The sequence below is a fragment of the Anomalospiza imberbis genome, chromosome 4, assembly GCF_031753505.1.
Source record: "Anomalospiza imberbis isolate Cuckoo-Finch-1a 21T00152 chromosome 4, ASM3175350v1, whole genome shotgun sequence".
NCBI lineage: Eukaryota > Metazoa > Chordata > Aves > Passeriformes > Viduidae > Anomalospiza > Anomalospiza imberbis.
The window spans coordinates 1131006-1202839 of record NC_089684.1 but is presented as its reverse complement, the minus strand read 5'-3'; the positions used below and the strand labels follow the sequence as shown (position 1 = coordinate 1202839).

Genomic DNA, 71834 nt, shown 5'->3' with positions numbered 1-71834 from the left:
ATATGGAGATGTAAAAGGCAGTAAATATACAGATTTATGAGATTTAGAAAGGGTACTAATAACAGTAGCTACCGCAGGTGTTCAAACATTCCAATTTTTTTTCCTAAGGTGAACGTTTTCAAGCTAGCTCACCAAAATAAACTCTTTCAGTGAGCACACCATAAAGGATATATTTGGATTACAGAGCTCTGCCGTATCAGTGCTTGGCTTCCTTATGGAATTTAAAATACATTTTAACTGATGGTGAAGAATTTCCAGTTTAAGAGAAGAGATCCTCAATAAAACATGATTTTACCATCACCCAACACTTCTGCAAGGTCACGAGGGCAGATAAACAACTTCCTGCAGCTGTGGCTACATCTGGCACACGACTGAGGCAGAGAGCGTGCTTCACAAAGATAAACATATCAGGTTGTATCTCCATAGTCTCCTACACTTCTGGATAAAGCTTGGGGAACTGAACTTGGCCCTACAGTGCCAGCGGTAATTAATATCTGAAACTGCTTTGCCACTAATTAAGCAAAACAGCCCGGCAGTAAGTTTAACCCCCCCCTCCCATAACGTGTGGTGATTGTGGGTAGCTTTGGGCCATTGTTCTGCCCGTGAAGCCCCACTGTTTTTTCTCACCTGGAGACTGTAGCTTCAGAGGCAGACAGCTGAAAGAGAAGAAATGACCTGTGGATCTGTGCGTGGTCTCTGGGTGAGTGGTGCGTGAGAGCCAGGTAGCAGATCTGCTCCCAGATCTGTCAGATAAGCAATTCTTGCACTGGGGAACGAGTTCCTCAGGGCCTTACGTTTGGGGATGCTGCTGTGTTCCCAAGACACATTTTATTAGCCATTTTTAGAAGATAGTATCTCTATGGATTGCTTAAATTCAATGGGCTTGGTTGAAGAGGATTTCTAACATATTGTGACTCAGGTGGTTGGCTTTTTCCTCAGAGGCTGTCATGGAACTTTCAGGTGTAGGGTGGGGTAGTTTTTATTTCCTACCTGAGCAAATTGAAATAATTAAAGAATTGTCGACTGATCCCAGGTTGAAACTTTTTGGCATATAATATTATGACATAAGCCGAGTTAGCTTTAACCTGAATAGTAGAAAGTAAAAGAAATTAATGAAATTTTGCATGGTTTTTGTATTTGGATAATGGAATAATGTTGCACAGCTGGATTTCCCATGTAGCTCCTTAGGCAAATTATATGTGGGTGCCTCTGCATCTTTCTGGAGGGAAATCCAGTTGGGAAAAGGTGCCTTTCTCTCTCCCTGGGCTATCCCAGGAACTCAATTGTCCACAGAGAGCAATCCAGACCCTCCTCTGAGGTAGGAGAAGAATAGATCATTCTCCTCTCTGCTGAGGTTGGGTACCTTGTGGAATAGGGAAAGGCATCTGAAAGGGAAGGGCAGGCAGTACCCAGAATTTTTATTATTTTGTATTTTATATTACATTTTGGTTATTGGTTAAATGGGGTCACATTGATATGGTGGGGTGGTCACTTAGCCCATGACTGGGAGCTGCAACCCTGTGAGCCTGAAGAAGCACCTGAGAAGTACCCCACAAGCTCTGCACTAGAAGTCCTCGAGAGTCTGCATCCCAGGTAGTGCCTGGACAAGTCTGTCCATAAGGCACCACAGAGGTGGCCCTTGGTGCATGTAACACAGTGGAGGCACTGGGCAGACACAGAGTTCTTGAGGCAGCCTCTCGTCACCCTCTGATTCAAGGACCAGTCAGTCAGCAGCTGGCAACGGAAGGATCGCATACACGTTGTACCAGGCAGATCCCTCAAAGAGGAAAAGCAGAATTCCTTCTCTGCCCTTAGCATGGTAGCACCAAGGAATAGTGGTTTGATGGCACAGCTGCCTTCTTACTTATGTGTTGGGAGAGACTACTTCAAAGCTTGCTTATGTGTTAGGAGATTGCTGGCCTTGTTGCCTGTAGATGTTCATGATATATTCCATGAGAAAACTAAAGTTGCTAGAACCTTAGTTCCAAGTTTATTCTGTCTGGAAGAGTGTAGTTTTTTTGGTTTTTTTTTTTTTAATCAGTTTACCAAATAAAGAAACAAAATCAATGAGTTATAAAACATCTATTTTGTTCAGAAAAGCCCACGTTCTGTAACCAGCCATGCCAGGTAAGTATTTGTCCACAATTCAACATATCAGAGGGCAAGCTGCAGGAGCTGACAATATACAAACCATTTGATGTTGTGTTTCTACCCTGCTTCCTGGCAGACACCTCTCAGAGATGACAGGGGAGTATCATTTTTACATGACGGTGTTTCTACCAAACTGCTGATAGAGCCCTTCACAAGATCACAGAAGGGTCCGTATCATCTGATTAGCATTTAGAGAAGTTGGTCATCTGGGAGGGAACCGCAGGAGACCACAGACTGCACCCTCAAGGGCTGAGAGAGGAAAGGCTCAATCAGTGGTTGATAAGGCTTAGCAATGATAAATCACAAACAAAACTCCAGGCTTAGGAATTCACAGCACAATCTGTCATGAATTTCCTTCCCTTTCCTCCCTCCCTCCTCAATATCTGATGAGAATTTGACTTTTAAAATGATCTCTGGCAGTACAAGAAACCAAGTCAGTGAGAATTGCTGAGATATTCCTGGCTTTGGTTACTTTTCTTAGTGTTCTATTTTATTTTGCTCTTTTATATATCTGTGTCTTTGTGTGTATGTATGTCTCTGGTTACATTTATGCAATATTCTAATGTTAAAATGCAAAAATCCCACACGAAAAACACTTGGCAGCAGATTAGATGCCCTTGAAAAGAGGGACATTTGAAATCTGTCTAGGAGTCCCAGTTCCCCACTGAAGCAGACTGCAAAACCCTTCAAAAATCACATCAGAATTGACTTCAAGCAAAAAGACCTTTTCTACAGGAGGTACTTCTGCTGGGAAGAGCTCTCTGTGCATCAGGTTTTCCAGCATTTCTGAGAGGCTGTCACCGCTCACCCTGCTAGCTGCACCCAGATACAGTGAGCCGGCACGGAGCTGGAGGCCAGCTGGACGTTCCTCCTGCCCCACTGCAGCTGGGGAGGAAACGGAGCACTCCGAGCCCGTGCCGTGGGACAGCACGTGTGACTGAGCTCCGGCTGGAATGGCAGCACCGCTCTAGGTCTGCCCGGGACACTTCTGCTTTGGCACCTCTTCCCCTTGTCAACCGTTTCGTTGATGAAAAGGAAAGGTGCAGAGATCGTCGGGCCTCCCTTTGCAAAAGAATGGTATAAATAGGACTTAACAGAGTATTCCTCCCTCACTATACACTTACAGTCTCACCTGTACAGCCTCTCTCTCACTTTCAGGGTACATTGAGCACGGCCCTTGCTTTGTCCCTGTCTCTGTGCACAGGAGCCTCCTTGCCGACTGTGAATCCCCTCCCCAGCATCTTTTCCATGCTGCACCTCACAACATGAAGGTTGGAGGCAAATGCGTGCTATTAGATGTCTTCCATACAAACCAGGTTCCCCTCTCTCTTCAGGGAGATACTAAATGAGCAAACCCCGCGTGAACAATGTCCCTCCCACCCGCACATCTGCTGCCCCTCACTTCTCTGACAGGAGCACATGGGGGTGCAGAAGTGGGGTCAAATAATCGCATCTATCCAGTTAAGCTAAAATCCAGGGAAGAAAAATACTGTTAGAAGGGACTGTGGAGGAACAAAATGGATTTGAGGGGGAATAGTTGCAAAAAGCAGACAAGAAAAAAACAATTCTCTTGGAGAAAAATCTTTTGGAAATTGCACATTCACCGCTGCCTAGTTTGAGGGATGGATGGTCAGAACTGCATTGAGCTTCTCCCAGAACTGCCTTTTGAAAAACATTAAAATGTTGGCCAGTGGACTTTTAGCAAAATCTGTGGGTTTTAACCCTAACCTATGACCCTGGGGTATTCTGGAGCACTGCTGCGCTGCTTTACTATCTTAGCTGATAGGATGAACTGAAAAAAAGCAGAAATGTCCTTTCCAAATTGAAGTGAGAAAGAAAACTGTTTCCAGAGGGGAACATCAAGGATCTATTTTTATTTTTTACCTTATCAAAAATCATTGTTTGACTGCCGTGGTCTGCTTTCTACATCTGTAACAGTTTCTGCTGCATAAGAGCAGTAGGATTCCTCCAAGGGATGCCCAAGTATGCAGAGATGCTGACAGTGGCCTGATGCTGGTGCTAACAGTGTGCACTGCTTGCTCCTTGCTCTTATTAGACAATAACATGTACCCTGGGGTGTCTTCAGGCTTTTGATTAAGCTCCCTGGGATTCCAGCTTTGTAGATGGGCCATTGTAAATGCAGAGGCAGAAGAAAGATGTGACCCTCTCTGCTCCAAGGGTGGTACAACCACCTCTCCCGGCAGGAAGTGTTCAGATGCCCTTGATGACAATGGGCAAACAGACAGTGTTTTTGTTTATTTTCTCATAAAGTGCTGATGAACAAATGAGGCAGAGGCATTAAGAAACTCATGCTGTGAGAAGAGATTTGAGTTTATCAGCCGCTTCTTGGCAGGCTAAATTTTACACAGAGTGAGAAAATAAAGTAATCCCTTCCTGAGGTGTGAGACTCTGGAGTTTTATATCATAAATAAGAAGGGAGGAGTGCTTTCCTGAGAGATTTGCTCTTTTCTGAAGTCAGATTTGAATAACATGATTAATATTGTCTGATTTTCTTTGGTGTAACACAATCATGAGACACATCACAGCTAGCTAGTCTAGTTGACAGATAGTAGAGGATGAGAGGCGGCACCTATGGATAAAGCACAGCCTGGAAATAGCGAGGAAGATCTCTAACTAACAGGCTAAACTTTTCTATTAAACTTCATTCATGTGACAGTCTAATCTTTCTGTTGAAAGTTTATGTTCAGAACTCAGGTTGGTATTTGTTCTCCCTGAAGGCATCAGAAATGGATCAAAATATAGAATCACAAAGTTTTCTGAGTTGGAAGGGACCACAAGGGTCATGGAGTCCAACTCTTAAATGAATGGCCCGTGGAGGGATCATACAGAATCATGCCTAACAAAAATCAGCAATAGTGACCCTGAGTGATCACATAATTCACAGGCAGATCGCTGAGCTGCCAAGTGGTGAGGGCTGAAGATATCAAACCTCATAGGTAGCACACACAAGTCTCATTTTTTCCTGGTACCATTACCCAGGACATCTTTACCTATTTCAGTGCAGAACTCATAGTACATGGCAGATTTGGAAAACATTCTGGAAATTGTTGTGTGAAGCAAAGTGAGATTTTCCCTCCAAAGCATCAGTCGGCCAGTGGCAATGCCCTCATGATCTCTTGTAAAAAGGTAATGCCATATGGCAGGAAGCCATTTATCTGGCTTCATTGCTGTAGGGAGTGAAAATTGACAGGACAATGCTATCTGCAGAGCTCATGGAGCTGGGTCAAATCCTGCTTACCTTACTTATGTAAATAGTTCCCTGCATCTCAATAGCCCTGTGTTGTTACAAACTGTCCTGATTTGCACTTTGCAAACTGAGAGCAGAAATTGCTTCCAAACCTTCCAAATGGAGCTTTTCCCTCAAAAAAAAAAAAAAAAAACTTTGTCCGGCCCAACCAAGTCATCCACATGACTGCAGAAACCCAGTAGTGTTTAACAGGGAGATTTCTTTTGAAGTTTCGTTGTGTAAGACAAGAGGAAAACCTTCCCTCCCAAGCATAATCCTGTAATGTAAAATCAGCTTTATATTTATTTATTTTGGCATTCAAACCATTCTTTTTAATCCATATGTATAAGGTCTTAAGGATTTAGGTCTTCAGCTCTTGGTGATTTGCCTTGTATTTGTCACAGTCCCCTACACAAGGGAAGTATTTTTAAGAAATTCCACAGTTTAGGCTTTGCTATTCCTTTATAATGGCTGGAAAGAGAAGGCTGGCGTGGGCAGCAGATGTTTAAACAAAATATTCAGGTGTGGTTTTGTAGACTACACAATCCAGAACTCAAACCTCTTGAATTGCTGCCAAGTCTTCTTCTCAGATTCACCTGAAACATTTTAGAGCTGGTGCAGGTCAGGTCTGAACTTGAGAAAGAGTTGTCCTGTGTTGCCCCTAGGGAGACCCTGCCATACTGCACCTGCCTTTGCAAATAGAGCATTTGTATGGCAAAGAAGCACTGTAAAAAATAAAGAGGGTACAATGGTTAGGAAGTTATCCTTGAGCACAGGATCTGCAGTGCAATGAACTTCCCTGCTGCAGTCCTCCTGTGCAGCTGTGGCCAAGCCCCTGGGACTGCAGCTTGTAAATGGCAGGGCATGCTATGACTTGGTGGGATCAGCACTCCAGCTTTCACCACTGCATTTCCACCAGTTCCCACAACTGGAAACTGGCTTCCCCAGCTGGAAGTGCCTGGATGGATCCCAGTCCTGGCAGTGCATAATGCCTGTGTCTCACCCACAAGGGGCCTGCAGTCACTCTCTTTCATTGTCTGACACTGCTGGAGCCCAACTCCTTAATCCTCCATTGCACCAGACAACACTGACTGGGAAGAGTGAGAAGACTCATGCATAGTCTTGCACTCAGCAACAGACATGTGAGCTAAAAGTTGATTTTTGAAATGTTTTGCTTAGTTGCTTAAGTATGTAAGTATTTCTTCTGAGTAAAATGCAAAATATTATCATAAGATGGAGAAATTCAGATGTTCTCATCTGGAATTAAATGCAATCTTGATTTGTTAATTTTGGCATTTGTAAGCCTGTGTGAAACTGGAAGAAGAACAATTCCTGCCGATCTGTGTATTGCCCTGGCAGAAGACTAAAGAAATTGAAATAGCATAAAACCTGGGATAGGAATTAGTCTGCCTAAACCCCACACTGATCCTACTTTCTTGGACTGTCCAATCTCTCTACTGATGCCAGAAATTTTAAACACGGTGTTAGCAATCCACACCCACACTTTTAGGCAATAGTCAGATTTCTAGAGATCCCCCCCAGAACAGAGTCCCTGTCTGCCCCAGTCTGAAGGACCCGCTCTACATTCACTACTGGGATAAGCATCCACCCCCACTCGCTGAGCCGCTGTGGTGAATGCAGCCTGCAGCAGTCCTTCCAGCTAGATGTGCTTCCTCCAGGCACAGGTATCCCCTGGCTCATTCTCCCCCTCTTAGGAGCACCCAGCAGAGGCATGAACACCAAACCTGGGCAGAGCAGATCCCCCTTTGGGCAGGCATGCTCACCCATTCGCTGTATGGGATCTGCTTCTGCAGTTGTCAGAGACAGCTTCCTCCTGCCAGGGGCTCTGTAGTATTTAAGAGGTTACTTTCAGAGGACTAACTCATCCCTTTCTTCTTCTTCTTTGTGTTCAGTTGAAGAGACTATCCACATTTGGAGGAATTAGCAGCATGTAGGTAAATTAGGCACCCAAACTGGGCGATCAATAAGTTAAAACATGAAACGACTCCATCTTTTCCATCAGGTGAAGATGTTCCACACAGAGTCCCTTGACGTCTGTAGGTGACCCCCTTCTCCTGGAATTCCATTCTCATCCCTGACAGCATGGCTTTGAGGGAACACTAGAAACAGGTTCAGGCAACTACACTTCTCTAACTCCTAGGTACCTATATGAAGAAAGGGAGCACAAGTTTGGTCAAAACACTGAATTTAGCTGCAGGAATGAGGCTCAGGATTTCTTATTTTGGAAGTAAATTTTGTTATTGACATACATTTCCATGTATCCATAAATCCTAATCTATCTAAATGCAATAGATGTGCACAGCTGAGTCAAGCCTACAACAGATTAAGCTGTGTCCCCTCTGCTATGGTTTTAATTGGTTGCTGTAAATATTTGGAAAGCCTCAGTTCCTGAATTCCCCAGCTCTTTGACTGCTTGTTTTATAAAAAGCATTCTAAAATAGAAATACAGAATGGTAATAATTGAGGGAGCCCATTCCTGCTGCTAATATTCTGGCTTAATTAAGTTACTCTTTGGAAAGATTTATCATGGCTTGTTTTTCTAGAAAAAGTGCTCTGAATAATGAAGGAAAAATGTATTAAAAGGGATGAAATTTCTAAATTATAATTTATGTCATTTTCATTGCGCTTTGTAACTCTTTGAAAAAAGTTCCATTGTTTGGTGTTATCAGGAATTTCAGTGGGAACTCCCTAGAGAAAGGTGCAGTTGGCTCACTAAAAGGCTTTTCATTTAAAACATTACTGTAGATGGCCCCATACATGAGATAAGAAGGAGAGGGTGGTAAAGAGGAAACAATAAAATATGCCAAAATGTTTTGAAATTATGGTGCTGAGTTCATATTATTTTTTTAATTTTCCTTTTTTCCCTCCTGCATTGTCATATGAAGAACATGACATCATATTTTCATCAAATGAACAATACAAATTCAACGCTCTGGGAGGAAGGGGAAGTCTTTAGTCCAAACTTTTCAAAACCTGTGATCTGTCAGTAAAAGCAAATATGTTTATAATAGAGTAATTAGTTGAAATTTTCTTTACTGCAGAGACATGGACTTTGGTAATTCTTTCAGGTCCATATCCTTCAGAGCAACAAGAGCTTTCAGAGTGGCAGATGGTGTTCACAGTTTCAGGGAAAAAAGTGATATATAATTAATGATACCTCACTCTGTGTTGTGTTTTCAGTCTGTTCCTCCTTTCTATCACTTTTTAAAAATTACCATTTAACCATAAGCAGCTCATCATTACTGTCCCAAACAAAACAGGATAAAAACATTTCAATATTTTCTACTCTCTTTTCAGCTCTTGGTCCGACTCTGTAACCATACAGCTCAAGCCCAATCCTTACAGGTAACTCCTATTTTAAGAGCTGATTTCTAATTTTAACCCATCCTGTTTCTTCAAAAGCCTAAATGTTTTATACATTTACTCTGCACAAAGGAGAGAGCATGGATTTTTCGAATTAATGACAGGCTTTGCATAGTTTTGCAGAATAAAAAGATGCAAGAAAACTACTAGTTTTTATATTTCTATGGTGAGAGAAGCATTTCAGGATTCTTCACCCTATTTGCTCTGAGACTTCTAAAAGTAAGAAGAATACAGTTTTATTTGTTTGGTAGTAGTGGCAGTTATTAACATTAGATGTTATTACTTGTTGCATATGTCAGCCCTTTGGATTGATATTGCCCATGCTGGTGGTCTGCTTCAATAATAGTAATCATCATCATCATCATCATCATCATCATCAGCATCATCTGCTTTCCAGTCTTAAATGGTGGGGTTTGTTTGGAAAAATAATACTTTTAACATAAAGAATTAAATTTAAGATGTGTATTGGTCCTGAAAAGAAAAAACAGTGATTTTCTTTTTCAAATTACAAATCTTATTCAAAGTAGCCATGAGCTGAAAATTTGATCTAGTCGTTATTGCCAAGATCTCAGAAGAGTCTTATCTTGCTGAACTACTTCTGCTTCAGCTCTTGCCACAGACCACCTCCACTCAGCACACGTTACCTGACAGCAGTCAGCCAGGGCAGATTGCACCCAGTTTATTAACTGTTGGTCCCCAAGTTTTAGGGAGTAAGACAGCAGCCAGAAGAAGTGGAAAACCTCATTAAAGCCAGGATTATTTCCACTCGTTCATGGACTCCATCTTTGAGAATAAGTGGAATTTAACGCTGACTTGCTATCTCACTACTCACACGGATTGAGTAGTGCTCAGGGGTGTCACCAGAGCAGACAGCAGCAATTAACATTTGTTCATGCCAAGATCCTCTGGTAGAAAAGAAAATTTCATTCCTCAGCTTTGCATTAAGATGAGTGATCAATGAACAGGTTATGCTATTTCTGATAAAGCAAGTCTTCCCTCCCCAGAGGTTACTGTTCTTGGGGCTTTACTTTCTCATACTGGTAGCACTGCTTCCTTCTTGAACTGAAGAAGATAAATGTAAATGGGAAGGTGAAAGATCATTGGAACATGAAAATTGAAAAAGAATGCTTTTCTTTCTGAAATTGCCACTTTCGATCTATTTCTCAGGGTTTATTTTTCCCAGCTATATTTTGAAACGGCCTTCTGGATCAGTGACAACTTCCTTGGTGTTGCTCCCAAGTAAAGTCTAGGTACTTCTTTTGCAATTTCTTTGAGTTAAAATCAGTGATGGAGATAGAAAATGTTGACTGGGAGGAAGAGAACTGTCATTCAACCATCATACAAGCCCACTCTAATAATGGTCAAATAATAAGGATAAGTCAGAAAAACAGGAAGAGAAACAAATTCACTTTCATTAGGAGAACTGCAGGATTTCACCTGTAATACTATCTTCTTTCCTTGTGTTTGTGTAACTAACAGGCTCCATGTGAGCAAACAGCCCAGCTGATACCTCTTGTGGGGTGTTTGCAGCAAGGCTCATTCCCCTAAGCACACATCTTACATGCTAATTGATTCCACCTTCCCAGAACGGCAGGATTTCACGACGCGAGCCCTCGGCGCGTGTCCACGGCGTGCTGTGGGGACCTGCAAATAGCAGGGAGGAATTTTTAGAGTGCATCTAATGGCCTTTGCTTGCCATTAAGCTGATAAGTGTAAAAATCACTCTCCAGAGAACTTGTGACACTTAATGGTTTTCACACGGTACTTTTGTAACTTAATCATCCCCACATCACCTCCCTGCAGACACAACCTGTGTGTCTGAGCTCCAAGGCAGAGCCTCTGCTCGATGGACCTCAGTGGCTCTGAAGGGTTTAGCTGAAGGGGTTTGTGGTGCTAGAGGATAATGTTCTGCCTGTGCTTCTGTGGTTGCATACCAGGAGATATTTTACAAAATGTGAGTGAATGTGATGTAGGACTACATGAATGAGCAAATCTGCTGTTTAGGATAAAGGTGCATCTCAAATGCCTTGATTTCCTGGGGCTTTACTTTTATTATTTACTAGGATTAAGAGAGAGATCCCTCACGTCCTTTTTCTGATTGAACTTAAGTGCCAGTACCCCGGCTCACCTTTAATGGAATCTGCTTTATGACTTAATTGCAGTAATGCTAAGGCATCTGGCAGCAAATACCATACTGAATATGGAACATGGAGCTGGGTGTTCAATAGCCAGGACAGCTCTCTGTGGTGGGACTGCTGGGGATCCAAGCAACACAAGTCACGAGGGTCCAAAGGAAAACTGCTTTAGGGGTTGGCAGTACTGACTTTGGGATCTGTCTAGTTGCCTCTTTAAAATGAGGAAGAGAAGAGTAGATGGAGCACAAGTTCTGGACAGGGGTAAGAGGATGGCAGGAAAACAAAGCGAATGCATTGCCGTTTACTAAAAGTTTAACTCTCTAGCTTTATTCTAGCCCCTCTGCAGCTTTTCCCTCAAGGCATGGCATCACCTACGACACAGGTGGAGCAGCACTGGCCATAGTTGCAGTGACATTTCTCTGGAGGATGCCCCAGCAGCTCTACTTTAGGCAAAGGGACTTGCCAGCATGGGGCCATGTCCTGAGGAGAAGGGGGAGACCTGTGGTGCCTGGGGAGTCAGCAGGGTGAGGAGAAAGTAGGGATGAACAAGGAGAAAGCCCCACCATGCTGGGAGGGCTGGGTGCTCCTGGACTCCTTCTTTCTTTCTCTCTTTCCTCTCCCTTTGCACAAGCAAGTGTCTCCTGAAAAGACTTCTGTTTTTTCCCTCCTCTTGTCACACCTTTTTGCAGCGATATCTAAGGGTTTAGTGGAAGAAAAAACTAATTATACTGTCTTTGTTCTGAAAGAAACACCCTGTTTCCAGTCTTTTTTGGATTACATACATACCACACTGTGTGTCATTCCATGATCATTTTTGCATAATTTGTTCTTCTTGGTCTATCAGTTGGTCATATGATAAACTGTGTGATTTTTTGTCCTTTTTAAATGATGGCAGTATTCTAAATTATAAGATGTTTCTTTTAATTTTGCTTGCCAGTACTTCTCTCTTAAGTGCCAGCTTCCAGATTTCTCACAGAATCCATCTCATACCAAATACTTCTTCCCTGCTCATTGGCTCAGAAAATGTGGCCAAGTCTCAGCTGTAAGTGATGCTGTGATACTGCTGTTGGCAATGCACTGCTTAAGGTGGTGAACTTGGCTGGGGGATTCTCTTCCTGCTCTTTGTTTGTCCAGTACCCAGCTGAAGGAGGACTGAATCCCTGCTTGGACCCTTTATGCACTATCACACACTAGAAACAGTCGTTCAATTGCTTACTCAGACTGAGTTTGTTCTTTTTTGTGCAAATTGTCTGACATTGTTGAGTGTTATTAACTACAGCCATTAAAAGTGTATTTATTTAGCATGTAGACTTTCTGACAAAACTGTGGCAATGCCAAGGTCAACTTCTTTTCCATCCAGCAGTGTATGCCTCGCTGGGCACAAAGCATGGGGCTGAGTGTTCACCACTGACAGCTGTAGGCACATCATCTGTGGTTACCAGTGTCCCCTACACCATGGACAGCTGTGTGCCCACCAGGTGCTTGCTTGAAATCCTGAGCTTTAGAAACAAGTCAAAACCACCTTTGTGTGACCAGTGCTGTGGTCCTCCAAGAGCCTTCAACGTGTCTCTACTATGTGAAGATTTTCTTTCCTCAGCAATTAATGATCAACTGGTTTTCATGACACCTTTTCTTCATAAAGCATTGTTTTTATATTTGTGAACTTGTAGACTAGGGATCTGCTCTGCTTACAGAAGGGCTTATTTTTTTTGCAGCTAGTAATGACTGTTTGTTTTGTCATAACAATGGAAATAAGATTCTGTGATCCTGTTCAGCTGTACCGCGATCCACATCTTCTTAGAAAGGAAACAGCTAGTTCTTTTCGACAAGTCTCCAAAAATTGTAAGCAGCTTGAGGGTCAAACTTGTGTTATGATATATGAAAACCGGAGTGTTACGTGAGTGCAAATAAAAATAACTCCAAAATAGTGATAGAGCACTGCTTCAATTATAAAATTGTGTGAAAGATGATGTTATATCTCTCAATGAAGTCACTTTGAAGTGGATATGACCTCATGTTTTACATCACCTCCACTGTAAGATTGTTTGAGTTTCTAAATGAGGCTACTTATGACCCATCTAAATACAGTGTGTGATTATGTTTTTACCTCCAAATTTCACATTTTCACACCTTTTTGGACTATTTTTCTCTGTGCTTGACAGATGTTGAAAGGTTTCGAAAGTCTGTCTAAAGATTTCACTTATTCTTTTGTGTCTTTTGTTGCTCAAGGAAATATAGTTTGTATTATTCAACACAACACTGATAAATATTGTACAACAAATACAAGGAAAATACATCTAAAAGCTATAACCACAAAAACTATAATGAAAATCAGAAATTAAAGCCAAACTAATTTTATTTTAACAAAAAAGTGGTTTTGGTTTGAGTTTTTTTCTGGAATATCACATCCTAAAGCTCTCTTCTGTTTAAGAGAGGGAAGTGTTATGGAAGTTAATGTGTGTGCTTTTGGCCATTAAACTGTTACTAAAATATTACTAAAATTACTAAAATGTTACTACTGGAAACTGTAAATTTTGTTCTCTGGAAGTATTCGACTGGATCAAAAGAAAGACCAGTAAGTAGGAACAGAAACATCAGTATGTGCTGAATTACCTTTTTTTTTTATTTATTAAAGGTTATGGCTCTATGCTGCTGACAATGCTAAATTTCCCATTTGAGACCTTTGGAATCGATACATTCTTGAAGAGTTAAAGCCTTTTAGTATTCACACAGCACCAAATGGTTTATTTATATTTAAATCTGTCCTTCTTTGTTAGACTTTGTTCAAGCAATTTTTCAATTTTTCACTATGTGGATAACCAGGCACTTGAATAAATTGTCCAGAAAGGCCACGTAATTTCTGTTCTCAAAGATATTAAAAACTGGACTGGACAAGGCCTTTAGAACCTGATCTAATTTTTATGTTAGGTCTAATCCAGAAGCTGCTCTGAGTGGGGAACAAGATGATCTCCAGAGATCCTTACTAACTTAAATGATTCAATGGTTTTGTGCTTTTATGGGTGAGTTTTAAAACTTACGACAAATTATTGAAAGTAATTCAACAGTGGTGCTGTCAAACAAGGTAAATTTATGTTCTGAGGACGGAAGAGACTTCTTCCTAAGTTTTGTGATCATTGCAGCTAGTTATTCTTTCTTGTCTTCCTTCTGCCTTTGGAATGACTTTCAAGGGTAGAATATGTTTTGTAGTTGTCCACAGCATGACGGACACTCAAGGGATCTGGAAATACACTCAGCTGTTCACAAAAGGAAAATAATCTAAATATAGGCTCTTCCATAGTTGAGCTCTTCCTGCTGGACTTAAATTAATTTTGTTTTAAAAAGAGAAGGATCCTGTACACTTCCCATCACCAGCTCCAAGAATAAGTACAGTTTACATAAAATGTAAAAAGAGCAGAAATCCCAAAGGAGATCGAAGTACTTTCTGGAGATAACATTGTCAGTTTCTAATTCAAATTGAATATCACACAAATTAAACTGTATACTGCTCAGCAGTATTTTATTTAAAAAATCTCATCTCATATTGAAGCAAGAAAAGTTAAAATTATCAAATAGCTCCCAGCACTTCTGCTGCCATTCAGATGTGTAGATCTGAAGGTCCTTTTTCACAGAGCTGGGTGTGCACCACGGCCCCTGTTTTGCAGCCAGGGAATGTGAGGCAGTGACTGTGTGTCCAGGCATGGATGGAGGTGAGATCCCTGGGCTGCAGTCCTGTGTCCTGACTGCTAAAGGTGCCTCATCCCGCTATAATGCTTGCCCTGCTTCAGGGAAATGAAAAGGAAAAAAAATTTGGATGTACTGTTGTCCTTGTAGCTGCTCTCTCTGGTATAAGATGAGTGAGGGCCGACCGTGGGCGGGTTATCTCCATGACAGGAGCATGCTGGCTGCTCTGCAGGAGCTGCTGCCACTCAGGCACTGCCTCTGCAGGGAACAGGGTAATGTTGGGGGTTGACACAGGGAGAGAACGCAATCTTCTGGTGACGTAGGTCCATACCCTGCCTTGCCAGACTTTTAAAGTTAAATTTTCCTTCTTTGTATCACACCTTGCGTGGGAGCGTGCAAATCCCCTCAGTATGGTTCTGACAGTGGTCTGATGTCTAGAGAATTTTCTGGATTGGGGAAATCTACTGGTGAAAATGATATGCTTAAAAAAATACATGTTCTTTGTGAAAAGTACTAATGGCAATTTAAGACTGGTGACAAATGACTGAACATGAAGGGAATGCCCAGTCCAGCTACTTCCCAGAGCTGCAATATCTGCAACAGTTCTTCCTTGTGAAAACACCTGGAATAGTTGACCTAGGAGAGCTTCTCTTCCTCACAACAGCTAATTGTATGGTCTGTAATTCTTTACTGGATGTGGGAAAGGTTTGCATGCCTGACTAGCTCAAGTTCAATGGATGTTAAGGAGCCTTGAGAGGGTGAGGGAGAAGGTTTGTGCGATTTTATCTTTCTCATTATCTTTCTGCTCTTTTTAAATTTATCTCTGTTTTGCGAGGCAGCACCTCTCACCACCTCCCAGGGAGCTGAGAGATCAGGGTCTGCACCCAAGCTGTCTCCTCTATAATCCTGGTAGCCCACTGGATTTAGCTGGATAGTGGCAGTTAAGTTAACTCACCTTCATCCAGGAAACCAAAGCAGTTAATTTTTGTGACAATCTCAGTAAAGATGATACAGAAATATTTGAAGTAAATCAGCTTTGCGCAATGCACAGAGTTTGTTTGCCAAGGTTATCCCATTTACCTGGAATAAATATTTGCATCTAAGCAAATAAAGTGCATAATGTTGCTAATAATAAATAAATAAAGGACAACAGGGTTCTGGCCTCTTTAAATTCTATTACAAAGGCTCATTTGAAGTGTATCTCCAAATCAAGCTCAACGCACCTAACAAAATCACATCCGGGATCTAAAAGCTGATTATCTTTCTGGTTTCAGTGAAGAGAAACTCCTCCTGCTAACCCTGCGCCGCAGCTGCCACCACAGAACCAGAGCTGATTTGAGTGGGCTGCGCATTGGCTCACACAAAGAGACGTGCTGCAGGCTCCCAGTTAGCCTTCAAGTCACCTCTTTCCACTGCTGAGACACCTTCAGAAAGCTGTTTTAGGAATAATGCCACTTTCTTGCTTGTCATTTGTGTCAGTTCTTCTGTCACAGTGCTTATGGACTCCCTACAGTCCTACACTCTGACAGCAAATACTACTTCCAAGTCTTTCAAAGATTCTTAGTCACTAAACCCAAAAGATCCTACTGACTTTCCAGCTTTGTCCTGCTTTACACAATGCAATAAAGCACCAGCAGTTTGGGGGTGTAAGAAATTTACTGTCATATTACTACTTTGCCATACAAATTAGGCACTTAACGAGCAGTTGGTTCTTCCTGTTGTCACAAATACATTTATCTGGTTGTATCTATACAATTAGCTATTTTTAACAAGCATCTCTAACTGAATAATAACAAGATTATGCATGGAAATCCTTTACAAATTCAACATGGCATAATTATTTTCCAAGAATATAAAATAGTAAGAGCTAATAGTTTTTTAGTGTAACAGAAACTCTTTTCAACTGCATTGACTTTGGGTCTTTTCAAATCTGAAGGCCATGGCTCTACAGAACTCCAGCACTGTCTTACAAACTTGTAGGACATTACTACCAACCTGTTCCAGGGCTTTTTCCAAAGCCAGATGGTTCAGTCCTTCCTGATTTAGCATTGTTCTGGGCTCAGAGTCAGCAGTGACTCCTGGGGTTGATGTGGGCTATTTTGTGTTTGCATGCTTGTTTGTATGTGCATGTCATATAATATCCATGAATTATCAGTTAAATATGTATTGGCATCCAGAATAGGCAACAAAAACTAAGGCTGGAGCTTAAATCTCATCCTTGAATTTCTCTTTTCCCTCCTGTGCTCTGGTCCCTGCGGGCAGTTTACTGCAGGAAGCTATACACTAATCAGCCTGTAAAATGCTGCTCTGGGGCAGACTGCCTTGGGCAGATAATAGACTTGCCTCACTTGACAAAAAGATAAAAGAGTGCATTTTGTTCCTCATCATTTCACTGGTTTGGAGAGGTGAGTTCTTTCCCTCTCTTGTTTAAACCACGTAAGCCATGCCAAGTGTCATGACAGGAGTGGGAGCCTGCTGATGTAGCCCTATAATTATAAAATTTCCATGCATGAGGCTAAAGGGGTGTTTTCAGGCCACTTCCTGACTCACTCATCCATAGATCAAAAACCCAAGCAAGATAAAGAAAAGAAGATGCCCAGGAAATGTAACATGCTCCATACTTCTAATCCAGACAGTCTTATTTTTTTTTGTTGTGGTCAGGGGCTGCCTCACATGGCACTTCTGCCTTGCCACCTCATCATAACATCAGTATTATAAAGGTTAGCAAGACAAAAGTCTGCTGTCCTGTTGGGGCCAAGCATTTTGTCTTCCTTCCTTTGGTCTTCTTTCTTAACCAGAGCATCCTTGCCAGATTATTCTGCCTGAACTAGTAGCAGAAGAAAAATCTGCCAAGCAACCAAATAAAATATCACTCCAGTTTAACTTTTCTGCTCATCTGCTTGCTGGCTGGCATAATCCCACCTTGCTTTTTGTGAATGCCTCAGCTGTATTCCCTAATTTGTCTCTGTACAACCACAGAACATGTGAACATAAATAGCAGTTAAGAATACCCATCTGTGAGTATTTCCTTTCTTGGTTAATACTTTTCAGTATTAAAGTCAAATTAATAGCAAGCTGTTTCAAAGTCTCACTGGTTGGGGCTGGGGTATGGCAGGCTGGTTCACCACAGATGTTTGCAGATACCCAGGGAGGATAGGGCAGGAGGGTTTTACTGGCATCTGCATCTGATCTGGTCGGACTGATGATCCTGACATCTTAATTCTCATGAAAAGCACCATGGGCTTTCAGAAGAATGTGAGGCCAAGACCTTGGTCCTGCAGCTCCGCCGAGCATGTGTACAAACTTCTCACAAGCCAGAGAGTTAAGATCGTCTGTCAACAGTTCTGTCCCATAATGTGCTGAGAAGTCTGGCCCTGCTCCAGGGCTAATTTTAAGCATATGAGTAGCTTCCTTCAGTCAGTGAGAGCAGCAGAATGAGCTGCTGGTTCTTTGAGGAGGATGCTTAGGCACTGGTGCAGCTGCACCCCGAGGAGGCAGAGACAGTACCACCCCAAAGTAGGAGCTCGTGGGTTTGCACCCCAGGTTCAGCCACTCCCTTCCCTGCATTCAAGCTCCCAAGGCCTGTTAGGTAGTGCCAGGGCTGCTGCCCTGCTCATATTGCATAGGATTTCCTGTACTGCCTGGCCAGCTCCCATGCACCATGACAAGCATACGGAATATGTCTTTTCCTGTATTTTTGCAGTCCCACTGTTCCAGAGGCTTGGGAGTGCAGGCTAACAGCTGTCAGGAAAAATGCTTATTGCACACCTACAGCTAAACCACACTGCATGTACCAGCCTTAGTGTGCCCATGCTGTGCTATTCATCTGGGTGTGCACAGGGCTGCACAGATGCCGTTGTGTCTGTCTGAGAGGAAAACACAGTCAGAACCATGACTTGAGTCTATAAAAGCCTTGACTCCTAACCTTTACTAATGCAAACACCTAAAGCAACGTCAAATTTTTTTTACAATATTACTGGTTTTTTTTTTCCGCTCGGCATGAGTGACATGAGTCTGTAATTTTATGTAGATGTCATGTAGATCCCATTTTTAGCAGCCAAAGAGTTTAACAGCTTTCAGCTGCTGATGTTGCACTTATCTACTGAAACGTTCCTGCACACGTACAATTACTAGAATGCTAATTTAGTTTCAGTTTTCAGAATTTCCTAGTGAAGATTATGTCTTCAAAGTTAACACAGTATGTCCATCTTTTATCTAAATCACTCATTATCTCAGTGAAGGCCATGTCTATTACAAAGCAGCACTTACATGAAAAACTCTTACTATCTAAGCACATTTAACTAGGTGAATTCCATATCCCCATACAATGTTAGCTAGATAAAGAAGGCTACTGCATATTCATGACACAGCCTACAGAAAAAGCAATGTATCCATATGGGTCTCTGCTTTAGTAAAAAAGTCTAATTCTTACCCAACTTTTTCAGATTCCCATCTATCCTAGTGATTTTTTAGATACATTGATGCCTCCCCAGCTTTCTAATTTCTATGCTTTGTTTCTCTTCTTCCTAATTTCCAGAAGATATAATTTCTTTCCCTTCCTAGCTGAACAGCAATACTAACATTATAAACCAGTCAAATGTACCAGATGGGTACTGGTAAATGACTGAATAATTTCTGTCCCTTATTATGTTGAACCAGGCAGCTATTATGTTTATCAACTCAATTAATTAAAATTATTTATTTTTGCCCATGTTTCTTTCCTGTGATATAACCTGATAAATATGTTGGCTGCATTAAAAATACCCTTTGAGGAGCACCTTGCCTTCCTCTTCCAAACAGCAGTGCAGGACTGAGCAACTTTCAAAACTGGAGGGTCCTCCAGGTAGTCACATAAGTTTGCTGGTTGCTATTGTTTTGGCATTTCAATTCTTGTGAGCTGTACCATAAGCTTCCCAAAGATGTTTCCTTAAATCCCTCTTGCTGCTTCAGAGGCTATGAATTAAAAAATCAAACCAATTCATGCAGTTTGTAGTCAGAAAATGTTGACAGTTACAAATCAGAACCAAGGCTTTCTTCAGAGGTGTTTTCTTTAACTCACAAGCAGAAATCCAGGAACTTGTGCTATCGACAAGGAAGCCCAGAAACAATGGCTCTTTCCTGTAAGTATCAGCAAAGTGATGACTAAACAGGCACTCAATAGGCAGACGGTAAGCAAGGCCATCTCCAGTGGGCATGCCCTGGAGTTGGGATGGCTGCTGAGAAAGATGGTGAAATTACACCCTCTTCATTAACACTTCTTGCCATATTCCAAGAAGGGAAAAGTGTCTAATAAGCCAACACCAGACAGTAACTGCTGGTAAAGTGTCTCAAGGTTATTTGGTAATAAACTGAAGCCCCATATGGTCCAAGCCTCTCGTGCAGCTGCATCACACCTGCATTTCAGATTATGTTCAGGAAAAACGACTGTTGCCTTCTGCACGGGCTGTGTGCACTGCTGGAGCAAAGGCTTTTCTGGCTCACCCAGACCCTTCCTTGGCCATCAGTTCACCTCCTCATCTCATCCTCTCAGCCATACCCTGATCCCAGGCTGCAGGGTCTCAGTGATGGTCGCCCTACCAGAGATCCAGAGGTGAGCTGCACCATGAGTGCAAAAGCATCAGCTGCTTCCACCAGTTAGATGAATACAAGCTTCTCTATGACTACAAGCAGAGAATATAATCCTGTAAAATGCCTAATGGGCCCCAGCTGGCTCTTGAAGGCCTCTCCAGGCAGAAGCAGATATGGGCTGTTACCGTGGGACAGACAGCAGCATTCTGTCTGTAGTGCATAAAGCAAGTCTGAAGGCCACAGGAGGTTCTCAGCGAGGATCCAGCTGGCACAAGGGAAGGACCTACAGGCTGTGGTGTGACTTGTTTCTCAAGGGCAACTGGAGATGAACTTGGGCAAACCTGTGTTTGTGCACTGCTGGAGAGGATATCAGTAGAATACGCATTAGAGTAAGAGCCTAATTAGAATAAACACAGTTACATCGTCAAGATCAACTACATAAAATACATTTTGGTACCACAAAGTAGTAAAATAAGAAGGTAGTCAAAATAAGAAAATCCAAATTTATTTCAGCCATCCAAGTCTTGCCTTCTCATTATGACTTTTCTCAGTTCTTGATTATTTTAATTATGATTAAATCTTTCCTTGCGTTCTGAAGATCACCTTCTGGCCCAGCCCATGCTTCTGCTTATAGTCCTGTTTGTACACCTGGTTTGAGCATTGCTCTGACATTCACAGCATGACAGCAAGCACCTTTGTTTAGAAATAAAGTTATATGAAATCATTTGAAAGGCTTGTTGAACTTGGCACATTATTTCCAGAGAAATGACTGGTAAACAGATTCATTTGTTATAAATTTTTAGCTGTGTAATTTCTGTACATGAGTTTTGGCTGCAGACCATTTGCAAATAGTTTGCAATTAATATTTGACATCTGAGATGATTTGTAAGAAATTTCTGCACACTCAGCTAAATGAATATAACTCCTAGAATCAGGTTTCTTGTGGAAATTCTTGTGTGCATAAAAGGCATATTTACTTTCTTCAGATTCTTGAGTGCATAAAAGGATTCTGCAGATCCTTTGTAATGTATGGTTGATCCTGCCAGGGGCTTTGTACACTGTGTCTACTCCAGAAAAAACACTTATACCTGTCTGAGAATTGTTGGGAGAATTTCATAAAGGCCACCTCACAAACAGCTTTGTACTCTGCCTTCCACTTGTCAGTTCCCACTGAGCTGCCCACTGGCTAAATTCTTCTCTCATACCTCGAAGGCCGAATCAGTTCATACAAATGGAGACGGTTTCAGGGACTTTGAATAAATAACACCAGTTTATACCAGCTCCGGCTTTATCCCATGACACTTCTCTTCCTCCATTTTAAGTGAAAACTTGTCCCTATGTAAAACTGATTACCTCAGGAAGGCACCTGTCTTGATTTTTTTATGATAGACATAAAATCTCATAGGAGCATGTTGTGCTCTGGAGCCCAGTACAGAAATACCCAGGCTAGGCATCACCAGCCTGGGAATGAGAAAGCCTCGAGTCCCGCGAGAAGCCCTCTCCAGTGGCAGTGCAGGCAGACCTGCTCATCTGGAGGTTTTATGGAGCATTTTGCATCCTACTTCCATCGTGCAGCCTCAGGATGCTGAGCTCTCCCTAACTGCCACTGTGGCTCCTAATTCCTGATCTCTAGGCTAAACACTTGCATAATTTTCCAGCAATTTAAATTTCTACTCCTGGGCAAAACTCATTGCTCCAGTGGCTCATTCTCCAGCCATTCTGGGTGGGAATGACAGTCACTCATGGTCATGCCATGTGTTCATGGGTCTGCTTTCCATTACAGCAGCATGGATGGCCACAAATCCTGCCACGAATACTGGTGTAGCAAGAGACCTTGCTGGCCCACTTTGTCTAAGTAGGGAGACCATGTGTCCTGTGTTGGTGTAGACAGTCCTCCAAAAAAAGCCCTTGCACTCCTATCTTGCCTTCATGATTCACAGGGATGCAGGATTTTCCTGGTCTCTGCCTTTTGAGCTGCAGCCTTGGGACCTCATCATTCATCATACTGCCACAGGGAGGTGGGGAGCGGGGACTGCCCTGCTCCTGCCTGGTGCAGTGGGGTGGAACACCTCAGCAGGAGCACAGATTCGTGCAGGAGAGATCCCCATTTCCTGTTTGTCCCCTTTTCTAAAGAAACCTAATCCAACAGCAAATAAAAAACCTATTGCTAAAACCTTTAGACTTAGGACTGACTTAAAACTGTAGTAAAACTTATCTTCCCATTCCAGATGTGTTCACCTGGATGATAGAAAATGCTAGCGTTGCAATAGAGAAAACTGCCTGTGTCATTTCTCTGTAAGCAATGAGGGCTTAAGACCTCAGACTTTAAGAGTGTGAGCCTATCCCCTGCTACAAAAGTGATTTATATTAATAAATATGTAAAATTAAGAGGGAGTTTGGTGTCCCATCCTTCCACCTCAGCATGCAATAACAGTTGTCAGTAAGCCCCATGTGAGAATTAAGTCCTCACAGCTGCTATCCTGTTAACTTTAGCTACTTTGTTATTTTGGCTAAGTTGTCAAAACGTTCATTTCCTGATGTCTGGGAAACTGGCAGAACAGCATACACAGCACTGGGCTCTGCTGCTTGCTCCTGAGATAGAGGGAGGCTGGGTATGAGACACTGGCCTTCAGCAAATGGCAGTGCAAAGAAAGGGCTGTTCTTAGTTCCTCAGCAGCAATTTTATCTTATCTGGCACATTGCTCTTTCCAAACCAAGACCAGCCTTTTCATCATTATAAACCCCAAAGAGTGGGAAAATATTCCCTGAGGCAAGAAGCAGCACTTGAAGTAAAGCACTGTGGCGGAAACTGCAGCATGCAGCAAAATTACTCACTCCTTAAGACATATTCCTGCTCTCACTGCAAAAGTTGCTTTTTTCCAAGTGACACACAGCCTAGGGTCAGCTCCTCGAGTCCAGTGAGACCATATTAAAGGACAACATGTTGAGTCCCAGCTTTAAATTGCGCAAGGCTTGATGTCACAACATGCTGCAGATGAGTGTCCAAACTGCAGTCCCACAGTGCATGTCAGCCTCAAAACACTCTTCCTTTTTGTGAAAGCCATGGGAGATGCATACATGCTTAAAACTGAGCATGCAACCTCTTCAGGGATAGCAAGGGCAGGACCTTGCAAGACTGAACTAAAACAAATCATAAGCAACTGGACCTATGTGAGGTCAAATCACAAGTGTTGTTATGTCCAAGTGGCGTCCAAATCAAATTATCTTATTTAGGAAAAAAAGTTGCATATTGAAAAATAGGGTTTTGTCAACGAACCTTTTAAAATTTTATGACTCCTCCCACCTCTTCTCCTGAGCTGTGATGGTGTTGCTTCTATCAATTATGAACATCCTCATTGTTATTACTCTTACTGTGGGTCTGCTTGTTGCTCACTGCTATATGTCTTGCAGTGCTGGTGTATCATTTCACCCCACATTTTCTCCAGCAAAGTGACCCAGCCCGCCTGTAATTGGAAGATGGTGTTTGTGAGAGTGTGGTCAAAGTGCACTGCACAGCACAGGATGACAGCCTCAAAGTCAGCCCTGCAGCTGTTGTGCTTCTTTGAAAAAGGCCTCAGTCAGCTCTTACAAATTCGCTGATGTTTTTTCATTTCCATGAAATGGGCCAGAGCCCCAGAGCTGTTTCTTTCCCCATCTGCTCTTGTCTTCCCTGCACACCTTGCTGAGAGCTTGCTGGAAAGGTTTCCTCTCCATTTGAAAGCCTGCTGGCATTCTGAATAAGGTCACTGCGGGCAAGATGCTTACAAGCAGTCAAAACTTGACAAAGTCTTGAAATGTGATTGTATCAGGTCAGGACTTTCCTTTTTAGTAGGTATGAGCTTTTTTTAATCAACAGCTTCCAAAAGAGAGAAAGAAAAGCAAAACTTGTATGAAGTTAAGGTTAGTGAAAACTCCAGGGCAATCCTCCAGACTCTGTGCCCTCAGGAAGGAAGAGGAGAATACAAAGAGTGAATCGAGAATGTGATTCAGTCTGCAAAGAAAAGTGACACTGCTGCTTATGCCAGTTCTGAAGATGATTTTTTGGAAAACAGGAAGCTTTGCAGAGAACATGATCCACTAGACTCAGTTGAGGCAGCAGCATTCTGGTGCAATTTCATGATTTACCAAATTAGATCTCACTGCTTACTGCCAGCAAGGAGTTGATCTATGCTTCCCAGCTTTTAAGTTCTCTACTCTCTAATAGTTGCATGATTGTGGGTTGTGTTGGTCTGTTGATCTGAGCTGATGGAAAGCTGTTTCTTGGAATTGGGTCTGTTTTCTGCCAGATGAACTCAATTGACCAACTCACTGTAACTGTATGATTATGTCAATAAAGAGAACTGACAACTTATGCCTGGAGGTGTAGCATGGGATCCCTTCCAGTGCCCCTGGATCAGGCACCAGCTGGCCAGCAATATTCAGATTAGCCCTTAAACCCATACTCTGTTGAGGGTTGGAAGGATCTGTGTTTCCTCTAGGACTGTAGCCCTAATTCTGGCCCTAAGAAAGCCACAGGGATATCTGGGGAGGAGGCTGGGACCATCCTTCTCAGAAGTAGTCTCAGCTCAGCCCAGATGTGAAGCACAACGTCAGGGCCGGAACCTGCTGTGTTTCTGGGTAATGCAAGTTAAATTTTCTGTCTCTGGTTGAGATGAATACTCAACAGTAAGTAAAACACAATTCCCAAACCAAAGTTTTTCACTACTATCAGTACATGTGTGTCATGATGAACGATTCAAGCTCAAGATTTTGAAAGTTGACCATCTAGCGGCTTTGGCTATTGCTACAACTATCAAAAATCTGGTCAAAAATCTGTTTAGCTTCCAGAAAAAAGAACTTCCTGCTCATGCAGTTTCATTTACCATGGCAGGGAGCACAGTGACACCACGTGAAACAAAGATGAGGGATCAAGCCATGGCATCAACAGCACAGCCTGGAGTGAATGCAGAAGTCTTGTGCCCCTGTTGACAGTGACAGATTGCTGAGTGGTTTTTTTTAGCAAATGGTAGGCATAATAAAGTGGAAGGGGAAGGTCCAAAGCCATTTCTGTGTTCAGTGATGCTCCATCATCACCTTCTTTTAGAGGTGTCTGGATGCAATTATCATGGGACTGGCCAAGAATTACATCACCAGCTAAGTCCATATTGTGGAAGACCTCAGAAGCAGGATACATACCTAGGCAGATATGATGGAATATGATGTCCAGGTCCCTGTCTTCAGTCTTCTTCTTTCCTAAAGGATATTGCCCTTACTGAAACATTGCAACTTATAATCTTTTCACAAAATAGGCACTCATTCTGAGATTTTGCTGGATTGTAAACCCCAATTCACAGAGACCAATGAGACGTCCTACAGCAAAAGTAACAGCTTCTGAGAAATGGGTGACAGAAATCACCACAATTTTTTCAGTTCATAAATTAGACCTTTTTCAAAGACAAACCACAGTTTCTGTTTTCTTAACCATTTACATTTCTTTTAAAACAAGAAACTATGCATAAAATTAGGGATCTGTGGACTTATTTTCCCCAAGTAAAGTTACTGATTCTTGGTAAAAAGGAATTAGATATTTAGACACAAACAGCTTCCTCTACTGTTTTGTTGTTTGGGGTTTTTTTCTCAGAGAGCAAGTACTTTGGCAGTAAACAAAATGAAGGAAGCAATGCATTCAAGATGTGTGAAAAAACAACAAAGATGGCATGATTTCTGCCCAGACTGGGCACTGGGAATTTATCAGAACCATTGAAATGAAATGCCTTATACCTTACTATTAATTACTCTCTGATAACTAGAAATGGAATAGACTGGCAACTCTTAAAAACCAGCTGAGGGAAAACTATATTAGCCTTTTGGTATTTTTCTTCTGCTGCTCTTTTTTTAAACTCAGATTTGATAAGTACAGACATTTCAACATGTATTATGTTTACAATTTCCCTTTACTTAATCTTTAGTCTTAAAAGCACGGTGTGATTTAGATGAAAATGGAAAAATGTGTAGTAAACTTAACTGGGCTGGGATATAGAACAGCCACTGCTTTAAAATGCATAATCGGAAATGGGATGGGCACACAAAATAAGTGCTCTGCTTCCTGACAGTTAATTTTCCATCATTTTATTTTATCTAGGTCTGGGTGTGCTTGCCACTTTCGCTGGAAATCCATATTTGTCTCTGAGTTTTAAGAAAAGATTCAAGGAGTGAAAATCATATGGAAATATCCCCCATAATGAAGGGAGCTGTTAGAGCCTTTTGCTACAAGATTCCTTTTATGTGTGAAATATTTATTAGTCCTTGCCTGTTCATTATTTGAAGGGATATCTGAAGTAGTGCATCCTTAGGGAATTATGAGGGGAGCAGAGAGAATGTTTACAATGAAAATGGTGCTTAATCTCCATGAATGACAGGAAAAGATTAGGCAAACAACAGATAAACCATCTTATCATTTAGAAGTATACCCGCTGAATGCGTTGTAAAATAAATACACTGCTGGTCTTTAAATCCTTTGTGCATCAAAGGACCAGGAGCACAAAAAGGACTCATTCACCTCAAACAGGATTTACATGGATTCTCCATCCAAAGATTTAAAAATATTGATCAACCACTCCAGTCTAGCATCTGAGCTGACCTGGCTGTCCCTGTTGGGCCCAGAAATTGTATCTGCTTGCTGTGCTGCCTCCATAGCCGGAGTGATGCTGGCTGCAGCAGCTCCCTCTCCTCCACTGTGATTCAGAAACTAGGCAAAATGGCCTCTGTTGCTTTGCTGGCTTCACTGGGCTAGAATATGACTATAGGTGTTTTATTTTAGGAAAGCCCACCATGGCAGCCCATTTATTATACAACACAGTAGTCAACTTGCATAGCCAAGAACGGGTGGCTTGGGTTTTATGCCCTTTCTTGTTAATGGTAACTCAAAACTGTAATTGCTAACAATGAAGTAAGAGTGCCAGGCTCTAACAAAACCTAAGAAAAAACCTAAACATTTACAGACTGTGACCTCTGCATTGATAATGGTCATTTTGAGAAGTATTTCACAGAGGGAAAAATTCCTGTGCCTTTATCAGTTAGGTGAGAGCTCTTGAGATACTTCTCCCATTTACAAGTTCAGAATACTGTCTCTTCAGACACTGTGTTATCTTCCCACTATAACATCCTCTCTCACAACAAGAGCATTTTTCTACCACTAAACATACAAAGCCCAGACACTTCCAGCTTTCATAAAAATTCATTCTGCAGAGCCTTTCCTGGTGTTTGCCATCAAATGGAAGTTCTTCCTTATCCAGTCCATTACAAGTCCTCCAGGGTATAAAGGCTGCAATTCCAAAGTGCTATGCAGCCATTACTAAAGTTGATCCAAAGATAAGGGGCAGTTTCATTCACCTCTGGAAGAGGACAATGTACAAACCTTTCAGTGTGATGGATAAAGAGTGGAGAGCCTGATTTGTTGTTGTGTCATCTCCCAAAGCAAATCTCTTCCAGGTTAAGGATGTCTCCAAATATCACCTCCAAAATTTGACACAAGTCTTTTCCTGTATTGGAACTTCATTGTCTATCACTATGTGTTGATGTTTACTTTGAAGAAAATGATGTCTCTGTTCCTACTGCATAAAAAGCCCTACCACACTCACAGTAGAGGGTTATATTGTTCTCTATTACAGTTTTAAAAGTAATGACTTCAGGTAGATAACTGTTAAAATCCAACCCTTAGGAATTAAATCTAATCTGTACATACTGAAAAAATCTAGATTAACTTTACTGGTGGAAATAGCCTTAGCATTTATTCAAACAAATTGTAGCTGAATTCCAAAGATGTGTTCCTTCCCTGAGCACATAACTTTTGCATTTCTGGGTTTTTTATAAAACCAACAGATTTCTATAGGCTCTGCAAACACCTCCTGATGAATGAAAGTCAGTGTTCTTCTCTGTGTAGGTTCTCTCTTGCATGGAACACTGACCATTGTTTTTAAGAAAATAGATCTGATATCAGCCCATTGGTAAAATTACTTTTTACTCACTGGTGAAAGTTATGGTCCTGTGTGAGGACTCTTTACACTGCAGTCAGAAGATCACATTTCAGATAAAGAACTACTTGGCATTTCTTCACCCAGAGCAGAAGTCATTATCAACTTCAGAGAAATTAAGTGTTACTGAATTTGGGTTACGGTCAAAAGGATTATTAAGTTGAATAGTCCTATTAGAGAAGTTGGGGATTTTTTTTCCCTTTTGGCATTCTCGGAGGGGGTTAGTTTTAAGTGGCATTTTAGATACCTTACATTAACCAGTGAAGGATGTTCATGCAGAATTTTCCAGTCTGCATCAGTGCACAGGAGGTCAGAACTGGACTTCCTTTGGAAACACTGTGGTTTCTTTTTGGAAGGCACTGGCCTTTCATTTTTCTACGATTGGCAATGAATAAATCCAAGGCACTTTGGCATTTGGCACCCAAAGTACATTTGAACACATTAACACATTAACACACTGGATTTTGTTGTAGCTCTCATTAGCATGTTCTGGGGTTCCATGGCTTTCCAAAGTCACCACACAGCCAGAGGGTGTGGTGCTACTCCCTGGCCTGCCTTGTCTTCTTGGAGAACAGAGCACTGGGGACTCCTGTGGGAGGACCTGTTTCCACTGCTCAGTCACTGTCCTTCGATGATAGAACCTGATAACAGCAAGTGGGCCATAATTTCATTTGCTGTAGCACCAGAATAGCAGCCATCTGGGGAGGTGGATCAATAAAGGTTAGAAAAGGTCCATGCTGAACTCTAACTGGACTGAGGAGACTGAATGCCCATGGGGCACTCATCATCCCACCCAAAGACACAAACAACCTGATGCCACATGGTCTTTGGTTCCTTTTTTACTACTCAGCTCTCCCTGCTGCACCCTGCAATGGAAACTGGCTTGTTTTCATTCACCAGGGTCGTTTGAACCCAAATACCTTCCCATCACACGGCTATCCTATGGGCCGGTGACAATACCGACCCCTGGCCACAGGAAGGTACAGGATGTGGTTGTGCTACAGAGCCGGCGTGCAGGTGGCAAGCCCTCGCAGCAGAGGAGCCAAGGGTCAGGAAACATGTGGAGCTAAAGGGGCGGAAGAGAAAGTAGGGAGCCCGGACTGAGTTTTCCTGATGACACGCATATCCAAGAGGAAGGCTGGAGGCTTCGGAAAGTGACTCTCACTGACTGCACCAGGCGAGTGCGGTAAAGCTGCCTACTTATGTGTGTTCTCCTGGCCAGCTGGGGCCATGCTTTGTAGGCCAAATGGATTGAGGAAGGGAAGCACTATTCAAAGTCATTTAACAGCTCTTAATCAGGATCTTTTTCTTTTTCTTTTTTTTCCTACTAACTAGAAACCATATACTTATATTTTCCCACTTGCTTCTGTTAATAATGGGATAATGTTATTATATACCAGTAGGTGTGTTATTTTCCTAGCATGTTTGGACATCCATACCTTGGATTTGCCTGAAATATTTTTGCACCAGTTCAATCAAAATATTTTCACAGGTTCACACACACACCAAAATCTAGTCACTGAAATGATAACAAGAGGATAGCAAATTTGCAGATAAACTGTGTGAATACAGTAAATAATATTCTAAATTAGGCAGAGGGAAAGGAATGAAGAGACAGAGGCTTATTCTACATAGTGACTGTTCATGCATCTGTGGACATTAGACAGATTTGTTCTTCACTGACACCTGCTGCTATATTATTTGGGTTAAAAACATTGTGATTTTTAAGAATTTATAAATTATAATTTTATGCTTAGATTCTCACGCTTTATAAATCAAATATTCCTGTATTTCTAAGTCTGAAATAAAATAAGTCTTCTTGGCAGATATCAGTGACCCTGATCTCAATATCTTCCTTCCTTGAACTGCTCAGTTACCTTTTTCTTGGCACATGACAGTCTGCAGATGTCAAAGAATAAGAAGGTGTGTCGTGTGCGGTGCCAACAATTCAGTGCTGGCATAGTATTTCCTGCAATAAAGGTCTAATTTCAGGCTTATGGAGTATTCCTGCTGACTCACATCCTGTGGCATTTTATGGATAAAAGTCCAAAAACAGATAATCTGAGGTCCATGTCACTTTCATAAGGTTTTCACCCTTTTCACCCAAATGGTTGTTTTCACCACTCATTTCTAATGTTGATAATTGTGGCTTCAGGAAAAAAGTTCTTCCTACCATTTTAAGGCTGGAGATTTGGCATCCCTATCTACATCTGCACCTGTGTAGCTTACACCACGTCGTTCTTGGACTCACAATTCCCACCTCACCTCTTCTCCATTGCCTAGCATTTCACTGCTGGTCTCAGCTGAAAATGAGAGTTATAACCTCTGCAGAGAAAACAATGCTCCAGAGGATGGCCTGGCAGCCTCCACCACGCAGTCTCCCGTGGATCAGTTTTCCCAGTCTGCGGTGTTCTGTATCCAGGGCTTGCCTGGAAAATGTGATGTTGACTGTGGAAAAGAACACAGCTGGGCTCTTTCCCTGACTGCTCCCTCAGCTCCAGGATGGTTCTCTAGGAAACCCTCCAGCCCCTCCCAAGGTTCTGTGCTTTCCTTATTGTTTCCTTGGCATTGCTAGCCTTAATCAGCTCCTTCTGAGTCTGAGCAGGAGGAAAAATGTGTCCTCATTGCTTGCTGTGAGTATTACAAGGAAGGGTCACCTTGGCGACTCCCACAACTGAAAGGGTGGGAATGGAAATGTATTACAAGCACTGAATCAGCAATTCAGTGAAATGAAATAATTTCAAAATGTTTATCAGCTATGTTTACTGTGTAGTTAATAAATGTCACACTAATAGAATTCCAGAAATATTCCTGACCTCTCACAAAGTACAGATAAATATAAATGCATATAAATATAAATGTATATATTGTAGCCCCCATATATATGATTATACAGTTTGTCTTTTTAGAATAATCTTGAGTGCTAAAGTTGCTATCATATATGATCCTAAAATCCTCCTGAATAACATGCAGGCTCTGAGCCCTTTGTCTACTATTAATTGACTGGCTCTAGCTTCAGCCAGGCTCAAGCTTCTAGTAAATACTCCTCTTCTCTTCTAGCAGAATTTGTACTTCAATAATGAAGCATTGTGTCCCAGTGGGCTCCCTCTGCTGCCTGTGGTTTCCAGAGGTCAGACTACATGTCCTAATATTTCTTTTTGTCCTAAATGATTATTCTATGAATTTTGTGCATGTCTTGTTTGGGCGTCCCCCTCCAGAAAACAATGTGGAATGTATTTTTTAACCTTTGGTTGGTGACAACCTTTGGTGAGACAAACCCAGTGAAGAATACGGTCAGTGCCTGGTCACTTCCTTTCCTTTCCTGTTGATGCTTTTCTTCTGGTCCCACATTGCCACATGTTAGCCACTAAATGTTCAGCCACTACAGCCACAGCAGGAAACAATGAGGAGGTGGTACAATATTTGCTATGATTTTTCTTCTTGGATTAGAGATGTGAGAAAATAGATGATCAAAAATAGTGTAATCAATCAGTCAGCTTGTCCACAAAGGTAAAATTCATAGAAAACAGAGATTTGGGTTGGGGTTTCTGGCTTTGGGGTCAAGAATTTCATTGTGAGAATTGAGGTAGTCTGCTTCTCCAGACTGCTGAAACACGATTTGTACCCCTGCAAAGAGAGCACTTTGATCAGCAAAGAAGCTGTGATATTCTCCCTGTTCCTTTTCAAACCTGACTGATTTGTGTCCTGGAAGGGAAGCCTGAACAGAAGCTGAACTTGCCTTTAGTGGAACAGTTCTTTTCTTTGGAACAAATGATGGCCATTATCTTAGGAAAATGGGTATGAAGTAAAACAAAGAAAAATACTGACATGAAAAGACATGATCAAATTGTGATGAACTTTTACACTTTGTAAGAAAAGGCTTTTGAGATATTGGTGTTAAAAATCAACTCACGTATTACAGTTTTATAGGGTTTAATCAAATTTATCTGCTGTGCAAGAAAATTTTGAACATAAAAACAAGGGTTCCTCACTGTTGAGATAAAAATGGTTCTTCAGAGGGACTGTGAGAGCCAGGTGTGCTAGTACTCAAAGAAGTCTTTAGAAGAATGGTAGAGTGACGGGGCTCCCTCCTAAACCTGTAGGAGCCCTTGCTGTGTCTTTTGTGGATCTCAAAGTTCTTTGAGTTCTAAAGTCCCTACATTATGTCCCATAATACAGTTACTATTTAGTTATCCTGGCTGTGAAAATATTTGGGAAGAAAAATAATTACCTGGCAGGAACCAACTTGGAAGTTTTCCCAAATGCAGTTTAAGTGTACTAGCAAGCATTAGCTGGGAAAGAGATGTCACATGCTCTGTGCCGTTGGCTCTGATTTGGGAAAGTCATTTGATGTAATTTTGAATCATCACTATAAAACTCTGCTTGAACTTCGGCAACTGTTGATGCGTTTCACAAGTCCTCACCAATTTTTGCCCTCAGATGTCTCCCAGGAGTTCTTAGCTGGAAGCAGGGTGATGTGAATAATGCTTTGGAGGTTGGGTGGTTTTGGATTTCTTTCAGTTGTGTTGCTGAACACACAAAAAATGGCAGGAAATCCAGTCACTTCAAGATAGCTTCCAAGAGAAAGGTGTAGAAGAGGTATTAGATCAAATTGATCACATTAGTTCTTCTAGTTGAAAAGGAATGCTGAAATGTTGTTGTAGACTGGATGAAATATTACATTTGATCCAAAAAAGAAGTACTTTATTTTGGGCTGTTTTATTGAAGAATGGGAAACCACGAATTGCCTATTAATTATGAATACATGTGACTTGAATAAACCTGAGAAGACTTTCTAATGCCCACTTCTATTGTAAATTAGAATTAAATTTCATCCCTTACAAAGATCTGACAGACCTGATCTGAAATACCTCAATTGATGTCAGTCCCAGACCCTCCAGACAACATTATTCAGTGCTTAACTGCCCTGAAAATCAGAAAATGTACCCCATTATCTGAGATGGATCTCCTGTCCAGAAAATTAGACTGATTATTTCCTCTTTTACCTTTGGTGACTATAAGGATAATTGATCAGGGACCTCCAGCCTGTCCCCACTGGAAGGTTGTTATCACGCCTGTCTGTCTGGTCTCCTCTTCTTCAAGACTGAACAGTCTCAGATCTGTCAGCCTTTCCTTGTAGGCTGAATTTTCACAATTCCTGACAGCGTTTTGCTCTCCTTTGAGTTTCCTCCCGTTCCAACTCTTAATGCTGTCCTACGAAGTGCTGGTAGTTTTTTCCAGTTGTTGTGACTAGTAAATTTTAGGCTTGCTCCCTAGGGAAATAGGACTTACTAATCACATTTTATGTCCGTCTTTTTACTTTTTCTATCTACTTGACTCATAATTTTTTAATTCTTCTGCCAGTTTCAAGCAAATGTGACAGTGGTTAAATGTATCTAATATATTAGGTCCTTATTTATTTGATTTAAGAAGTGGTAAGGTGTAGGAGAGACATCTGATTAGAATGCTCACCAGTGAAAGGTTGCTACATGACAAAATCCTTGGCAGACACTGAGGCACCTCCATAGCTGAAAAGTGCTACAAACAACACAAAACCCTTCAGATTTTTTTCTTAGGCAGTGTGGGACACACAAACACCCTTGGAGCTGGGGCGCATTGCTTCTACCCCTAACACAATGATGACTTGTAAGAATATGTTGGATTGGCTGGGTCCCTGTCAGATACATTCATAATTTTTCTTTATTTCATATAAAAACCAGTAACATATATCTGTGGCAGATTGTTTCCCAAAGTTTGACCCCTACTAATATGGAAATTCAGCTGTGGGAGGCCTGGCTTTGTGTCACTAGAAAGCCTCAGACACCATGCCGTAACAGGTGGTCATTTTAGGTTTCCTGATGGTGCTGTTCCACATCAAAAAAACTCCTTCCATATTTGCAGGCACATGGTCCAGAATCCAGGTCTTTGCTCCACAACCTTCTCTGTGAGCAGTGTGATACTTGCTCCCTTGTTTTCCTTCAGTGAATATTAAGGGAATCCATGTGAAAACAAAGCCATTTGGACAAAGTGCCTAAGGATGCTGCCTTCCATTCCTGCAGCATGGAGGTGAGGATATTCTTGTGAATGCAAATCTCTTCACAGGAGGGGATGCAGTGAAAACGTGCTGCACCATGCAACTAATAGAAAAAAAATATTTTGTCCTTCTCCAGCAGTTCTTTCAATCTAGGCTTTGAGACTTTTATCAGAGACTTTCAACTTTGAGCCTCAAAAAGGAAAAAAAAGAAAAGTCAAGGGGGAAAAAAACCCCAACAACAAGGAAAAAAAAATATTGCATGCCACTTCTGCTTAAGAATCTGTAGCTTATCCCTGTCACCAGTTGCCCATCCATTAGCCAAACTGAGCAGGGGCCCCAGACTCCCTCTGCTTCCTGCTCAGAAAGTGATGCTTCAGAGTTGTTTCCTGCTGCAAGCAACAGGGAATCCATAGACTTCAGCCACATAAACAACAAAGGCATTTGTCCCTTCTCCACAAAGCCCTTGCTCCGGCAAGAGTTTGGTGGTAAAAAAACAACTAGATAGGGTAAAAAAAGGAATAGCTCCTTGAATGAAGGGTGTGTAGGAACCTGTTGTCCTGGCAAGAGTAATTATGCAGAGTTTTAGGACACAATAGGGACAAGTAAATAAACAATGATATAAAATGAGTTTTACAAAGGTGTGTCCCTAAAATTCCACATGCCTAGAACCATAATTACATGCCTAGAAGTGGAGAGACATATACAAGGTACTTTAGACTAGTCTGGGGCTTGACAGCAATGAACCTGCTCCTCCAGTTTTGTTACCATCAGCATCTAGCCAAGCTAGAGTAGAGCTGCTTTGGGGCTGTCCATGCCCACCGAACTCACACCTCCTGTTTATAAATGGACAAATCCAAATACAAAGCATATATTCCTAGATTCCAGCAAAGGCATCGATGTTTTTGGCATACTCTGAAAATAGAAGCATTCACACCTCTACCTTTAGGCAACTCTGTCTAAAATTAATGGGTTTATGCCATCTCATTCCTACTCCCACATCTGTTCTCACCTGAGACAATTATTATCTCATTTCCAGCTGGAAGGTTCGATTTTGTCCTTTGCAATGTCCCTCGCAAACCAACAGGTTTTGAGGGGTCTACACACAAAGTCTATGTTGTGGTAAACGTAGTTCTAGTCTCACCCACCATTTACATGAATGCCATCTCCTTTTCTTGAAGCGGCATCTTGTATGTGCCTCGTGTCTGCCTCATCACAGGTTATCAGTGTGCTGGGCGAGCGTGCCTGCTGCGGGCCACACTGGGGCCAAGGCTGCAGGCTGCTGCAGTGGTGCAGCCTGCAATGTGGACAGAGCTGGAGGGAGCATCCACTCCTGCGTTAGATGCTGAGGCGCTTGCAGCCGCCTCTGCGGCGCAGAGGTGTGACTGGGAGGCGGTGCAGCTGCTGGTGCCGCATTCCAGATGTATTCTGCATGGGATGCTGACCCCTGGGAAACCTGTCGAGCTACAGGAGCAGGAAAGCACATAACCGGTGTTGCCAGGGCCAGCCCTTATCTCCCCCCAGGTTGTTACTTGAATAATTAAGCAAACAAAGGGCCGCTTGGCTGCCGCTGCCCTGGCCTCCAGTCGGACTCCTCGGCAGGGCTGCCCGGGAAGCCCTGGCAGAGCCAGAGAGCCTGGGGGAGTCGCGACAGGTCGGGGAGCAGACGGGACGGGGCTTGTCCGCTTCCTCTGCTGCTTCTTTGAGTCCTGTTTTTAATGAGCCTTGGCGAGCAGAGGAGCAGACGCACAAAGGCTGGCCGGCCCCGCTTGGCCAAGGCAAGGCTTGGTGCCCCCTCCCATTGCTCAGACCATTCCCAGGGAGCGTTCACGGACACGGAGCTTCCCCTGCGTGCAGGCTGCAGCAGAAAGGGGCTGATGAGCCCAGAGATTGGAAAGCCGCTGATTTCAGAATGGAAGCTGCTCTCCCAGGGGCTCTGGGAGGTGCTGGGTGAACGGGGAGTCGACCTGATGAAGCACGGAGTGATGCGCAGGGATTGATTGCAGTCTGTCAGCCGCCAGTTCTTCCACAGCTCAGTCTCATGCTGAGCTGAGATCTGCTCAGTGTGGCAGGACGGCTGAAGTTTCATGGAGCTCCTTCTAGCTGCATGCTTCTTTGCTGTTACTGTCTGGCCAAGGCAGAGGCACTTTTTTGAAGCAAGACAAATTTAAAAAGTCTTGATGGGTTTTCCTGTTATTTGAGGTAGGCAAGAATGCTGAGACAGAGTATCTTTAGAAGCCATTGCAAGCTGGACTTAGATCCCAGGACATTTTTCACATTAACACTGTCTCTGGAGAGGGAGGAAATCCCATCCTGTACTCACTGAACTACATTAATATGTTTGGCTTTCCTCGCTAGATCCCTGTGGTTCAGCTCTGATAGTCTCTGGTGCAATTTGGACTTTGCTAGATACTCTACAAGTCTGAAGGATGACACAAAGGCTGTGCAGAGATCACAGCCTAAAAGACTGGATGAGAAAGCTGCCATCCCTTAAACCACTGGGGTTTTGTACCCAGACGTGTGTGTCCCGTAGTTATCGCAGCAACAATATATTCACATGAATCTTTCACTTGGATTTCTTGGATTTTAGGTGCCTGTCTTTCTTCAGTGCTTTGGTTGATTTTTCTCTCAGAGGTTCCCAATGGCATCTTCCAGTGAAAATCCACTTGCAAAAGCCCCATTGAAGCTAAAAATAGAAAAATCAGTTTAGCAAAGTGCATATGGCATCATACATCATGTATTGGTAAAGTCACCTCACATCTTTTCCAATTCTCACCTTCCACAAACACCTACCCTTTTCAATGATACTTGGCTTTAGTTTTTATTTGATGTTCCTAGAGGATTAGTCTCACCAACACCATGTAAGTAATTTGAAACAGATGAAAAGTCCTGTGTCTGTTGAATGACTCTTTGGAAGAAAGTTACTTTTGTGCTTAAATGTTTACAGGGCTAGAGCCCCATTCAAAGAAGTCACCTTCTTGTTCTCATTGGTACCACGAATGTCCCAGGTACTACAGGGATGGCAATTCATGCACTGAAGCAGCAGTTCCTGCAGAATTATTCTAGTTACTAAGATTATACTGACAGCCAGGCAAAGTGCTGAAGGATTGTGTCCCATTTGGAAAGCACGGTGTAAAAACTGAGATCTCACTGGGATCACTCAGGGACATAAAAACAATTTGTGCTTTTGATAAAAACAATTTGTGGAGTTCCCTGTGGACGAGCTACAGTCACAATGTTCAAGCTCCTTGCTGCCAGCTGCTTAGTTCGATGTGTGCGCTCAGCAGGTTTGTGTGTTTGAAGGGTCAGTCCCTCTTTACTTCCCTTCTTCAGGATGCTACAGGGCAGATGGAGGCAGGGGGACATAGTAAATGCCAAAGGGCCTGTAGAGGGCTAACATTCATCTGTCTTGGCTTAGGGCAAACAGTAGGTATTTGTTTCCATAAAGCTCAGGCACCACAATAATTTTCATAAATGAAAGCAGCTCCCCCTTCCAAACCACTCACTTAATAGCAATGACTGTGCATGAAAACAGAGCCCAAGTGGTATTGCAGTAAGCTGTAGCTGCACATCATCTGACTAAATTTTAGAAAAGCTACTTGTTAAAATCAATCTAGGGCCATGTTTTCTACAGCTGTATTTTGGAAGCTCCCGTAGGAATGCAGAAAGCATTAAAGTGAGTTGCCAGTGACTTTACTGTTTTCTATGGATCCTGTAACAATTTCATGTAAACAGTTTTTAACTTATCCCTATAATTTAATTTTCTTTGTTGACTGCCTAAACTGTTTTTGAGGCAAACACTTCTTGCAGGTCATCCAACCCTTATAATAAATTTTTTTTCTCTTTGTAGTCAAACCCGACAAAACCAGTATCACCACAAATAAAGTTACTAAAACTGGCTTTTTTAGCAGTAGGTACCTTTGGTTTTCACTAATTTTCTGTCACTAGCACACTAGCACTTACATGCAGCCTAGTTTCAGCAAGGTCAGTAGTTGAACTCACTGCCGGAGTTCCCCAAATCACTCAGCAATACCAATGACCTGATCTGCCGTATGATGCAGATGGGGGTATTAATGAAGGCTGCCAATATTCTGGTTTGAGAGCTCATAAGAATAGCAAGTGCAGTTTTTATTTGCATGGTGCTGACTTGCTGCCACTTGAACCATGGGTCTTATTTGACTTTTCATGGATTTTATTTGATCTCTAGGAAAACTTTGGCTTCTCCCATTCCCTGTATCTTTCTGTAAGCAACAGGGGTGTAATTTCAAAGGAAATTACACTCTTTCCCCAGTACCATAAAACAGCTGGAATTGCATCGCATGCAAAATAAAATTGCTGCTTCATTAACTTAGTCATGGGAGTGGACAAGCTCCCATGCAGATTGCAGGGAAAGAGGAAAAGGTGGCATGTAGAGGTACACATAAGTATATGTGTGCATGTATTTCTATCTGCCTGATTATCTACCTGTTTATCTGTGTACCTCGCTTTACTGATCTATCTCCCCCATTGGACTTCTACTGTGTGTATGGATAACATGAATGACCACCGTGTGTTTATTTTTCCCAAAGGACTATCTCACAAACTTGTCTTTAACAGACACTAGTTAATAATTCAGATTAAAAGGCATAGTTCCACTGGGGGGGGGGGGTTCATTCTTTTTTTAAAAATCCAACACTTGGTGTGAGAGGGCAATGGCTATTGCCATGGGGAGCATCTCACAGGGAGTAGGATGTGAATGCTGACGGGTGGGACGGGCAGCTGTGGCAGGCACTTGTTGGATCCCGTTAGCTGGGATGTGGCCAGTTGGGGTGGTTGGGTACACGCTACATGGTTGGGGGACTCCACGTTGTGAACTCAGCACTGACGCTGCCAGACACTTCAAAGCCGGGGGTACAGTCGCTGCCGGCAGAAACATGGCTGTGTCTTACTGACAGTATCTCATATGGCTGGCTGGCCTTTGGGATCTTTGCTGTTGGGGGGATTTTAAGAACCCCCCCAAAAAGCACGGTGAAGAGCCAGGCGACGCTGAATTTTAGTGCTGAGGCCCTCCTGCTGCCGAGCAGGGAAGAGGGAGAGCTCCCGCTGCCCGTCCGAAGGGGAGCATCCCGGCGGGATGCGCAGGGGGGCTCTGGGGCCGGGAAGAGGGGCGGGATCGTGCAGGGGAGGGCGGGGGCTCGGCCCCGGGCCCCGCCTCGGGCACAAGAGGGGCGGCACCGTTCGCCGGGGTCCCGCATCCCCGCCGGGCGGTGCGGGGCGTGCGGAGCGGCTCGGCTCGGCTCGGCTCCGCTCCGTTCAGCTTGATTCGACTCGGCTCCGCTCCGTTCAGCTTGATTCGGCTCGGCTCCGCTCCGTTCAGCTTGACTGGGCTCGGCTGGACGAAGCGCGGCTGCCGTCGGGCAGAGGGTTCGCTCCGCGCCCCGCAGCCCCGGCGGCCGCGGGATGGAGCTCGGCGCGGCGCGGCTGCTGGCGGTCCTGCTGTGCCTGGCTCCAGGTAAGCCCTCGGGGAGCCCCGCGTTACCCGGGTCCGGGCTGCCGGGGAGCCGCCGCGGTCCGGCAGCTCCGCGGAACGCCGAGGAGAGCGGGCGTGGGGATGCCCGGGTGCCGCGGGGGGCGCGGGTGCGGCTTTCCCATGGGATTGTCGGGGCTGCGTGAGCGGGTGGGACAGTGCGAGTCCCCGGCTGGGACGGAACGCCCGGGGCTGCGGGCTTGCTGGCCGCGCCGGCCGGCTGGTGCTGGCCCGTCGGAGAGGGCTGCCTGCCAGGCATCGTGTCCTGCCCTCTCGGCTCCGGCATCAGCTGTGGTTTCCGAGAGCAAAATGTCCCTGGAGCCAAGCGCGGGAAACCTGTCATCAGAAGAACCTGCTCGGAATGCAAGTGATCGAAGCACGGGGAAATGCTAGCGGAACGGGGAATGTCCCGGTCTGGCCACGCTTTCTTGCTGCCCGTTGAAGCCGGCCAGGCTGTCACGGCTGGGGCTGCGGCTCGGCCTGTTGAGGCAGGATTCCTGAAGGTGATGGCTGCAGCTAGGGCGGAGTGAAAATCTTTCCCTGTGGTACTCCCAGATGTTGCAGAAGCTGGGCTGGTGCCTCAGAGCAAGCACAGGCACCCAGACCGCAGCCTTCACAAGCGCCGGTGGCTCCGGGTGGATGCGATGCAAGCCACTGTGCTGATAGTCCGGTGGTAATAGAGTTTTGCCTAACTTCTTAGGAGGAAAGAGATAAACTTAGAAAATCATGGCATAAAATATATTAATGGGATCTCAGATTTGTGACAAACTGTAAAATAGTTTCTTTGCGTAATTAATTGATCAGCAGTCTCAAAGAAGTATATTCAATTTATTCTAAGAAAAGTTGGTAATCCCCAAGGGAGTGAGATCATCAGATGAAGGTTCACTTCGTTTCAATGTCCCACATCCTCTTGTTAGACCTTGAAGTTGGCAATGCAAGAAAACAGGAACTCCACCCTGGCTGGCTGAATTGTAGTGCTCTGCAGCTAGCTCCTGACCATCTGCCTTTGCTTCCTGTTATGACAGAATTTTTGAACTTTTTGGGATGTGTGAAAAATCATGATTTACCCTTCACTGCTAAATAGGTGATGTGAAAGTGTCCACTTAAAACCTGATGAATATTCCTGTATATTATACTTTTCTGACTGAGTAGCATTTACTTGTTTATTTGGTTTATTAGAGAGGTTTCATACATGTTTTTGCAGGTTTATTTAATTCTCTGGATCAGCCAACCCTTAGCATCCAAAAAGATGTCCTCACAATAATGGCAAACAACACACTAAATATTACTTGCAGGTAAGGACAAGTCTGTTCAGCATGATTTTGATGATTGGTTATTTCTGTAGTGAGCTTTTGTACAGAATCACACATGATGTGATCTCTCTCCTGTCAGGCCTCCTGTGTTCTCTTCACTCCCTTTGTGCCTTCTGCCTCACTTTTCCCTGACAAGCTTTAGAATTATGTGGGAGGGCCGCAGCAAGCGAGAGCTGGGGAGTATAGGGTGGCTGGGGGAGGAAGCATCAGCTGTGTCCTTGTGGATCCTGCTGGTGAGCCATACTCTCAGCATTCTCTTTTGGCGCTTTGTCACTCAGATTCAGCAGAATGTAAATCTCAAGTAGCTTCCTTGTAGCTGTTAGCAGTAGGGTGTCTGTGTGAATTTGTCCTACATGGTTTGACGCTCTCTCTGTGTGGCGGGGTGAAGCCCATCCCTCTCCATAGCCACAGAGACTGCTGGGGCTGGGGTTCATATCAGAAGTGTCTGCTTCTCTAACATTTGCTTTCCCAGCGGTCAGAGGCCACTGGAGTGGTCATGGCCAAGCAAGCAGAGCAATGCTGAGAGGCGTATCTCCGTGACAGACTGCAGTGATGGCCCCTACTGCAAGACACTTACTCTGAGCAAAGTCATTGGCAATGACACAGGGGACTACAAGTGCCTTTACAGGGACAACCAGGCAGCTACAACCATTTATGTTTATGTTCAAGGTAAGTGCATACACAGCTCTCAGGTGTCTCTTTCCCAGGTGTCAAGAGAAAAAAGGAACATAATGTCTCAAAACAGTTTTGATGCTAAAATTTATTAATCCTAGAATATTTGAACCTATGAAACATTTTTCTTGTTTTCATGGTGAGTAATTAAATTCAGGTATTCTAGTTGCCATCAGCACAAAAGGCGTTGTGCCTATAATTCTGAACTGACCTGCCATACGCAGTACACGGTCTGCCGTTCTCCACCCAGAATTTAGCTTACATATCTCTGCTGCGCTCTGATCCTGTCCTCGTAAATGCAGAGCTACCTCTGACCTCAGCAGGAGTTTCATATGAGAAAGGATTACAGAGGTTTTTTATTTGTTAAAAATTACAGATCCGATCCTGTGTACGATTTGTACTGATACCATTAAAAAAACCCCAAAAACCACCCAAACCCCAAAACATAAACTTTCATACATTTGCTGACTCTGGTGGTAAAACCTATTTAGGCTGTACAAACTCAGTCTTCTGCTGAGTGTTGCAGATGCTGCAAAGCCTCCAGTTATACACTCAGCTTCAATAAGAGCATTCATTGAGGCATCTGCCTTTTTGCACTGATGGCTTCGCCCTCGTTTCCATATGCATCCTGCTTCCTCTTTATTGTTAACTTATAGTTACCATTTTGAGAAATGAGATGTAATTAAGTACATGACTTAGCTTGTTTTACAATATCGTGGAGCTGTTTTTTTGGTGTTTTGGTCTGACTTTGAAAAGGATGCTGCCATCAGGGGAGTCAGTGTAACATGTCACAACTTTTAACTGATATTTCCTGTAATACTTATGCAAGGAAAGTCACACTAGGGTAAATCAGTTTTTTGTCGACAAAAGGACTGCTGTAGCAGGAAGCCATTCTCCCAAGTGCACTCTGGTGCTGATAACTGTTTTGAGAATAATGATATTCTAAATCTGGGGGGTGGTTTCTATAAAAACATGTACCTCCCCTATTTAGTCTCATTATTTCAGTGCTTTATGACATGGAAAATAATACAACTGACTTGTGAAAAAATAAACAAATAAGAAAACTGGAAAGGTTTTCTCCATAATCATGTGATGAATAATACCCATTTATCAATTAAATATTATTCTAGATTACAGATCACCATTTGTGACTTCAGTCAGTGATCAGCTTGGCATTGTATACATCACTAAGAATAAAACTGTGGTAGTGCCATGCCTTGGAACTGTATCAAATCTCAATGTATCTCTACATGCGGTAAGGAAAAAGCCTGTTATTTTTTCAAGAGTTAGTTGAAGTCGCTGTGGCATAAATATGTTGTTTGAAGTAAAGATACATTTCTTAAAACTTCTTTCCATCATTGTGAGTTTTATAGCCTGTGATCACAAGATGAGTGTTGTGCTTGCCCTCTCAAAGCATGTACTAATTCTCTGAGCTAGAATGTTAAAATGGGGGCCCTGCAGTTGTGGAAAATGCTGGAGGTGAGAATTCAGGGTTGTTCAGTTTTTGAATTCTGACTATGTATTTTATCAATATTCCAAACAGAAATATCCAGAAAAGATATTTGTTCCTGATGGTAAATCCATTTCATGGAATAATAAAAAAGGCTTCACTATACCCAGTCATTTAATCAACTATGCAGGCATGGTCTTCTGCGAAGCTAAAATAGATGATGAAAGCTACCAGTCTATGATATACATCGTTGCAGTTGTAGGTAAGCCAAAGGTTTTTATTTCTCTATAACCAATGTTCTTTTGCTTTCTACAGCATACTGAACCAATTACATTTGGTTGGACACTAGGTTATTCAATACTGACAATGCAGCTAATGCAAAATGGATGTTGAGATTTATATCACTTTTCTTTTAAATGCAAAGTATTGTGTTTTTTCTGGTTGATCGTTGGGATAAGTGCTTCTATTTTTAGTGTTTTACATTGATGCCAGGGATTTTAATTTTTTTTTTTCTGACAATGCAAACCTTTTTCATAAAATCACTTATCCACATTCTCAGTCACAGTGGAAGGAAATGAGAGGCAAGCAACCATCAGCAGCAGATGAAAAGAAATTGCTCTGAGTGGGTACCAAGGGAAGGGTGGATCTGAAGGTCTCACTTGTGAGCTGGGTTGTCTTGTCTCCCTAAAGACCCGTGTCTTGACTCTCACAGGGTTTTATGCTTTCCTAGTACATTTTGTCAGTTGTTCATCATACCCCAGAAATAATGTGATAATTCTGTGGAGGCTTAAGCCTGAACTGAAACTCAGCAGCTCTTTATCTTTCAGCTGAGGACATAGTGACCATTTCAAATATCCAAATGGCACCAAGGCAGTCTCTCCTGGCTGGTCAGGAAGGCATTGCCTTCCCTCTTTACTCTGTGCAGAAGGGTTTTACTTCTCCAGCAAATTCACAAATCCTCACTCTGATTTGGAGGAATTTCAGAATATATGTAGAATTTCTGCATTCAGAATATTCTGTTTTGAAATATTTTACTGCACAAAGTAAACTTTGGGTAATTTTGCTACTACCCCACCGTTATTCTCTATTAAGTTCCTGCTTACTGCTGGGAATGGGTATATAATCTCCCTTAGTTTTAGGTCTCACAAGGATAAGAAGGAGGTGTTTAAGGCAGAGGAACTGTGTGAGTCACTGTCTCTTGCTTGCTCCCACCACTGGAGGGGCTCTGATCAAATGCACACATCTTGCTGTGTCACTGTCTGACACGGGTCTCAGCTGGGAAGTGCTCAGGGCAGGCACATCACTTCCCTCCAGGCTCCTTGGTACACCCATTATTGTGCTGCACTGGGGCATCAAGGGGCTGTTTTATAGCTGGGGTTTTGGTGTGAGTTTTGGTGAATTCACCTAGGAAATTTGGTGCTGAGTACTGTAAAGAAACCTCTTCTTACCCCCTTGTTCTGTGTGTGCCGTTGTCTTCCTCTAGGGTACCGAATTTATGACCTGACAATGAACCCACACGATGAAGTAGAGCTGGCAGTGGGAGAAAAACTTGTTCTCAATTGCACTGTAAGGACAGAGCTGAATGTGGGAATCGATTTTAAATGGGACTACCCTTCCATCAAGGTAAAGTTGTACTAACTTACAGGTGCCTTCATCACAAAGCAATTTGACTTATTTAGGTATAATATCACTTCCCCCTTTAAAACATTGAGAAGATGATAATACACAACAAAATTTCTGGTGCATACAAGTGTGCAAAGGGTGACAGAAGGAATAACTATGAAATTTCCAAACAGCTCTGTCTTTTGTCTATTACAGGAAAAACGTGCCACTATTAGGGATGTAAAAACCACTGCAGGAGAAATAAAGAAGTTTGTGAGCACCCTTACCATTGACAGTGTGTCCTTAAGCGACAATGGTCGATATACTTGTGCAGCGTCCAGTGGTCGTATGAACATGAAAAACAGCAGTTACTTCGTTATCCATGGTATGACACTTTCCACTCCAGTTTTGTTGGTTGTTTCAGATTTGGAATTAATTACTGGGAGGCAGAAGGCATCTCAATGATGAATCAAATGACAGAAATGAACCAAACTGCAGCTACAGTATTTCTGGTGCAACTAGTATGGGATTATTTTTATACCACAATAAGATTTTAAAGGATGCTGTATTTTTCTGAAAGCTGTAGATTCCCACCAGAAAGTGGGCAGTAAAACAAGCTGATGTAAGCCTCTGACCCTCTTCTGCGTTGACCTCCTTAAGGTCCTGTAAAACTCAATTTGTGTAGGTGGCTTTGTACAACGGCTGCCTGTTCTCACTCTTGGTGAAGATCTAGGCTAGATCTTGGTGGCTCTGTGACACAAGAGTCTGGGTCAGCATGAATGAAGCTAAGAAAATAAAACTTTCAGCTTTAGCATTATGAATAGATGAATCAAATGGAGATTTGGCGGTACGGAAATGATGCAAGGGAAACATCTTTGGCTAAGTGAATAGATAAGTACGAGGCCACATCCTACAGCCTTTTCTCAACCCCCTCTTGGGCACAGCCCCAGCTCCACTAACTTACTTATAGAAAAAAATTACCAGCATGAGAATGGCTCATTTTTAATCACTGAGTCAGACAAAGAGGTTTATATTTTGAAGGAGACTGATTTTCCTGAGGCCTGATTTCAGGGGCCAGAATATCCATGGCGCTTTTAGAACGGAACAAAAGACTTTCAAACTTATTGTGGGCATAGTGATTCAAGATATACTGAATTTTCTCCCGGGTTCTTTCTGTTCTGCTCTTCAAGAGCCAAAATGAGATCATGTGCTACACTAAGTATACCAGATACTAAATCTTAGTCAAAAGGCTAATCACTGTCTTCTGTCCAAATGCAAGTTTATAACTTATAACAAGTAATGTAAATAACTTCAAGGTACTCTGTGACTGCAGTGGTTGAAATACGTACTTGGGTATTTAACTTTTGAAACTGCCGTTTTGAATAGTCTAATTTCCTGGAATGAGTATATTGAGAGAGTTTTATGATATGTGTATATATGTATATGTATATACAGGTCTGACAGTTGGCACACTGTCCTAAGAGCTGAGTCTTGTCTCTGCTTTCCAGAGCTCCTCAGTGAGGGGCCTGGTCTGTTCCCCTGTGTGAAGGAAAGAACTAGGTTTTCATGGTGGCATCTCTCCAGAGCCCAGTTTGGAGCCATCTGTGCTTTATGATGACCCATAGTCCTGTCATTAACTTCTATTTGTCATCTTGTTTGGTGCTAACCCAAATGGAAAGCACTTTTGCTTTGGTCCGTGAGAAAAGACCATTTAGTTTACTTCCTTTTTTCCCATCCCAGAAAGTCCTTTTATTCACCTGGAGAAAATGGAGAATGTTGTTGAAACAAGGCTAGGTGACACAGTCAAAATTCCTGTCAAGTTTAAAGGATATCCTCCAGCAGAGGCTAAATGGTAAGAACTGTGATATAATATCTTTGAAAAAATGAGCTATTCTTATTTAAAGCAAATCATTAAAAATTCAAAGTACTCTGTATTTTCTTCAGGTATAAAAATGGAAGAGCCATCAATGCAAATCACACAGTTAAACTTGGCTACGCATTAGTGATCACTGAAGCAACTGAAAAGGATGCAGGGAATTACACAGTTGTCCTCACAAACCCCATTAACAAGATGCAGAAAAGACACACATTTACCCTGCTGGTAAATGGTAAGTGGGGTAACAGAGGTGCCTTTCTTTCATATGTGGATTTGGTATATTACCATCCTTAGGCTTAATTCATGCCATACCTATGAAGATTTAAGTACTGAAGAAGAACCTGAGCCCTGGGAGAGCGGAGGTGACCAGTCTCTCCTCGCTCTAGGATGTGTCAGTCACGAGGCTGCAGACTCTGGGTGTTGGTGCTGTGATGATACTTTGTGTGGGGTGGGTTTTTTTTTTTTTTTTTTTTTTTTTTTTTTTTTTTTTTTTTTTTGCTGTATATTATTCTTTGCCTCTGTGTCCTGCTCTTTTCCTGCCCTTCTTGCTGGCTATGCTGCTGGAGTCCTCCTCCACCCCGCTCCATCCATGTCCCGCCTCACCCATCCTTCCTGCCCCACACAGGCTATCCCTCCTCTTCTGCCCTGCCCTCTACAACCCTTTTCCTCCTCCCTTACCCCCTCCTTTCTGCTCCCCAGGAAACAGCCTATGCTTTGAAGACAGCAGGTCTTGGAAAGGGCAGCAAGGCTACGTGCAGTGGGATTAGGCCTGGGGAATAATGTGCATTTAATGCTGGGAATAGTGGTGAGAGTCCAGGAACTGCATTTTAAACCATGGAGTACTGAAGGGGGATTTTGTAGGAGATCCTAAGTATCCTGATCCTCAAAGTGTTGGGCAGGTTCATTGCTTTCCCACATGTCCTTGGAGATGCTCTGTGCTGCGCTTGTACTGGGGCATGGTGTGCATTGGTCACTGTGGGTATAATGCATGCACGCTGGAGCCTTCAGCAGGAGGTGTGACCTGCTGCTCTCTCCTGCAGTGCCCCCCCAGATTGGTGAGAATGCTCTGATGGCCCCTGTGGACTCCTACAAGTACGGCTCGACGCAAGTGCTCACCTGCACTGTCTACGCCGTGCCACCACCCACCACCGTGCTCTGGCACTGGCAGCTGGAGGAGGAGTGCACTTTCAGCCCCCAGTGAGTGCCAAGTCCTTGCTGTCTTCTGCAGCTTATGTAGATCTTGAGGGATATTTGTGTTGGGTTGGGGTTTGTCCGGTTCCTCCCTCATGCAGACTCGTTACTGAGTGTAAACCCAATGGCCAGTGAAGAAAAACATTGTTGTACTTAATATGCAGATTGCTGCAGGCAGGCCCTGCCAAGGTCATTGTTGTTGGCAGAGGCGAGGGCCACCCGCAGAGAGGATCCAGCAGTGCTGGCATGTTGCTGTTGTGCCCTCTTGAAGGGCATCTCGACTTGCGTGGGGTCTCAAATGCAGCTGTTTGCATGCCCTTCCTTCAGATCCCCTTGTGGGCTTCAGGCCCAAAACTCCATCCTAAACAGAGGAAATTTGCTGTTTATGCTAATGATGCGTCCTTGTGGTGTTTTTTTTCCCTTGTGCTCAAGCGCTGAGTGTGATGGGGCTCTTTATCTGTGTGAAAGTGTATCTCAGAGGAAGTGCGCTGATTGATGTTGGGGAATGATAGAGAGAGTGCCTGACTGAGATTCACGCAGCTTCCCTTATCTGGGCTTGCCATAAGCCCAGATTTCCTTTAACAAAAAAAAGGTCCAGGGTAAAAAAAAAAAAAAAAAAGGCATTCTTCTTTCCTGTTGTTGTTTTTAAAATGATTCCACTAGTTTCTTCCTTTGGTGCCTGGTTGCTTCCTACACAATGGCTACTGTCCTCAAGAAATTCTTGTAGGGAGTTCAGCGATTTTTATGTCTCTCTGTCTTCCTTTGAACTAAATCAGCTTGAATCATCCACTTATGAATGGAGGTTTGTTCCCAAAATAGCTGCTTTGCTCCAGCCATCCCAACTGAGCTGACACAGGCAGATTAATTAGGAAATTCACCTTTAGGCTTGGGGGTCCTTTACTTTAAAGAGCATGAAGGTCTCAGGAGGTTATAGGGTGAAATTTAATAAAAATATTTCCAGAACCATACACTTCCCTCATAGATGCAAGCTGTGGCCAGGGATGCATCTGACTTATAAATATATGCATATTATAAGGAGAACCCAAAATACCTCTCCTGATGGACAAATATTCCTCTTATCTAATGCATGTGTCTCTACTTATATTTCAGAAAAGTTCGCTCAGGAGCCAATCCATATGCATGCAAGAAATGGAAAGTGATCTCAGAGAGAAAGGGTGGGAATCAGGTTGAAATTAAGCACCGGGTCGTTACTATTGCTGGGAAAACAAAGGTAAGCACGTTTTCTTTTCTCTTGGCTGGGGATGATTACCCCTGTTCAGCAGTCCACATGGTTGGAAATACATCACTAGAGATGAGAATCTTTTCACCTGTTGTTAAATTTGGGGATCTACTCTCAGCTAAATGGGCAAGCTCCTGCTGAAGCCAGGAGGTAGAGATACATACTTTCAGGTCATTTGAACACTGATCTGAAGTGAATCTCCACTGAGGAATATAACTGACTTAGATTTCAATAACTGTCATTTAGTGGTCTAAAGTTAGATAAGTTAATATTGCAAATTAATTGTAATAGAAGCTGGAGAGACTAAAAAGCAGAAAAAATTGTGGGTGCAGCATTTTTTAACACATATGCCTAAGTCCACCTTCTGCTTCTTCCCGTTTCCTTTTACCTGATTTTTACACATTAGGGACAAAAATGTAAACTTCAAAAGGGGACTGTGCTTCTGCCATGCCATGGATTTGTGCTTTGGAGGGATTTTTGGTTGTGCAGATATCTGCAGATATCTGCAGAGCCCTTTGCTGAGCTATTGAGGTGGTTAGGCGTTACTTTAGCACTGATGTGGTATGAAATTGCTGGATTGTTCTTTTGTAGACTGTGAGCACCCTCGTGATTCAAGCAGCAAACGTATCTGCTTTGTACAGATGTATGGCCACGAACAGGGCTGGGTCAAGTGAGAGAGTGATCTCCTTCCATGTGACCAGTAAGTGCCCCCTGCCAAGGACAGCCATGTTAAATTAATGTTAATTTTTCTGTTTGCTAATGAAAGGCACTTCAGTGATGTTACTTGATTCCTGACCTTTATGAAATCCTTTAATTCTTTTGGATTTTAGGTTTACTTAAGGCTTTCTTTAGGCAGCCTTTAAAGTTGCCACTAATTTCAGCCAGGTGATTAGTTCTACCCGCATCAGTGGAGTGGCAGGCCAGTGAAAGTGATGCAAGATGGGCACTGTTGTCCCAAGAGTGGCTACTGTTGAGCTTTAGCAGTCACTTAAAAGAGCAACAGAGAAATTATGGCAGTGTCGCAAAATGAGTAAAGATTTACTGTAAGAACTAAGGTTAAAGTTTTCCAAACCAGTGGCAAAGGGCTTCTGTCTCCTTAACAATCAGTCCCCATATTCATGTGCCAAAATTTTATTTTAATCCTAGTCTAAAAATTAACTATAAGATAATGCTGGGAATTATCTTAGGTTGCTGTAAGTTTCTGCAGGAAGAATGACTGAATTTGTTACACAGTCCTTCATTTGATCCATTTGAAATGTATTGCTCTTAATGAGATTGTACTCCATAGATAATTGATTAGTTGACTGAATGATTTGATTGATCTTTTTCAGTCTTTGTTTCTTTTTCTTATTTTCTACCAGATAGGATGACAAAATCTGTATTTTCAAAACGACTTTTCCAAGTTAATGTTAGCCACAAAATGCACACTCAACTAGGAATTTAATTTACTTTTTTAACTTGCAGGGGGTCTTGAAATTAATGTCCAGCCTCAGAATCAACTGACGGAGAAGGATAACATGTCCTTGCGATGCACAGCAGACAAGTTCACCTTTGAGAAGCTATCATGGTACAAGCTCAGCGCTCACGTTTCGCAGACTCCCTTCGGAGGGCTGCCCATGCCTGTTTGCAAGAACCTCAATGCTCTCCAGAAGCTGAATGAGACAGTTTCAAATACCAATGGTGAAAACGTCACCTTAGAGCTCATCCTTCGTAACATCTCCCTCCAAGATGGAGGGGACTATGTTTGCATTGCTCAGGACAAAAAGGCTAAAACACAGCACTGCCTGGTGAAGCACCTCACTGTTCAAGGTATGGATCTCTTACTCTGAAGCAAAATGAGTGGTTGTGTATGAAAACAATTGCAGAAGTTGCAGTTTTTGGTATGTTCAGGCTTTGCATGTGTTTGGTTAATGGTGCGCTCAGTTTGTTAAATAGATAACCAGTTGTTGTAACCCACTGTTCTGGGGTTTTTCCAGGCAGCAGGCACTGTTTCGTCAATACCAGTGAGGAAACACTGACTGAGACACTGTACTGTGCAAGGACATGTGTTTGGCTTCTGCTGAAGTAACGTGTTTAGCTCAGTAACTTCTCAGCTTTACTTTTCAGAACACGTTTTTCTCTGTAGCTGTATATGCAAGTTTGTACTCATAGCATTAATGCCATTGCTTTGTATGATTGACTCTGGAGTTTGGAGTAGTGACTGTAATTTAAAACTGTCATGAGTGATACTGGTATTCAGGCACAAGCATTGCAAGCTGATAATCAGTCAGCTTTTCACACGAATAGTGATGACTTTGCTTTGGGACCTAGATGTCTAGGTTGATTAGGCAGATTCAGAAAAATACTTACGTATGTTCATGGCCTGTCCTGAATGGACATTTAATGGACCAAGAGTGTCAAACCTCTCCCTCATAAGGACTCTGGACACAGAAAAGGGAGGGAAGCAATTTCTCAACTACTCCTCCTTCTCTCAGCAGCCTGAACAGTTACAAACTGAATCAGCTAAAGAAGGTTATATCAATACCGTTGAAATTTTCTTGACCATTATAATATTTTCATGTCATGTGGAAGTTGAACTGTGATCTTAATATGAACACTGTGGCTCTTGGTGTAATAAAAGGATTTGAGACTTTGTTACTGGGACATGAACTGCTACTACTGAAAAAAAATGGATCTTTTTCTTAATAAATAGAAATTTTATTGTATTTTCAAACCAACAGAGCCCATGGCACCCACACTTGTTGGAAATCTGGAAAATCAAACCACAAATATTGGTGAAACTATAGAAGTGTCATGTGCAGTGAATGGCATTCCTCCTCCAAGCATCATGTGGTTTAAAAATAATGAGACACTTGTGGAAGATTCAGGTGAGGATTGCTCATTTACAGTTATCACTAAAAGGTTTTCTTTCATGGTACTGATTGCTGATTTTCGCCATGAAAAGTTTTATTTTGAATTCTTAACAAAAAGTGGCACAAAAAATAGCAAAACTAAGAATAATATTTTTTTCCCAGGTATTGTTTTGAAAGACGGGAACAAAACACTAACCATCCGTCGAGTGAGGAAAGAAGATGGAGGGCTGTACACCTGCCTTGCATGCAATGTCCTTGGATGCAGCAAAGCAGTGGCTTTTTTTTCAGTGGAAGGTTGGTGTTGGCTTCTTTCCAGATTGAGCATAAAATCTTTAGAATAAATAGAAGGAAAATCAACTGGCTATCCTGATGGGAGATCTGAAAATATATTAGAAATTTGTGAAAAGTCCTGACCATTCCTATCAAGCTCAAATTGGATGCTGTCATAGCTGTTGAGGTTGATGCTTTTTTCTCCACTATGCTGCTTAGAGCTTTTCAACAAAAAGTGGATCTATCTTACTTGTGGTTGCAAAGAAAACTCTGCCAGTCTGTATTACATGCAAAGCCATACAGCAGAGCTACAAAAATATGCAGATATCCTGGGGCATCTCTGTTGTCTAGGTAACGTAATTGTCATACTATGTTTTTTAGCACAGTATGTTGTACCTTTTTAAATTATGCCATTGCTTTCACAGCATCTAAGGAAAACATAGTGAATACTTTTTGCAGTCTGTTGTGACTGCTGCCCCATCTCAGTGAAACAGGTAGTGATTTTGTGTTAGGGGACTCCAGCCTTGGTCCATCACACTCTGAAAGCAGCACTTGTGAGACCCATCTCTCACTTGTTCCAGTCCTGTTGTGGCACACCAGAATACAAGCTGCAATGACAAACAATAAATGGTAGGAAGAGTTATTCTGGAGCGTGTGTAGCTGGGACCACGATGGACTTTCCACTTAGAGTTGCAACAAGAAGCCTCAAACTAAAAGCTCCTTGCTCTTGATATTAGTTCTTTCATTCATTCATTAGTACATTTGCATAGTTTAGTCACTGAGCCCTTCACAAACCTCTGTCTTTAAAGTCAGGGTGGTTGTCTGATCCATACCATTAAAGGTGATTAAAGCAATATCATGTTAGTCTTATAGGTCCCTTTAGGATATTTAGGGCAAAATGTTTACATCAGGTGGAAATTATCTGCAGATGATGTTGATGCATATTTCAGCTGATGTGGTAAGTATGGCTGGGGCACATCTGTAGAAGTTTGAAATTTGTGTAGGACACACTGTTTCACTCCAAAAAAATTTATAGTGCACCTCATGGGGGTCATTCAATGGAGTGTGCTGCTGTGGGGGAAAATCTAAGTGGTGCAAGGGATGAAATACAGGAGCATGATGTGGCAAACAGGGGCTGAAGAGGAGACCTGCATCTGTGCACTAAAAGGTGTTCAAATGGTATCTGCTGGCCACTATTTTATGGGAAAAGAAACATTGTAAATAAGACCTTATTATCATGTGTTCTTGTAGAACCACATTTTTTGTGCCCCAGCTGAATGATGTCAAGAGACAAGAGAGAGATTGTTCTCTAGGTCATTCTCACAGCTCTTTATTTTCTATATGTAGAGGGTGTTTTTGTGGTTTCTAAAAAAAAAGAGTAATTACTTTTTGGTATTCCAAACAAATTTTTTATTTCAAAAAATGTGAATTTTACTTTTTTATATTTGCCAAAGGTCCAGACACTCTTCTTGGAACAAAGTTGATGCTGAGAAATGTGATGGTGTGTAAAACAGCATGAAACTGTAATATTCTGACATAAACCCCCAAGCTTTTTGTTTTGTTTTGCTTTCGTTTCCTTGCTCCGTGTTGCACCTTTAAAACGAACCTTCAGAACAAGGACCTCCATTCTTTACTTTAATGAATGAACAAAACAAATATGCTTCCAACTATCACTCAAATATTCATTTACTTCTTCCCAGGCGCTGAAGAGAAAACAAATCTGGAGCTCATTATCCTCGTTGGCACTGCAGTGATTGCCATGTTCTTCTGGTTGCTTCTTGTAATCATCCTCCGGACCGTTAAGCGGGTAATGAAAAAATTCTCATACCGTCCTATCAGCACTGGTCTTGCATGACAAATGAGAGCTGACTTGAGGCCTTTGTGTTGCTTCTCTCCATTGTTCTTAAATCAACAGACACATTTTTTCTCTCCATGCCATAACATTCTTGCCTGGAACCGGGGGCGCAGAAATTTGTTTTTAATTGAACAGGCCCTTGCAAGAGAAAAATGTTTCATCTGGTTCTGTTTATTAAAAAAAAAAAAAAAAAAAATAGAGACAGAAAAAAAAAGTGCAAGTAATTAACAGTGATCACACTCATGATGACATGGTATAGCAAAATGGTAGCCTGGCATTTCTGGGAACTAGTGAAATACTCTAAATTGAGAAAATGGCATTTTGCCTGCACATTGCCAGCAAAAAACTGTGCAACTGCAACTAATACCATTTTCCAGGCCAACGGAGGGGACATGAAGACTGGCTACTTGTCAATCATCATGGATCCTGATGAAGTCCCTATAGACGAGCACTGTGAGCGGCTCCCATATGATGCCAGCAAGTGGGAGTTTCCCAGAGACCGGCTAAAGCTAGGTGAGTTTTCATTGCATGAGCCATTTAGTGATGCTGCAGCCAGCACTGTGCTGGGGGGTGTTTTGGGTCCTGGGTCGCCATGGGACTGCTCTGCTGCATGATCCTTGGGTGGGCTCTGTGTTCCCATTGGATATGATGCATCCCATCTACATTTTAAGTACTTTTGTTAATTTCTGCTTCATGAACTCATTTTGGAGTAGCTTTTTTATTTTACAACTTTTTCCTCCTTTATCAAGCAAATATGTATGTGTTCTCTCTTCAAGGTAAACCTCTTGGACGTGGAGCTTTTGGCCAGGTCATAGAAGCAGATGCATTTGGGATTGACAAAACTGCTACCTGCAAAACAGTGGCAGTGAAAATGCTTAAAGGTAAAAATAATGACTAGAACTTCAACTTGAATATACAATATAGGGATATTTGTCAACACTATAACTATTGTACCCATCAGTGTAAAAGTTAAGCTTAATGGCTGTTACCATGAAGCAGTGATATGTGAAAGTATATGCCTTTCCCTCACTGATTCCCTCACTGATAACTGCAGCAATGCAGCCGTGCTTTCCTAGCCCCTGCTTTATAATTCTACTTAGGTTCAGAACATAAAGTTGCTCCTGCAATCAATTTGCATGTGTCCCTTATGCATCCTTGTTGGAAGCTTTCTGCAAGTCTCAACACAATGGCTTAAGCACGCTCCAAACTGAGTTTAGTTTGGAATAGCTTTCTCCTCACTTTAAATCATATTATACTGCCTCACACTTGCCACAGGAAAAATAAAATGTGTGGTTCCCAGACACATTGCTCCTAAAGAAAACATAATGGGGCAGCAAAATGGGGCTGCCAGCAGCTGGGGGCTGTATTCCACCCCGTGCTGTACTGGCATAGCTGACACAACCTACCAGCCAACAAGGCTCCTCACTTGATGGGCTGGCTAAATACCAGAAGAGAATGGGGAGGAGGGCAAAACCTTTCTGTCTGTGATGCTCCTGACCTGTGTTGCTTTACCTCTACAGAAGGGGCAACCCATAGTGAGCACAGAGCACTTATGTCAGAGCTGAAGATACTCATTCATATTGGACATCATCTCAATGTTGTCAATTTACTTGGAGCCTGCACTAAGCCAGGAGGTGAGTAACTTCTTAGTGGGTGAGAAGGTGCTAATGAAAACCCTATTTCTTCCATTTCTGCTGCATGGACAATTGAAATTCAAAATCAAGGACTGGAAAGAGTAGTTCTTTCTAACACACACACACATACACACACACAAAAATCTGATATGAGTGAGCAGATCCAGAGGTGCAATAAAGGTGAAGTAAGGGTGAAATAAGGGCCATGCAGCTCCATCCCTTAGTTGTTCTGTCACTTTACTTTTCTGTACTTGAGATCCATGCTTATAGTGGGCAGCCTGTGTGTAGCAGCCTTCCAAGCTGAGTCCAATACCAGATTTAACAAATTACTCTTACTCTTGTCACCAGCTACAGGGTGACTGCAAGCTGGGGCTTCCCCTCCCTGTCTTTGGACGAGTTGTTGGTGCCTATGTGTGTGTGTGTGTGTGTAGGCGGGGATATTGCAATTTGGAGTCTAGCTCTGGGTAGATGAATCTATTTCACTTTATAATCAGAGACAGATGTTTTGTTTAGCAAATCCAGTACTACAAACTAATTTGGAAGAAATTCAATGTAAAGTAACTCGGTAATAATTTTTCAGGGAAGCTGACTTGTTGGCTTACTGGGGGATGAAAATTTAATTTGTAAAGTTCCATGACAGAAGTCAGTAGTTGAAGGAAACATAATCCATAAATATTTATTTCCTTGTTTATTCCATAATAAAATAGAGATGGCCAGTATGTGGAACCCAGGATGAAAATTTATCACCATAGCATATGCCTATATGAAGTAAATTTCAACATGAAATACCATGTTTCAATGTTACATTAAGGCATCTATGTCTGAAACCAAGTTTCCTGTTTTAAATTTTTAGTACTTTAATCACCTGTAGAAAATGCATGGATAGTCATGGATAATATTCTATTGCAAAGGTTAATTGCACTGAAGCTCTTTCAAATATTTATGTTGCATCCTTACAATATCAATTAATTTGTTTGTTATTGGCACTTCAAGTATAAGCACACCACTATACTTTTTGACATATGAAATTAAGCCTGTGATTTTCAAAATTATTTCTTTACTTCTTTAAACAGCAGAACAATGAATAATTTTGGTGCTTTGATTTGATTTTTTTTTTTACCGATACTTTTAAAAACCTTTGGCTATTGGAATGCTCTTTGAACTGTATGCATTTCTAGCCAGAATTTATGCTGTGAGATAAGGTGGAATATAAATGGTCCAATGAATTGCTTGATGTGTTGTACAGGGCCACTCATGGTGATTGTGGAATACTGCAAGTTTGGAAATCTGTCCGCTTACCTACGGAGCAAGAGGAGTGAATTTATCCCGTACAAGGTAAGGAGTCAAGGTTAACAGAGAAACGTTTGGTTTGGTGGGTTTTTTCCACACACAATGTTTCTTTTTCTAGTGCAGACTGAAGAGACAATCCTTGGGGACACTGCATGTCTTAGTACTTCTCATGGGAATGAGAGATGGCAAAGACATCAGAGGTCATTGAGTCCTTCCCCTGGCCCCTGCAATGTAGCTGTTTTGTTATTGTTAGCTTAAAATGTGCAAAGGAACCGGGCTTCCACTATTTCCTTTGGCAGACTATTCTACACTTGGCTGTATCTTTCAGGAAGTTTTTTCTGATTATCAGCCTGAATTTTTTCCTTTCTTAGTTAAACTCCAGACCACCTTAAATAACGGCATTCCTTGCTTAGTGTATATATCCATCGGATATCCATAGGTATCTGCTGTCACATGATTATCTGTTCTACTGTCCCCTTGGCTCATTGCTGAATGAGGCTATACATTTCTTCTGCAGTTAATAACTTTATATAACAGATGTGGCTCATAAGTTTACATTCAGCTTTTCACCTCCTGAGTCCTTTGCAAAAACGAGCTCCATTACAGCACCCCTTCTACACCCTGATTTGAAAGAAGTGGGAAGATGGAGACTGGCATTTTCAAACTCATTTCTGGGCACCTCTGAGAGGAGTCATATTTATGGAGAGGATCCATCTGGAGGATCCATGCCCTCTGAGGGTCAGACTGCTGTATGAAGAACTTGGCTGTGTGTACCCAGCACTCAGGGACACCCTGGGTACCCTACCCTTTTCCACCCACAGCCAAGAGGGAGGCCCCTGCCCTGTTGGTAGACTTGAGTCTTCCTGCAGCTGCTGTGTTTAGATCAGAGCTTCTTCCCACTGCTTGTTGGTTCTCCAGGGGGTTATTTTTCTTTATCCTTGGAGACATTGTTTACTATTTTATATTGGAAAGGCAACTCACTACATCTTCTTGTGAGGTAAAAAGATAAACAAGTATTTGAGAAGCCTTGAAGTAAGAGACAGGGTTTCATGAGAGTGCTGACCCTTGCTTACACAAGCAATGGGAATGGGATTTGGCAGTGTTAAAAAACAGCCCTGCCAGGGAAAACATCACCAAACCAAAACAGGAGAAAATGGAAATGTTTTAGAGGATACCTGTGGGGCTGGTTTCCTCTAGAGGCATGCAGTGGCTATGGGGAAGAGGGAAATAAGTCAGATTTTGATGGCTGTTAGGGTTTTGGCCAAGGTAGAGGTTTAGTAGAAGGGCCTTTGCAGCAGCAGGAGGTGAAGCCATAGCAGTACAGAGAGGCTGGAGTGTACGAGGAGGTTTGGCAGCATCCATCCACATGTGTTTCACAAGTGCGGGGCACCAGGGGCTGAGTTCACCAGCTCCTCAGTGTGCATTTAGTCGCCTGCATGTGGAGATGCTGCTGGGGTTTGGCTGGGAGGTTGTGAAAGCAGGAGAAATTTGTGCTGTGGAGTGGCAGAGGGTGCTCCAGCTGGTGAACCTGCATGGCCATGGGTTGGGTTTTGCTGGTACTGTCAGTGCACCAGCCCAGTGCCCCAGCCAGAGCTGGCTTGGAGCAGAGCAGGTGGTCATGCCTTCACTGGGTTGCTCTCCCTGCCTTACCTGGTGACCTTGACACCGACCACAGGCACATCACTGCCTCTCCAGCATGCTTTCAGCTTCTGATTTTTCTCACCCTCCCCTCATATTTCTAGACCAAATGTGCCAGATTTAGGCAGGGGAAGGAGAACTACGTTGGTGATGTCTCTTCTGACCTGAAGCAACGGTTGGACAGCATCACGAGCAGCCAGAGCTCAGCAAGCTCTGGTTTTGTGGAGGAGAGGTCCCTGAGTGACGTGGAAGAGGAGGATGGTAGGATACATCTTCTCCTGGTGTTGGAGCATGTGTCATTGCATGTGTCATCATGGGGCTGATGAGGGACATTGGGGACTGTGTGATTTCCAAAGCTCCCTCAAAACCGTGTGCGGGGTATTCTCTGGATGACCAAAGTTCCTGAGTATGGATTATCTAGATCAGCATCCCAAACCCCTCAGCCCAGTGCCAGATAATGTCCTGTATGAAAAGGGTCTGCTTTCAGTGTGAAGCTTTTTGGAGATATGTCTATTTAATACCCCAATATTTTCAGGGAAAATGCATTGCAGAGTACAAACTCCAAAGGCAGTGCAGAGAGGGATGCACCAGCATGCCAACTGAATTTCCTTAATGTCTATCCAGAAGTTAAATACTGTGAAATGCTATTTCATTCACTGCTTATTAGCAGAGAGCTTGCTTTGCCTTCCCTCTGCCCAGGTGGTCTGTCAGGAACAGGAAGCCTGAATTATCTACTCATACAAAGCATCCCCAGGATGCACATATCCTCTGCAGTGGTTTCACTGATGCATTTGCCATGTTCTCCTTTGGCAGATGCAGCATGAAATGCTCAGTGCTGCCATTTCAGAGGCTGCTAATTTCACCTAGGGGGGAGATCAGATCAGCTGGGAGGAAAGCCATAGCTCTACTTCCTGTACCTCTACTGCTACTAAAAATCATTTAGTGCAAAGAGTACATCAGTTATGTGAACAGGGAGAATGATCTTGCACTTTCAATCCAATCTAATCGATAATGTCAGGCATGCACTTCGTGCATTTCCACAATGTCTTGGTGCCTTTCCAGTACTCCCTGGTGTACACGTTGACCCTCTGAGCTGGAATGTTACGTGAAGTATGTAGACCTGAAGGAGCCCTTGTAGTGAAGGTGTTAGCCACCAGTGTTGTAGTTCTTGGTAGATGTCTGCTTAAAATCAAAAGCTGAACAAAGTCACAGAGTTGTTTATTTCAGCAGGAACTAAATGCCTAGGTATCTTTGGATATTTGAGTACATGATTCCTCCAGGTTACCAGATGATGAGGTTAGGGCTCTTCTACATTAAATTAGCAGGGCTTTTTACCAAATCAAAGTCTTTCTCCCTATGGCATATTCTTTCCTCATAAAGACTAGGTGGGGCCTCCCTCTCCTTGGTTTCTAAATTCATCTGCTGAAACCAGAGAAAACTTTACTGTCCTAGGAATTTGAGAGCTGAATTTCTGTTGTTTTTCTTTTGGAATTGTTTTGCAAATCTTTCCTCTGGAAATAAGCAAGGAGGCCAGGGTATAACCTGTTGTCTCAAAGTTTATTTTGTACAAGACTAGTTTGATGTAAAATGGGTTGTTAGTGACAATTGTATAGCTAAAAAAAGTGCTTGATTTGCTCTTCCAATCCAGCGCAGCGTAAGGTTCAGAACAAGCAGTTATTGGTGAAATCAGTGACAAAGGGCATGTTTGACTGTCATCTGATTCTTTTCAGCTGGTCCTGAAGACCTTTGCAAGAACCCTTTGACCATGGAGGACCTCATCTGTTATAGCTTCCAGGTGGCAAGGGGAATGGAGTTCCTGGCTTCACGCAAAGTAAGGAACTTCTCAGGAAGAGTGGCACATTATTTATTTGACTGCAGGAAGTAATGCTGTAGGTCTACAGAAGGAAACAGCATGTTCATCTTTGGACTGGCAGTCATCTGCAACATTTTCTTTTTGCTCTAAGACGTACCCAAATCATCAATACTACAGAGTGAAACAGCCCATGCATTTATTGACACAAATGTTAGTGATCTGTATAAGGTTTATGGGCCACCAGTTCATAGAGAAATGGTTAAGTGGTTGGAGGAGGGGAACTGACTTATAAGGACAATTAAAGGAATTAGGGAGAAATCCCTGGTAAGAGCAGCTAAACAAGACTAAAGGAGTTTGCTCTGAGGAGGTTGCTTGTACCTTGTACACTGGGATTGGAAGGGCAATGTGAGGAGACACAACACTCAACTGTGAAACTTAATGGATGACTCCTTGGAGAATCTCTTGCCAAGGACACCCTGGCAGTCAACAGCACCTCATCTGCATTTTTGGCATTCTAGAAGTATTTTTCTGTGGTTTGACCGTAAATATGTAGAGCACATGTTTCAAAGGATGACAGTCCCAGCAAAAGTGAGGAATTGCCTGCAGCTGTCTAGAAAAAAAAAAAAAAACACTTAGAAAAGGGAAAAGAAAATAGAAGCAGGAAATACAACACTGTTCTAGAGTGCAGGCTAGGTGTTCAAGAGCAGACTTCAGAGTCTTTTTCTAAAAACATACTTTTGTCTGCCTCTCATATACATCCCAATTGATGAGCAAATGCAAAAATACCTGCTTCCAGAATCTGAGTTTCAATCCATAGTAGAAGCAAATCTGAAGCCACTTTCAGAGCCCAATTTTTTTACTTCAGGCTATTGAGGCTTGGATTTTGAAGTGTTTGGGTTGTTACCTAAGCTGCTGTTCTGCATAGGTAGAGACGTGCACTTCTTTCTCTGTAGTAAAGATTAGTTTGTGTTGGAATCAAGTCAGCATTTTAGTGAGGAGTTTTTCAGAGAAATAGTGGAGTACAGAGATTTGAGTGAACTGAAGTAAATCTAAAGGTAATCAGATCTGAACCTGTTTTGTGTTAGCTTCTTAGGATAATTAATTAGCTAACTTCAAAGGCCCTCTCTGCACAGTGGATAAACAGATGTATGTTTGGACTTGGGAACACAAGTCTCCCTGTGCCAAATCAGTTGTGACCATCAAAAAAGCACTTAAAATCAGCAACTGTTGATGCTGAGGTTTCTTTTTCTTAAAAGGTTTTAAGAATTATCTGGCCTTTGAGGGTGGGAGAGCACATATGTGAAAGAAATCAGCCCTGTGGACAGAGCTGTGACGACAGGCAGCACATGAAGTTGTTTACTTCTCTTTGCAGTGCATCCACAGGGACCTGGCTGCTCGCAATATCCTCTTGTCAGACAATAACGTGGTCAAAATCTGTGATTTTGGCTTGGCTCGAGACATCTACAAAGACCCAGATTACGTCAGGAAAGGAGATGTAAGTTTCAGATTACCTGTTTGATAGAGAATGAATATGAAATCAGGACTTCTTTATTTTCTTTTTTTTTTTTTTTCTCTTAAAGAGGTTTTTGGAAACTCAGTGTTTTGCTAAACTGTGATACCATTTTGTTTATGAAAATGCTTTTAGGCCAGACTACCCCTAAAATGGATGGCACCAGAAACCATTTTTGATAGAGTATATACCATTCAGAGTGATGTATGGTCCTTTGGAGTTCTGCTGTGGGAAATATTTTCATTAGGTGAGTCACTAAGCCATCTCTAAACAAAAGAGTCTGAAGAAAACAGTCAGTGTTCTTGGAACCTCTGTAGCATTTTCTTTTTACTTCTTGAAAAATTCCTGTATATTTCTCCATCAAAAGAAAATACTCAAAATTTCTTTAAAGTGCAAATGCAGGAACATGGGCTTGAAATGCTTCTTCATACAATTTCAGTATGTGATGATGTGCCTCATTAACTCAGTCAGTTGTTGTTTCCATCATAAATATAAATTGTTTACATATCCAAATACACCAAATTTCTTATTAACACAAACCATAGCAAGTTATTTGCTTGAAAACGAATCCCAGAATTTAAGAGTCTCATGCATTAAAATTACTGTTGCTTTCATTTTAGGTGCATCACCGTACCCTGGAGTGAAAATTGATGAGGAATTTTGCAGAAGACTGAAGGAAGGAACGAGAATGAGAGCACCAGACTATACAACACCAGAAATGTGAGAAACTCTTCTTCCATCTGCCCACATTTACCCCACACTACTAGCAGGTGCAGGAGCAAGCAATACGTGCTGTTTTCTTCAAGCTGGTATTTTAATTGGTTTTGTCATTCCAGGTACCAAACAATGTTGGATTGCTGGCATGGAGATCCTAAGCAGAGACCAACTTTTTCAGAGCTGGTAGAGCACCTGGGGAATTTACTGCAAGCCAACGTCCGTCAGGTGCGTGAACAGTGTTCTCTGGTTGCTAAAACCACTGGCTTGAATCTGTCCTGTCCTGCCAGCCATCACAGCATTCCATAGTTGGGTGCTGTCTGCTGGAGCTGTCAGGGATCCTGGGCTTCTTCTGCTGCTCCCGTTACTGACCAGCAGCTGGGTCTCTGACTAGCAGAGAGTGACCTGTGGGGTAAAGATCCCAGAGGTTGTGTTGTGGTAACCAAAAGCCACTCTGGCCCGCCAGCAAAGCTTCCCGTGACACTGCTGCTGTCTTTGCTGGGGAGTTGTTGGCACAGGCTCAGTTCCCTGCTCTGCTGTTGATTTCTCTGCATGCTGCAGATGCATTCCAGCAGGTAGCTCCTGTTGATCTTACTGTGCCAAAGATGGTTATCTTTGTGCATGTCAGGGTGTGGGCTGCAATGCTTTTGATGGCTATCCTGGAAAACAAGGATACAAGGACTTCATTGCCTGTGAGCAGCTCCATGCAAATTAATGTATTAAGGCCTGACCCGTGTGCAGGCATGGCAGTAAGAGAGCCCACTGCGACCAGGTGGGGACTCCCTTCCAAGCTCTCCATCTTGTGGCTTCCTCCTCAGTTACTACAGAAGTGGACAAGGCCAGGGCCATAGATGTGAGCCCACTGAATGAAGGAGGATGGATTTGGCTGTGTGCTCCCTATTAGACAGACTCTCCCTTTCTAAACTCTCGGTGATAATGGGAATTGCACTGCCCTTCTAAACTGTCACGTTCGTTTTCCTTGTGGCGTTGGGATTCAAACATTAATGCGATCTACTTTTATTTTTTCAAAGACATCAATAAAAAGTCCAGTTTATACATTATGTTACAGTATATAATATAAAAATCTATTTTTTTTTTTAAATAAAACTACTTGGAAGTGGTTCTTATTAATCTCCCTTCTTCTAATGTAGCTGCTCCTGCAAAGGTGGTATACTGTTCATAGGTTAATAAAACACCCACACTGTTGGGCTGATGCGTTCTTCATGTACGTGCATGTATCTGTTTATGTCTGTGTGTCTGTGTAGCCTATTTAACTTTTGTGTTTTTTCACTGCATTCTACAGGATGGTAAAGACTACGTTGTCCTTCCTTTGTCAGTATCATTGAATATGGAAGAGGATTCAGGTCTCTCTCTCCCAACTTCACCTGCTTCCTGTAGGGAGGAAGAGGAAGTCTGTGATCCTAAATTCCATTATGACAACACAGCAGGAATTAGGTATTTTATATGGTGGACATCCTACTGGGGCCTCTGGGAAGGTTTTGTTCATGCTGGGGGAAGGGAAAATGAAAGGAAGAGACTTCAGCTGCCTGGTCCATATTTAACCTTTTCCATAGGGATAAGAAGGAATTTGTAAAGCTTTTGTAGGCAAAAGCTAGTTTCTTACCTTCCCAATTAGTGATTTTCTTATTTATTTTTATTGATGCTACCCTTTCAAGACTTGGTATTCTCATTCAAAAGCAAACAAAAAAGCAAAACCTGTGAAAATATCTGTTTGTTTTTTAAGAACCAGAACATATAGAAGGTTTTACTGGTCCAATTCAATTGTGTTCACAATGTTCTTCTGTTGCAGCTGCCAAGAACATTAACGATGATAGATCTATCATTAATAACCTCTCTGGCATTTCTCCTCCTAAAGTGGAACACTGGAAAACAGCTCATGAATTGATGGCAAAGAGGAACGTGACATAAATAATGTTGTCACTGTTTTTTGTCCACTGCTTCCTTCTAGAGGGCTTGTAGGGCATCCACAATGGTAGATGCTGTTGGGTGTCATGGCAGAGGTGACTTTCCAGTACGGAGTTTGTACTAATGCACTTCATGGGCTTACATTAGACCCTTTGAGGACCTCTGGTATTTTCTCATCCGATGCAGCCACTGAGATGCTGGGAACCCTGGACTGTTCAATGCAATCTCAGAAGAAGGAGAGTAGAAAAGACCGATGTGATCACCAGGGTGGAGACGGACTCTGCAGGTTTCATGTGGTTTCCATGAAGCAGAGCCCTCTGCCACACTGCTTGTGTCATAACCAGCACAGATGGAGTTCCCAATGATTTGGGGTAGAGCAGGATAACATTTTTATGTGGTCCTAGAAAAGACTACATAGGCACAATGCATTTCACACTTCAGTTGAACTTACGGTCCTGCAGCTGAACTCTCAACCCCATGTTTTAGTAGTGGGGCAGTTCAAATTATACATGTTTAAAAGACAAAAAAAGCTTGATTTAGCACTGAAAACATCACACTTATTTTCCAATTTTAATACTTCCTATATGGCTTTTCTTGGTCCCCATTTCCTGTTATGAACAGAAGTAAATGTACTCTGTCGACATTTTAAGGCGACTTTGAGTCTCTTTCTCTCATCTTACATTGTGACAGGATTTTGAAAGCACTTGCAGCAACCATGCTAGGAGAGGCAAAGTGAGGAGGTTAAGTCATGCTTAGGGGATTTATTCTTATGTTCTGGTAGCTGAAAATTATTTTGTAGGTATGGATCTTGCTATACAGGTAGTGGAAAAGATTGATCTGTTCAGAGATGTCTTTCCTCAATCTTCACAAAAGTACTAACTATGAAAAAATATAATCTCTAAATCAAAGCTGGAGGAGGATAGCAAACATAGGGAAAACATGGAGAATATTAAAGAATGTTTAGATTGTTGATGTAAATTAAAATCAGCAGGACCTCCTAATATCTTCCATATTTGGCTTAAGAAATAGATGTGTGGTTTCTGCACCTTGAAAGATTGTCATTAAAAACAGTCAGGTGAGTTAGTGTAAAGTTTAAAGATAATGCCTGCTCTTAGAAAGTAGAAAAATGTAATTCTGCAATCTGTTTAATTTGAATTCTAGGAGCAATCCTGGAATAAATGTTCAGATAAATAATGGTAAATGCCTACAGGAAAACAAATTAACTACAAATGGCCAGCATGGAATTGCCAAGAAAAAATCAAGTGAAAATAATCTAAGCTTCATTTTTAGGGAGAATAATTGACCTGAATGGTAGCAGAGAAGACGCATTTTCATGCATCTACAACAACCCTTGTAGGCTGGCTCTTGTCTGGTCTGAGCAGAAGTGGGTCTCAATTACCTGGGAGGTCATTCAGATCAAGAGGCTGGGCTTCTCAGCCATCACCACCCTGGAAAACTGGCCATGCAGTTCAATGCGTATGCTTAATGCAGGCACACAGGGAGATTCCAAACATAGAAAGCAAGTTGTGGAATGAACTTCTAGTTGTACAAGATCAGGTTGTCCAGGAGGGTGCATGGACTACATTGTCCATTTGATGGTTTGGTCCCGGAAGTGTTGGATGGGAAATAGATTAGATACCACTGCAGAGGAGCAGAAGATATGGCCAGTGCAGAGAGCTTGAAAGAACTGGTTTTGTTAAGTTTAGGAAGAGAAAATGGAGAGGGAATACAGTAATCATTTTCAGTATATGAAAATTTGCCCCAAAGAGGGTGTTAAATAATTGTTCTGTGTCCCCAGCATTAGGACAAATTTTATTTTAGCAAATACTTGGGTTTAATATTTGAAAAACATTTGAAGTGTGATTGAGTACCTGAACAGGCCACTCAAGGAACTTGTAAAATCCCCACCAATTTAAATATATGTCTATTGGGGATAAGCAGGATTCAGCATAGCTAGACTCAAAGCTGGGAAAAGGGGAGAAGGGTGCTCTTAATTGTCTCCAGCTTTGCACTTCAAGTGGATGCAGGTTACTCTACTAACTCCATGGCTTTCCCGTCATTAGCTGTTAAGAACATAAATTTGCCCCATTTAACTGGGAAACCATCCGTTTCGTTCCATTTTCACTTAGGCAGAAAGGTGAAGGTGCTGTTTTGTTTGCTGTATTACTATCTCCATGAAAGTAATTTTTTTTTTTTTTGTCCAATATTTTTTATGGATGTCATCCTGAAACAGAGGGCTTCTTTTGGAGAAGAGCCTTCAAGAGAGATTTAGCACTCCCTGTCCTGATCCCCATGGCTTAAGGGCAGCAGTATGCTGAGTCTGCTGTTGTTGTCCTAGGTCCAGCCAGGGGTCTCAGAAGTGCAGTCCAAAGAAAGAGGCGCACGTCTGTGCTCCAGGCTTCTCTGTTTATTATAGTTCTAAGCAAAGCTTGCAGGAAGTTAAGCCCTCCAGTGTAAATGAGGAAACAAGCTGTTTTCTCAAAGCCATTTCTTAGAATTTGCTCCGATATCAATATTGTCAGGAGCAAAAGGTCAGAAATAAGCCACTTTCTAGGCTCTTCATCCCTTTCAATAAATAGATATTTTGAAGTTTGCATAATATGTTTTGACAAAAGGATGAACTTCTCTGAAGAGAGATAAAAGGATTCTGATATCATTGTGCTGTTTGCAGCCAAGTTGTGGATAGTGGACACAAATTTTTTTTGTTTTGTTTTCTTTGCAGTCAGTACCGACAAGGTAGCAAGAGAAAAAGCCGCCCCGCAAGCGTGAAAACATTTGAAGATGTCCCATTGGTAACCACTGTAAAAGTTGTTCAGGAGGTGAGTTTGTCTACTTATACATACTTTTCCTTTTGTTGATGCATTTTATTTTTGGTGATTTTAATCTTTTTCCATTTAATGCATTTCCAATACCTTTGCAGGAAAACCAGACAGATAGTGGGATGGTTCTTGCATCTGAAGAGCTGAAGGCATTGGAAGAGAGTGAAAAACAAGTGAAAATACCCTTTAGGTAAGGCTTAGACTGCACATAGGATTGAATATCACCTTTTACTGCAGTATGTCAGAAGACTGAGGATTGGTTTCTAAAATTGTTTGGAAGAATAGATCTTTTCTTAAAGCATTTTCAAAATCAGAAAGAAAAATTGTGCCCAGTATGCCTGGTCATCTGCATTTGGTGTTAGGAGAGGGGAGGCAATGCAGCTTTGGGAAGCCTCAGTCAGCACCCAGTAAGGACTTGTATTTATCAGCTGCAATAGCGTCAACCCCCCCTCGAAGATACTGAGCTGGTGCACACAATTGAGCACATGAGGACCTGTCTGAACTGATGAACAGCTCCTGGGTTTTTGCTTGCTTTTTTTTTTTTTTTTTTTTTCCCTAATAGCTGGCGCTCAAGTTTTCAGGATGTACCCGGGTGTATTTTCAGAGCATTGTACAGGGGTTTCATTGTGCAGTTCACAGGAAGCAGAGTGGCACTCATGGAGCTGAAACCTCATGTATGCTCTCTGAGAGCTTCTCAGGAATTATTTTTTTCCTGGACAACTTCAGTGCAGATGAAGATATACTGCAGTTACAATTGCACCATAGCTGAAGTAAAGCCTCTAAAAGCTTTTTCTCCATTTCATCTGCGGTCGCAATCTAACTCCTTGTATCGTCATAAAATTAAACATCTTTTTCATGCATTAGTGAAGTTAGGGCATATGAAAAGGTCTTTCCTTATAACCAAATGCATGTTTAAAAAGGCTTGAAGCCAGGTTTAAGAACAGCCTTTTGCTTTGGTTGTTGCCGCGATGGAAAGCAGCTGCCATTCGGAGTTGCCCACCTGCCCTCCAGAAGACAGTCTCCACAGCTCTCTCAGCCCTGTTTCTGATTGTTTTTTGCAGCACGCTGGTGCCCAGCAAGAGTAATGAATCCGTCATGTCCGAAGCCTCCAACCAGACAAGTGGGTACCAGTCGGGATACCACTCGGATGACATGGACACCACTGTGTACTCCAGCGAGGAAACTGAACTCTTGTGTGCCCAGGAGGCTTCGCCCCCGCTCTGCCGCGCTCATGGGCTCCCCTACGAGAGCCCCGCACCGCTCTAGGTTGAAGCTGGCAGCTCCAGCTCCCCCTGGGATGTGCCTTCATTGCCTGGGCTGGTGGTATTCGGGTTTGATGTCTTGAAAGATGGCATCCATGGGACTAAGAAAAGACATTTATTTTTCCTGAAGATGATGCAGAAACATCTGGCAGCAAAACTGCGCCGTGCCAGGCTGGGGCTCTTTCCTCAAGAGACGCCGATGGCTGAGGGTGCAGAGCCCTGGCCATGGTGTGTGGGCTGTGCCAACCCCATGGCAGAGGCTGAGCCTGGTGATGTCGAGCATCTGCCTGATGCAGGCAGCATCACGGCATTCGACTTAGATGTTCCTACTTGTACGAAATAATGGCACATCCCTGCTTTTGTGGGTTTTTTTTTTTTTGTTTGTTTGTTTTTCCCCTTGTGGCTGGACTCCAGGAAGGAAACAGCACGGCACTGACTTCTTGTTTCTCAGAGTTATTCCTTGCTTGTACCTTCACAAACAAAAAAAGGAACCTCCAGCTCAAGGCTCTGGCACTCTGACTGCCTGAGACTAAACATAGGCTGGGCTAAATATAGGTGGGGGTGATGCTCTCTGTCCTTGGCAGAGGAAAAAGGCTGCTGTACAAGTCCTCGTGAGTTGCGTTTTCTCAGTGAAGTTGGTTAGCAGGGGGAAGGCAGAGCACCGAGCCAAGTGATGGGGCTCAAATAGCAGGGCCGTGCCTGACCTCTGAGGATGGCTCTGCTCCCCTTTCACCCCCAGCACCTTCACTCATGCCAGATGCCTTCCTGCCTCTGAGCTGCCTAAAACTGCTGCAGAAAATACTCCCCTCCCCCCAGATCACCACTTGGGCAGCCTCTGCAACAGGTAGAAAAGGCAATGTCATTTACCCTAGGGCCACAGGACCTGTGGTTCGGGTGGGGCCTCCTGAGGGTACCCTACCTTCTCATCTCATTCCCCCTCCCTCAGATTTAGGTCTGACTCCTTCACTTTGAAAGCTCAAAGTCTGTTTGCAGTGGCAGAGATCTCAGTTTATGTAGCCTTGGGAATCCGTGACTGGTTTCATGGCAGCTCCGATTTTCTCCAAGTGCTAAAATTGTGCCTAATAGTTGGACAACTTCTTACCTGTGCTCTTGTAGTCCCAGAACTCTATTGATAGACACAATGAGGACTACAAGATTTTAAAATGTAAAGCTATTTCTACTGAGTTCTTTTTGTATTTTTATAAGTATTTTTTTGTTTGTACTTACTATAATGTCAAATGCTGGGAACCATGAATATAAGGCATATACAGTATTTATAGCCTCTTTATGTAGAAATAAATGTAATATATTAAAATATAAATATATATTATATAACAGATATTTTACTATTCACATTTTGTATTGGTGTTCTGTAGCATTGCAAAGGTCACAAAATTTTTTCATAGCTAAAGCTTTTCACTTTATTAAAAGGGACTGGGAATTTAAAGCTGGGGGCTACAAGTATGTTTGTTTTTTTTTTGTTATATCTATTGACAGGGAAGATTCTAAAGTACTACTTGTTTCAAATCTACAAACAAGTAGTGGGCATGTGCAGTAAAGAAACTTCAGTGATTTTTAGCAGTTGACAATAAATACCTTTAGAGAAATGGGCAGAGGAAGAGACTGCTTGTACGAGCTGAATCTCCTCTGAAAGAGTTTATTACGTTCCTTTGGGGATGGTTGATCTAATTGTATTGTGGCTTTTGCCTGGGGAGTGGCATTTTCCCTTAAAGCCTTATTCATCTTTTCCCACTTTTGTTTCTCCTAGCTAACTTCTCACAGACTAAATGTTGTCCCTGCTCTTGTGCAGTGAAGCCTTCCTTTATTTTAAATCAGTACTTAAAGCTCCTACCTTTTCACTCTGTTGTCCAATTTTTGACTTTCTCTTCTGCACTGTGTAGGCCTTTGTTCTGAGGGCAAGGCTGTCCCCTGCTAGGGACATAACAGCTTCTGCTAAAAAACAGTGCAAGGGAAGTTAAGCCACAAATTGCAGACTTTAATTCAGCTTCTCTTTATTGCAGTTTGAAATGAGACAGGCTACTGCATAGTGAGAACATTTGTCTAGGAAATGAGAGATGTCACTGCTAAATTCTTCTCAGGCTGAACATGGGACTAATGCTTTCTACACATTACCTGCATTACTCAAATACAAGGCTATGAGATGTCAAGCTGTAAATGTTTCTCCATTGCTCCCCCTAAATGTAAATCATTTTATAGCCAGGAAATCAGGAGCAGGGAGGTCAGATAGAAAAAAAAGGAAGGGGCTTCCTAGATCATGCATAAGGGCTTCTAGGAAGGATTTCACATATATGTTTGACATTTGCCTTGCTTCCCAGGCAAGAGTCTAGCCAGCAGAGTATGCTCAACAGACAATGACAATGCTACATCCTTTAACATCCCCCCTATGCAATATTTTTCAATGTCTTTAATGAAAGTGGTCTTCTATGTATTATTACACGATGGACATAAAATACTGACACTGGCAGGACTTCGTTGAGCCATATGTTGGAGAGTTCTGACACTGAGGTGGAGATGGAGATAGGTCACTGATATTCATCTGCCCTAGACCTGCATTCCTCAGTGTTTGGGATGTTCAATTTAGACATCTCATCCTTCCCTGTGTGTCCACGGTACCTCTGAAACAGCCTCCCACCACAGTGCCGACTAATGAAGTTTCAAGACATAGCCATGTCAGTTACTAAGTTCACACTTATAGTCCTTGACAGCCAATTAAACTCTCTTTTGGGTCCAAATAGTTTTAAATATGCCTGGAAAATGTGGCAACTAGCACACCTGCTTTAGGAAAGGAAATTATTTTCTAAAAAAAAAAAAACAACCCAAACCATATATTCACTGTCAGAAGCAAGCAAAGGTTCTATAAATGTGTTCATATCTTTGGCATCCAGTAACACAGTTCTTTTCTTAAACCATGGCTATTGCATCCTTTAAAACACCTGGACTTTTTGTTGTATTTTGAATACAGCACATTCAGCTAAACACTAGTCATTCCACATCTGTCGTTGAGATGCTTTAAATTCCAAAAAGGGTATTTTCAATGAAACAACAGGCATATAATGCACAGATTTGCAAATGCCTTGCAAACCAGTCCCAGCTTTATCTCTATCCTGCAGCCACGCAGCAAAGCGTCAACATTTGGATCAGCATCCTTATCCATGAAATTCAGCCTGGATC

At 42.5% G+C, this 71834-nt stretch overlaps 1 protein-coding gene across 1 annotated transcript; it reads left to right on the top strand.

The window, feature by feature from the left end:
- The first annotated feature begins 39560 nt into the window (after window positions 1-39560).
- On the top strand, window positions 39561-69981 carry KDR (kinase insert domain receptor). The gene is made up of 30 exons (XM_068186744.1): window positions 39561-39700; window positions 40920-41010; window positions 41501-41697; window positions 42831-42955; window positions 43244-43412; window positions 44634-44773; window positions 44969-45137; window positions 46493-46604; window positions 46697-46860; window positions 47669-47825; window positions 48930-49050; window positions 49651-49759; window positions 50524-50868; window positions 51780-51926; window positions 52074-52205; window positions 53882-53988; window positions 54414-54549; window positions 54813-54917; window positions 55557-55670; window positions 56917-57005; window positions 58703-58859; window positions 60329-60429; window positions 61784-61906; window positions 62057-62168; window positions 62542-62641; window positions 62758-62863; window positions 63939-64090; window positions 67284-67380; window positions 67482-67570; window positions 68442-69981. The coding sequence occupies exons 1-30, from the start codon at window positions 39649-39651 to the stop codon at window positions 68644-68646; spliced, it is 4023 nt and encodes a 1340-aa protein (XP_068042845.1). The 5' UTR covers window positions 39561-39648; the 3' UTR covers window positions 68647-69981.
- Window positions 69982-71834: the final 1853 nt, after the last annotated feature.

What these genes read in the sequence shown, in the direction of transcription:
- KDR (XM_068186744.1), top strand. Translation starts at nt 39,649, where the DNA reads ATGGAGCTCGGCGCGGCGCGGCTGCTGGCGGTCCTGCTGTGCCTGGCT. An exon ending in ACACTAAATATTACTTGCAG is followed by an intron (nt 41,011 to 41,500) that starts GTAAGGACAAGT and finishes TTGCTTTCCCAG; the next exon opens with CGGTCAGAGGCCACTGGAGT. An exon ending in TGCAAGCCAACGTCCGTCAG is followed by an intron (nt 62,864 to 63,938) that starts GTGCGTGAACAG and finishes TGCATTCTACAG; the next exon opens with GATGGTAAAGACTACGTTGT.